This window comes from Pelodiscus sinensis, chromosome 1 (assembly GCF_052426305.1).
Source record: "Pelodiscus sinensis isolate ZL-2025 chromosome 1, ASM5242630v1, whole genome shotgun sequence".
Classification (NCBI taxonomy): domain Eukaryota; kingdom Metazoa; phylum Chordata; order Testudines; family Trionychidae; genus Pelodiscus; species Pelodiscus sinensis.
In genome coordinates this window covers 226,505,022-226,577,110 of record NC_143052.1, presented here as the reverse complement: position 1 = coordinate 226,577,110, position 72,089 = coordinate 226,505,022, and positions in this window count along the sequence as shown.

Genomic DNA, 72,089 nt, shown 5'->3' with positions numbered 1-72,089 from the left:
AATGCCACGGGGGATTTAAATATCTCCCGCGGCATTTGCATGAACATGGCTGCCACTTTTTTCTGGCTCGAGGCTTTGCCGGAGAAAAGCGCCAGTCTAGACGGGATTTTGAGAAAATAAAGCCTTTTCCGGAATATCCCTTATTCCCGATTTTAAGAGGAATAAGGGATCTTCCGGAAAAAGCTTTATTTTCCAAAAGATCCCGTCTAGACTGGCGCTTTTCTCCGGCAAAGCCCCGAGCCGGAAAAAAGCGGCAGTCATGTTCATGCAAATGCCACGGGGGATATTTAAATCCCCCGCGGCATTTGCAATTCCGACTTGTCTCATTAGCATCCCTTTTCCAGAAAAGGGTGCCAATGTAGACACAGCCTGAGGGTTTAGGGATGTCTTGAAATAGCACTTTATTTTGAAATTTGGTGTTGTGTAGAAATAGATTCAAAATAAATAAGATACACAATTTGCATAGCGGAAAGTGCGTATCTTATTTTGAGTTTAGGATGCTGTGGGTATGTCTAAAGGTATGTCTAGACTACATCGCTCTGTCACCAGAGCCATGTAGATTAGTTTACTAGACATACCCAAATGAAGCGGCAATTTAAATAATCACCGCTTCATTTAAATTAAAATGGCTGCCGCGCTGAGCCGATCAGCTGTTTATCGGCTCAGCGTGCTAGTCTGGACGCTCCGCAGTCGACATCAAAGGCATTTGTTGACCGCCCTGTTATGCCTCGTGGGATGAGGTTTACTGGGGTGGTCGACAAATGCCTTTGATGTCGACCGCAAAGCATCCAGACTAGCGCACTGAACCGGCAAACAACTGATCGGCACAGTGCATCAGCCCTCCCCCCCTACAAACTCCATATAAACTCCATATAAACTACAAGAATAATTTCCTACACAATTGAAATTTGGCCATCTCTGGCAGAGAACATGATAGCTTTAATACAATAAATAGCCACAATACACACAAATTTGGCTAAGAACTGAAGAAAACCATGGCTATTGAGAATGCGGAGGGGATTTGGCTAGACAAAATGTAAAAATAATCCCATGTCTTGGCTAAATTCCAGTTCAAAGAAACAACCCTAGTACTAAGTAAAGTGCCATGGAATTTTTAATGATTAATAAAAATTCTTCAGTTGTTTATTTCTTCTTCTCTTTTTGGGTCTGAACATACAATATTCAGTAAAATCATTCAGAGCAGGCAACCCCAGTGCTGTGAATTTTCTCTTAAAATAAAGCATAAACAAATCCTGAATTAAATGCAGATAATTAAAATTTCAGGGATAATGACATTATATCAAATTGTCCTGCTGTGTGTAATGTATCTGAACTATTTCTGTGGAATTAGTTCTGGTAAATAGGATCTAATAGTTAAAATCTTCATCTATAGTTAATAAGCAATTTCCACATCCCTATAACGTGAACATTGCTATGTCATAAAGGTACTTTCTGGGGGAAACAAATTATGTTTGTCAACATCCTTTACTTGTGGATATTTTCTAATACATCCTCAGACAGAGTCTCAGGAACACCACCCATTTATAGCAGTTACCATACCAATCAAAAGATGCACACTGCACGTGAACGGATTTTTTTTCCCAGAGAAAAGCCTGAGGGAGAAACTGCTTTTAACTCCAAACTGACATGTACTTAAGTGTATTAAAACCTTCTAAGAAAAAATAAAAATGGCTTTTGCATTGGAAATATGTTCATTTTTCCAATGATATGAAATGTTAGTCACATTAGTTGGGCTTCAGGATTCGAAAAGCCACCTTTGCTTTCAGAAGATTATGAGTTCAAATCCAATTGCAGGTTTCTAAGCCATTTCCTGTTAAAAGGATTGTGGTCATGTAATCGTATTAGTCACTGCCTGGCCTCCATCTGGGCAAGGCAGACTAGCATGAGTGATGCAGAAAACTGGCACATGTAAACTCAGACCAAAGTGCATTTTAAAGGGATTAGCTCTAGAACAGTCTTGGCTGCAGAATTACCAAAGAATCCACAGTTGTGTTTTCCCATTTCAATGTCTAATACCTTTTCATGGCTATTCAGAAGAGAATTATTAGAACACATTTCACATTTATATTCTCCTCATTTGAGTACTGCTGTGTGTATACGTTTTGGTTTTTATTCACGGATTGTCATTGGGGGCAGTTACAACATCTTTTCCAATTTTTAAACTTCATTCCAGCAGTCAAAACTTGTAAATCCAAGTTATCAAATATATTTGAGTATGTCTACACTAGCTCGTTAGTTCGAGCTAGGTAGGCAAATGAGGGCAACCGGAGTTGCAAATGAAGCCCGGGATTTAAACATCCCAGGCTTCATTTGCATGTTCCCGGGCGCTGCCATTTTTAAATCCCCCTTAGTCCGAACTAACTGTCCGCGGCTAGATGTGGCAGTTAAACATTAATTTGAACTAACTCCTTAGCTCGAATTAACTGTTACTCCTCATTTCACGAGGAGTAACAGTTAATTTGAACTAAGGAGTTAGGTCGAATTAATGTTTAACTGCCGCGTCTAGCCGCGAGCAGTTAGTTCAGAGTAAGAGTTATTTAAAAATGGCGGTGCCCGGGAACATGCAAATGAAGCCCGGGATATTTAAATCCTGGGCTTCATTTGCAACTCCGGTTGCCCTCATTTGCCTACCTAGCTTGAACTAATGAGCTAGTGTAGACATACCCTTTAATATTGCAAACATTTATCCAAATATGTTCCATGTGTTCACAAAACAGGGGAGGAATCAGTCTTCTTACATTGCATCTATTAGTATCTCTTAAAAATAAGCATATAAAAACATAAGAATGGCCATACTGAGACATTTCAAAGATCCATTTAGCCCAGTATCCCGTCTTCTGACAGTGGACAATGCCAGGTGCTTCAGAGGGAATGAACAGAACAGGCAATCATCAATTCATCCATCCTTAGTGCCCATTCCTAGCTTCTGGGCACAGAGAGGCTAGTAACACAATCCCTGCCTATCCTGGCCAACAACCATTGATAGACTAATCCTCCATGAATTTATCTAGGTTTTTTTTAACCTTATAGTTTCGGCCTTCATAATGTCTTCTGGGAAGGAGTTCCACAAGTTGACTGTGCATTATGTGAAGAAATACTTCCTTTGGTTTCTTTTAATCCAGTTTCCTATCATTTCATTGCATGATCTCTACTGCTTGTGTTATGTGGAGTAAAGGACACTTCTTTATTAACATTCTTTATCCCAGCATGATTTTATATCCCCCATTATTACATATGAACTGTGGTTTCATGAATAACTCATATCAAAAACATACTTAGGGCCAGATCCTAAATTCAGTTAATCAGCACTCAATACACGGTCTTCGTTGGAAAGACAAGGTTATCAATATATCACTTATGTGTTCCCCTGATTCACGAGGCTCTCTGGCCTCAGTTCGGTCCCCGGCATGAGATCGAGTAGTGTCAGGACTGCTCTGTATTGTCTGGCTACGGAGGATGCTAAGGAGATGTTCCACAGTTGAAAATGATCTGAAACACAACATTACTTCAGCCACATGTGTAGATCTGGAATTATAAGGAGAAGGGTGCAGAGGTAGCTATATTAGCTCTAGTATGACATCTGGGCATTTCTGTTACTCAGACAGACAATAAAGGCCTCTTCATTTTGTCCCCTTTGCATCTCTATAGTGGCTGAAAAGGAGCTGTAGCTAGGGACAGAATCTGGATGGTTATATTTTAAAGCCCTATTCTGCCATCCAACCCCACTGCACAGCAGGGCTGAACACTTACACAAATACACTGAATACATATAAAAGAGGCCCTGGGGACAAATGGAGGAGAAAAACAAGCACACAGTATGCTACCATTTCCTTAGTATCAACTCTTCATTTCAAGAGAGCCACATGTGAAAAAAGGCATTTTCTGCTACTTGTTCTCTTCCTTGTTTATCTATTAAAAGAGCCTTCACTCTGCTGCAATCACTGCCCTCCTAAAAATGACCAGAAGGATGCATTTGGAATTACACTGCTGAACATTATTCTGTGTTGCCAACATATTCTGTTTGAACCTCATGCATGAACATGCCAATTTCTCAACATAATAGTCTCAGTTTTCCTTCCCTTGTCCTGTAATTGTGCAGCTGCTTGAGAGAGGAATGCTTATGAATTCCTTGTTCAGGAAAAGAATGCAGTGACAGGACACTCAAGCTCCGCTCAAGACATGCACATACATAATCTTATCTTACACTACCTAAAGCAAAAAATAGTAGCAAAAACCGGTGAGTCGGTGTATATACACACTACCCCATGATCATTTTATGTATACGTAATTAAGACCCTTAACATTTGTAAAAGAGAAAACTTTTTTTATTATAATATTACAGTATTCTGAAGTATTTCAGAACTGATATCAGCACCATAAAATCACAGAACATAACCAATTGATGGGATATAGGATAATAATTGGATTAAACACTTTGGTCTCTTCTAGCCTTAGGATTCTATGATTCTACCTTAAAACATAAAAATGTCCCTACTGGGCTAGTCCATCTAGCCCAGATAGTCCATCTAGCTCAGTATCCTGTCTTCCAACAGTGTTCAGTGACAGAAGCAACGGATGCTACAGAGGGAATAAACAGACCAGGGCAATTACCAAATGAACCATTCCTATCATCCAATCCCAGGAATTTAGGGGCTCCCAGAGCATGGGGTTGTATCCCTAACCATCCTGGCTAATAGCCATCGATGGACCTATCCTCCAGGAACTTATCTAATTCTTTTTTGAACCGTGTTATAGTTCTAGCCTTCACTGTATCCCCTGGCAATGAATTCCATAGGTTAACTGTGCAGTGTGTGAAGAAGTGCTTCCTTATGTTTGTTTCAAACATGTTGCCTAGTAATTCAGGGTGACCTTTAGTTCCTGTGTTATGTGAAGGGATGAAAACACTTCCCTATTCATTTTCTCCACACCAGTTAAGTTTTTTAGACCTCTACCATTTCCCCTTAAGCCAGCTCTCTTCATGTAGAAGCTGATCCATTCCCTAATAATTTTTGATGCCCTTCCTTGTTCTAATACATCTTTTTTTAAAATGGGGCTACTAGAATTGTATCCATGTGGACACACCAGGAATTTATATAGTGGCATTGTGAGATTTTCTATTTTATTATCTATCTTTTTTTAATGATTCCTAACATTCTGTTAGTTTTTTTAACTGCCGCTGCACACTGATCTGATGTTTACAGAGAACTAATGGGTACTGTGATAGATAGAATAGTATGGCCTTTGTCCCTTATCATATTTAAAAAATATATATAAACATCTTCTGTGTTTCAGAAGTACTGTGTTCAGTACAATATGTTTCTAAGTAATTCTAAGTCAAGTATAAATAGACTTAGTTTTGTGACTAAGGGGCTGTCTAGAATTGTATGGGTTAAAACTTTTATAACTCAGCAGGATTAAGCCGATAATAAAAATCTATACTAGTTAGTCACTGTACTGGGTATTTTGGTGTTTGTTTGTGTATGTCATAAGGGTTTGCAATAAAACAATCAGTGATAAAACTTCAGATGGCTGTTTTGACAACATGCTATTTTAAAAATATTTTTATCATCATTATCTACCACCACCTACTCATTGTGAAGGAGAAAGAGAGCCAAAAAGAAAATCAGAGACACATGATCTCATGTGTCCTGTGACTAAGGACAGTTCATCACAAAGAACATGGTTTTTCTAAATAAATTACCTCTCAGATAAGGCAAAAACAAATTGCTTTGGTTTTTTAACATTATCTCTGTTTTATGTCAATCCCCGTACAGATGCAGGCAGATGGACAGGTAGATCAAAAATAGTTTCTATTTTAGTCGCGAATGTGAATCCGAAGATTTACGTTTAAGAGCCAGAGTATTACAGTGATTCCTAAAGACCTGCTTATACAGCTGAAATATTGTCAAAAATCCAGGCTCTGAAACTTTTATGAACTCTGTGTGAGCATGCCCCAGAATCCCACTGACAACAAAGTCCTCCTGCACAGAGTTCTTTACAGGACTGGAGCCCAAATACTTCCAGGAAATTCCACATAAGCCAGAGTTAATAAAAAACAGCGTATTAGAAGCTTTCACTCACATTTCAATATTAGGGGGAGCTCATCAGTCTTGTCTAATATAAACAGACTCTGCCATACTTAATCACATTAAATAAGTCTTATTTCAAAAGAAGTCTGATTTTCTTTTGATCCATATTTCTTTTGTTGGTGAATATAATATTAAACAGAGAATTATTTCTTTAGTAAATGGAATTGAAGTGAAGAGAGGACATAAAGCCAATGCTTGCCTCATATCACAACAGAAAAAGGGACTTTGTGGAAGGACATAATTTTTGCTCAATAACATGAAGTATCACTCCACATATTTTTTTTATCTTAAATAGATTATTATACTAACTTAACGAAATGGCTTGAGATTTATTCCACATATAAGGATAAACTGGTTTCAAATATTGAATATTGGGTTAATGTTAAAAAACAAAGTCATCTTATTAGAAGAATATTATTAAGGATGCCTAATGAAGTCTAGATTGTAGGTTGCCTGTATAACTTTACTTTGCTCCCTTTTGTATTTGTATTGTGATATAGTCTATAATTACACAACCAGGGTGCATCTAAACAGTGCCCTTTGCTCGAAATAAGCTACGCAATTTGCGCTATGCAAATTGCATAGTTTATTTCGATGCTATTTCAAAATAGCTTAGTAATAACTCACTATTCCAAAGTTCCCCTTAACACTTACTGGGATGTTGGAATAAGCCACCCATTATTTCAAAATCTATTTCAAAATAATGGGCTGCTTCAATAGATGCAGAGTAGTTATATCAGGATACTTCCAGTATACTGAAATAGCTCCACAGTGTAGACGTAACCTCATATATTATTTTTTCACAGGACAAATTATATTTCTTCTACATTATGTTTTATGGCAAATAAAAACTTTAATTTTAAACAATGAATTGTTTTATTAATATAGCCTTGTAAATACTGTAATGTAAAAAACTCTACAAGTGGAGCATATCCCACACAATACAAGACAAGAGTACACAAATACATGCTGGGAGTAAAAGCCAGATTTTCAACAGTACTCAGCACCCATAACTGAAGCTCAACTTTCAGAAGGGCTCAACTGCCACATAAACAGATTTCAAATGGGGCTTCTGGGTGCTGAGTGTGTTTAAAGTTCAGAGGCTTTAGCTCAGTGGCTAATTTGGAGTTGAGGGTTTGATTTTTTAAATGCATTGAGGTATCTAAGGATGCAGATGGACACCGACTAGGATTTACAAACATGCCTATGCACCTATATTCCTTTAAAATCCAGACTCAATGCTTTTGTAAATCTGACTTCTTGCTTTACACCTGATCTAAAGCTTATTGATGTCATCGGGGAAGGTCTTTCCATTGACTTAGTATGCTTTGTATCGAGTGCTTATTTAGATTTAGCTATTAGGTGCTCATCACTTTTGAAAACCTGACCCCAGTTCTAACCAATGTAAAACTGAAATGCTGAAGCACATGTAAATAACATGCATATTCATTTACTTTTATTTATAATAAAAATGTTGTTAGGTATTAGATAGTTTTTCTGTTTCCTTTTGGGTGATAACCATATTCAAAGTAAAGCCAATCTAGAAATATTATTCATACCATCTGAGAAAAAGAATATAATTATAGTTTATTGGTTGTATTGACCTAGATGTGCATATACTTGAAAATAATTTAATTATAAATTTAAAATTTTAGCTACTGATTAAAAAAAAAATTATACATGTTAGTTTTGGCAGATAAAAAACATTGAAAGGAGCCACCAGAGTAGAATAAATTGTCTTTCAAAACAAAAAAGAAAAGGGGAAGATCTTTAAAATCAATCCTCTTCAGAGTGTCTAATTAGCTGAAAGGTAAAGCTGAGGGATTTACACCCATTCACCATTTGAATCTCCATAGAGGTAGAGTAGAGGTACCCAGGGTTGGAATCATTTTAAAGATGTAAGTTAGCTAGTAAATAAGTTGGGTGTGAAAACAATTTCTAGGGACGGATGAACAAGTCCTAAAAAACACCATACTTTGATATTATTGCTCTGGTGGTGGTGCGTAGCCTAGGTGTAGATGCACAAACTGTAGTGAGAAACAAGCTGTGTGTAGCTACATGTAACAATGAAAGACTCTGGCATGGGGGAAAGCAGCAGGGAAAATCTCTGGCCTACGCTTTTTCTGCCAGATCTTTCTCTGTGGAGGAGTATGTCTACACAAGAACGTTATTTTGAAATAACAATGTGCACATCTACACAGCAAGCTATTACTTTGAAATAATTTCAAGATGGAGAACTTCTTACTCCAACTCCTGTAACCCTCATTCCATGAGAAGTAAGGGAAGTCGAGGAAAGATTGTTCTTCCTTCGACTTTCTCCTGTGTAGACAGCGCCAAAAGTCAAATTAAGCTATTTCAACTTCAGCTACGCAATTGATGTAGCTGACATTACATATCTTAATTCAATTTTTGCACTACAGTATAGACATGCCTGTGGTGAAGAGCTCAAACAACTCTCTGCAGCAGGGAAAGTCTTCATCCAGAAAGGTTTCATTCCCACAGAATTCAGGTGTGACTTTACTCACCTACAAAGTGCCTCACCCTCTACACTGCTAGGAGGACCTGGAATCTATGTACTCCACATGTCATTATAAGGAGTGTACAGTGTAGATGTGCTCTGATGCCAAGGATCTTATGATTCCATGGATCATAGAGAAGATTCCAACTAGAATTTGTAGTGTTATATTGATAACATAGCACTGTGATTGTCCATGCTGTTTCTTAGCCTTTCTGTAAGGGTCCAAATTCTACAGTTGTCCATGGATCTAAACCCAGAACCAAACAATCTACAATTTCACAGACTTTGAAATATGTATTTGCATCCAACTATTGTTACTTGAACTTAATATTGCTGATTTTTTTCATAAGACTTCCCTTAGAACCACACAAGAACAGAAGGGATGACAACAAAAATACCCAGTCATATGCAATGGAAGTGAAACTAACGGTCTGAGTATTTGTCCTCATCCTGGCAGTGTTGTTCTCAATTTGATGAGTTTGAATTGCATGATTCTGTAGAGCATTGTTAATTTTGATCCAGTATGAAAATATTGGTTCCAGCAAATTCAGATTTTAACAGTAAATATAAAAAAGTGTCACGATACAGAAAAGCAATATTTCCCTCATCAGATTTGCTCCAAATGAAACAACTTTTTCACATTTTTCACCTTGGAAGCATGCCAAAAAATGTAACAAAAGTGCAAAATGTTTGCCGTTGTAAAATGACAGAGAATTATTTTAAGTTTTGCAGATAGTGAATATTATTTTCCCACATTCCTACTAGTGAGTTTGTTGCTTTAGGCCCTGTAAAAAAGATATTGGCCTGGATCAGAGCAGCATGTATTTTTGTGCTTTTCACTGCCTGATGTTCATTTCATTAAATCTGTAAGTAGGGAAAATCCAAATGGTAATCAGAAGTGGATGTCATATAGCATACATGTCAGAGACTATTAATATTCTGAATTCTCCCCTTTTATGGTTTCAGAGTGTTTTTAATATGCAGCTCATTGATAAAACAGACCATAGGAACTTCATCTGAGTTGTTAACCGTTTTGAGCACTCATAGGGTCTCTTAATCTGTGGATTATATGAATGATAGATTATTTTAAAAATCTTCATATCAATTATGTTTCAGACATTTTGAAAATAAACTCTCTCATGCAGTTACAGTAATTATAAACATGCCAAAAATCCTAATACAAAATAGTTACTTCACATGCATAAATGCTGTAGCTTCTTTTAAACTCTAAACAGCTCAGATGTGTTGTATTTTTATCAGCTGTCTGAACAAGTTTTGTATTTTATTCAGAAATCTTTCTGGCCCTTATTGGAAAGCCCCTATGGAATATAACACAGAACGTTTAAACCATGCTATAAAATTCGAAAGCTGGGATATTATTATGTTAAAACTTACACATAAAGAATAAAGCTCAATTTAGCATCTCTAGAAACTTATTGGCTTAATATATATTAAAAGTCAATGATGGTTTTTATAAGGGATTCTAGAAGAAAGCAAGAAAAAAACTGACAGTTAAAAACTTTCAAAAGAATATAGACAAAGTATTGTACAATTATTTACTATGTCTATATTTCTACTTTATAAGCTATTCACCGAAAACTAAATATGCCTTTAAGTACAGCCCTGAGTATGGCACAGAGCATATGTGAATTGTCTAAGAAAAACCTTGGGAGGTTTTGTTTTTCAAAGAAGCACATTGCATAATATAGCTTCCTGGTTGTGGTAAAAGGAGTCATTTGCAACACCACTTGATGGGGTGTGGCATTCTGTATGCTTGCATGGGAGATGGAACCATGTGTCTGTTCCCTGCTTATTCCCCACACACTTGCTGCTAAAGGAGATCCTCATGTGAAACCCCTGTTCGCTATGAGTGCTGTGATCCAGGAAACCCTAACAGATATCAGGAAGAAACATTTTTAATCCCTAATATACCCCACATGGTTGTGGGGTGGGAGAATACCAGGCCAAATAACTTGCTCCCCTTGAACTAAACGTAAACTCCTGTTAATTTTAATAGATGTTGCATCAGGCCTTTACTGATCATAAACTTGATGCTAGGTTATATAAGGGTGCGTGTATACAGCAGCATTATTGCAGAATAATAGCCATTACTCTGAAATAACAATGAGAGTGTCTACACAGCATTCCGTTATTTCAAATTTATTTTGAAATTTAAATAAATTCGAAATAATGGATGGCTTATTCCGAAATCTGTAAACCTTGTTCCATGAGGAATAACACCTATTCTGAAATAGCTGTTTTGGAACAGTAGTAGCGTGGATGAGCCACTGCTGCTATTTAGAAATAGCTCCTCCCCAGGGCCATTCAAAATAATTACTCCCCAGTACATCTGGGGGCTCTAAATTGAGATAGCACGCCCATATTAGGGAAGCCTGCTTCAGACTAATTTTGATGCTTCCCCATAATGTAGACACAATATTTCAAATAAGCTATTTCGGAGTATTTCTTCTGGAATAGCTTATTTTGAAATAAGGGTAAGTCTAGACTACAGGCTTTTGTCGACAGAGACTTTGTCGACAGATACTGTCGACAAAGTTTCTGTCAACAAAGAGCATCTAGACTGCATCCAGTTCTGTCGACAAAGCAAGCCGGTTTGTGGATATGAGAGTGTAGACGCAAAGGACGGTGTAGATGCAATAACGCCTTCTGTCCACAGAACTCTGTCAACAAAAGGCGTTATTCCTCGTAGAATGAGGTTTACCGCAATCGACAAAACTGCAGAGTTCTGTCAACGTTATATCGACAGAACTTGGCAGTAGTGTAGATGCAAATATAGTTTTGTCTACAAAAGTCCACTTTGTCCACTTTTGTTGACAAAACCCTGTAGTTTAGACACACCCCTAGGTATGCAGTGTAGACATACCCTGTAGAAATGACAAAGTATTTAACATTTCATATTCCCATAGATCTCCAGTCATTTTTCTTCAGTTGGTGGCATCACTGACACTATAGGATCTTTATGACTACAAAAGGGGTACTGTTGCAATACTTTCGTAGTGCTTTTCCCCAACAATTCATTTCCCTTGCACTGCTTCAGTGGCTATAGTCTATATAGCTGCCTTGTTTCATGAGTCTTGATTTTCTAGACACATTGGCTCTGCAAATAACTTTTGACTAGTTGAATAATGTATTTACCATTAATTGTGTATTCACTTTGTGGGACTTCATACTGTTTATATTTTCCCCTTGCCAATGTTTCTTCTGTTTCATTAATGACTGGGAAATTAGCAGGAGCTACCCGCATCCTTCAACACCAATTCCTATACTCCTTCTTCTGCTTCTCCTTAACCATCTTGGTGTTGGCACTTAGTAGACAATGTGCAAGTTTACTTACTTTATCACAGAAGATGTTTTTCAAATCATTAATGTGGCTGTGACAGGGTATACCAATTCCACACTGGACAGAAAGGTTAACCCTATACTATGGGCTGAGGAAGCCACACCCCCATGATCCTGCTGGATATGATGCAGTTGGAACCTCCATATAAAAGGGAGCAGCTCAGCTCACTGTTCCCTAACTGGGGAGGAGAGGGGACATGTATTATAGGCTTCTGCCCAGGAGCTGACAGAGCCCCAGACTACAAAGGCCAAACACACCATGATCCTGGTGAATACTCAGCCACTCACAGAATCCTATGAGGGGAAGGAGTCATTGAGAATTATGCTTGACAACTATTCCTGGAATCAGAGGACCTGCAGACTTCATAGCAGGAATACAGGTTAGGAAGAAGCCCAGGGGAACCAGATATTGAGTTGATTGTGGAACTGAGAGCAAAATCAACATGATTTGGATGGATTGCCATTGACCTAATGGCAGATGCACTTGCCACAGATAGATGCCTGGTTTGGGACCCTATGGAACAGGGTGGTGTTGGATCTCTTTATCTTTATTGCTCATCCATCCTTGGGTGGCAGCCCACCCTGCTCCCCCGCACAAAAGGGTGGTCCTATTTAGTCTCATCAGCTTTGACTCCCAAGCTGTATTGGGAGAGCAGCCCTCTCAGCTTTAGCTGCTAGACTCCACTGCCCTGCTCAGAAGGGAAGCCCTATTGACTTGGCTGGAGGGCCATAGTACAACTCCCTCCCACTCCTCAAGGGACAGCAGGGTGTACCTGCTCTGTGACAATGACCTATGTGTGATTCTGGAACTGGGCTCAGGGAAGCTCCCCAAAACCTCTTTGTGAGATAAAAGAGATGTCTTAAGTATCCTTAATAGGTCATTGGGACATTAATGCAGTTGTCTTGTGTCCCGTTGAAATATTTTCTTAGCCAACTGAGCTTTTTACAAATAATTGTCTCACTAGTAAGAAATATATCCATGGTTATCTCGTATGTAAATGTATTTTTGTTCATTCAGCCACGTGCTTTCTTTGATTTGAAAGATGTGAAAAATTTGCATTTCCTCTTACTTAATTCTGTTATTTCCATCTCCTCAAGAGATTGGTTCATGTGGAAAATTAAGCCCCAGTGTTACTCTGCTTTCAAAGATTTCAAGTTTAAAAACTGGGAATGGCAACATTGATATGTCAACAGAGAGCTCTGGAAAATTATAGTCTAAAGTAGCAAACTGTTACTGTGGTTCAAAGTGGTATTTCCATGGTATATATTCAAAAGCTGTGTACCCAGTGTCTCCCGAAATACAGAAGAACCAAAGTACCATAATTTGTCAGGCTGTTAGTAACAGCTTGAATGTAGGAAGGGTGAGATGAAATTAATCCTAGCTGATCAGCCAACAAGTGCAGCTGGCTACAATTCTCCAGTGTATTAGAAGCATCTATGAAAGATTTTGAATGGCATTTTTTCTAATTCAGGCCAAACAGTTTAAGGGACAGTTGTTAGCAGCTTACCTTAATTGCCACCTGAATATCCTGCTGTCTTACTACATAAGAGAATCTTTCATTTTTGGATAGTACATTTGGCTTGATCAGGAAGATAAGAAACACCAGTGTACAAAAGCCCTCCTGACTATTTACAAATACTTCTCTCTCTCTTTCTCTCACACACACACTTTTTCTCGATTGCATAACTTCAGCTTTTAGTCAATTAAACTCCACCGATTTCAATCAAGTTACAGTGATGAAAAACTAGTATAGGCAGTGAGAGTCAAACTCATTGTACTCAGCGTAGCTAAGATTGGCAAGATGTTGGCCAATTAGTATTGCTGATAGTGGTTTGTTGATCCTCCAACTAATGAGTAGCTGAAAGGAGCACCTCCACTCTCAGGAGTTGTAGTAGGCATTCATTTGTACCCTATCCATCTAAGACTATAGGGGGCACTAGGACACAATGCTTGTTGTAGTGGGAACTCAAACACAGAAGTTACATAGTTAACCACAACCAGCAACTCTTTTTCCTCTGAGAGAAGTTCAGACAGAAGAGATACTGACAGACAACTGGGAGAATATGAAAGAATTTCTGAAATACAGAGAGAAGCCGTCAACAAGAACTCTTCTTAATCTATATTTCAATGCAAGCCAGAGCATTCTGCTATATAAAGAAACACAATCACAGACCAGGTGATCAATTAAAAATAGGATGTTATTGGAGATGTAGCACACTGATCCTTTCACAGGTTGTTCTGACTTAGCTTTATGCCATGATAGTTTTATGATCAATATATATCCGGCTGTGGTCTTCCTTTCTTGATACAAATTTAATTGGTTAGCACTGACAAGATCTGGATGTCTACTGCAAAAGCTGTTCTGTGAATATTGCTAGAATTTTTCTGGCTCTCACCCCTTTCTATTTGCTTTCTGAAAATATGTATGTGATAATGTTTGGCTGACATGAAAGTTTTCAGAAAGCAAATGTCAAAATCACTTGCACAGATGTATGAGGAATCTGAATTTTAAAATGTTAGTTATACACTTTCAGGCAGGAAGTGACTATGAACTCATCCTGTCTGGTTACATACATAGCACCTTGAAACTTACATAGCCAATCAGAACTAACTAAAACAGACCAAATATAAAAAAAAAAAATCACAGAAAATATTTAACAATCAAACCAAAGAGTTATAAACATTGGCAAAAGCAATCCTGCAATAACTGTCAAAAACAGGTACATAGGAGGGAAACATTACTTCATGAATATTACATATGTATAAAAAGAACTAGGGTTCATTAGATAAAATTATGAATTGAAAATTATTTTTTCAATACTGTTATTTACCAACTTCATGGTTCTGTCTGTTAAGCTTTACATTAATGGTCCTTGCCAATTACCATGAGGCAGTGGCGTAGCCACGGATGGGCCCGAGTGAGCCGTGGCTCACCCACTTTGCATCGAAGCCTTCCATGTCTCTTTGTGCTCCAGGTTTTACTGCAGCTGGGGTCTGGGGTGTGGGCTCAGGGCTCCGGGGCTGACTTTGTTCCACTGGTCCAGCCCAGGGAGCAGGATTGGGATGTTGGGGCTTACCCTGCTCCCCAGGTGAAGCAGCCAGGGAGCAGCGCCAGGGCTTAATCTCCACTCCCACTATTGCTCACCCACCCAAAGTTGGGGCCCACCCAAAGTTGGGGCCCACCCAAATGGGCCCTTCTGGCTACGTCAGTGCCATGAGGTTGATTTTATTTAGGTTAAGTATAACTGAAACCACTACATTCTATGGGTGTATATCTAATCCCGTGCTCTGCACTCTGCCTCGTCTAAGTTTTGTAGCAGTTATAGGGGCAGACACTATTTTCCCCACAGAGTTTAGTGTGTATGGTGCCCCCTTCACCTAGGTAGATGATAATAAATGGCATCATTTCAAAAGTTGTATATAATGATGATATAACAATTGCATTGCTACAGTAAAATAAGCACATTCATTTCATAATTTGTGAGCAAGGGTATCATTTGTTATGTGCTGTAACTATCACAGTGTTCATTAATTTGATCTATAGAAGGAAATCATCCTTCCATTGCGTAGCTGTATTTCTGATTTCATGCAAGAAATAAAGAGCAATGGGAAAGGCCAACACTTGGTGTCAAATATCATGAATAATAATGTTTCCTTAAAACTTAATATAATTATGATTGATAATAATTCTATTAATAGCTGAATGATCAGAAGATAGGTTATAGCTCCATATCTTTCAAAAACTGTCCCGTACCTCTTTCCAGGTCTTTAATATTAAATAAAGCAAAACAGTTTTAAGGGTTTTTCTTCATTACTGGTAACTCATATAGTGTCATTTATGAGTATGGTGGTTTACTGATATAGAGGACAATGTTCCTGCCTGGAAGAATGTACAACAGTAAGGCCGTGTCCAGACTCAGGGGTTTTTTCGGGAAAAGTAGCCTTTTCCCGAAAAAACTTCCCCTGCGTCCAGACTCAAGCCGCGTTCTTTCGAAATTATTTCGAAAGAACGCGGCTTTTCTTTCGATGGTGGTAAACCTCATTTCACGAGGAAGAACGCCTTCTTTCGAAAGTTCCTCTTTCGAAAGAAGGCGTTCTTCAATGTAAAGAGGCTGTCTTCGAAAGAGAGCATCCAGACTCGCTGGGTGCTCTCTTTCGAAAAAGCGGATTTCTCTTTCGAAAGATCCACCTGCAGTCTAGACGCGATCTTTCGAAAGAGGCTCTTTCGAAAGATGCTTTCGAAAGAGCCTCTTTCGAAAGAAGCCTGCAGTCTAGACATAGCCTAACTGTATCATCTGTAATAAGCTGGAAAATATATTGAATAAAAATGGTGACAAAGGTTGTAACTTTGTGTGATTTGGATTGTTCAGCTCTTAGAAAGTTTAACATTTATTTACTATTTTTGTATGATATATTTCATAATTACAGGCAGTCCCCGGGTTACGTACAAGATAGGGACTGTAGGTTTGTTCTTAAGTTGAATCTGTATGTAAGTCGGAACTGGCGTCCAGATTCAGCCGCTGCTGAAACTGACCGCCAGTTCTGACTTACATACAGATTCAACTTAAGAACCCCAAGCTTCCCCAAGTCAGCTGCTGCTGAAACTGATGAGCGCTGATTCCAGGAAGCCTGGGGCAGAGCAACTCTGCCTCGGGCTTCCTGTAGTCAGCCGCTGGTCAGTTTCAGCAGCGGCTGACTTGGGGATGCCTGGGGCAGAGCAGCTGGGGTGCTGCTGGGTTGCTCCAGTAGCACCCCTCGGCGCTACTGGACCAACCCAGCAGCACCCCAGCTGCTCTGCCCCAGGCGTCCTGATTCAGCCACTGCTGAAACTGACCAGCAGCGGCTGAATCAGGACCTGGGGCAGAGCAGCTGGGGTGCTGCCGGGTTGGTCCAGTAGTGCCCAGAGCGGGTGCTGCAGGACCAATCCGCAACGCCCCAGCTGCTCTGCTCCAGGGTCCAAAACAAAAGCCTGGTCTGCTGGGGGGGCACACTATCCGCGCCCCCCCCAGCAGACCAGGGACACGGGGAGCAGAGCAGCAGCGGCAGCGGGGTGCCGCGCCTCTGAGGCTTTGCTCTGGCAAAGTCTCAGAGGCGCGGGACCCCTCCCCCCGCGGCTGCGGCTTCAGTCCCGGTGCCTGTGGTCTGCTGGGGACCGTCCCCAGCAGACCACAGGCACCGGGACTCAAGCGGCAGCAGCGGGCGGGTTCCCACGCTTCTGAGGCTTTGCTCTGGCAAAGCCTCAGAAGCGCGGGAACCCGCCCGGTGCCCCTGGTCTGCTGGAAACGGTCTCCAGCAGACCAGGGGCACCGGAGCAGCTTACGAACGGGGCTTTCTCGCCCCGGAGCTCGCAGGTAGCAATCCGCTACCTCGACCTCCGGGGCAAGAAAGCCCCGTTCGCAAGTGCGGATCCGACATATGTCCGATCCGCGTAAGTCGGGGACTGCCTGTATAGGCCTGATATGTCCAATAGGTTATGCTGACTCACAAGTGGACTCGGGAACACATTACCTCATTGGGACGTATGGGCACTGGAATAGCTCAAAGAGGCTAAGTCTACACTACAGATTTTTTTTTTTTGAAAAACAGCTGTTTTTCCAAAAAAACTTCAATTACAGCCACACTGCAATTGCGTTCTTTCGAAAAATTTTTTTTAAAGAACAGAGGGTGTGAGGGTTTCGGGGTGCGATCACCCCCTCCCAGTCCGAGAGGGGGGGTCTGCGGACCCCTTTTGGTCCTCCTTTTGTCCTGTGTCGTCCCTGGGCCGCCGGTGTGGAGTCCGGGCCCCTGGGGTGCGATCACCCCCTCCCAGCCAGAAGGGGGGGTCAGCGAACCCCAGGCCGTGAGTACCCGCCGAGCGGGATGGGGGGGCCGGAGCCCCTAGCCTTAGGTCCTCCTCCCCCAGTCCGGGGTTCTAGTTTGGTCCCAGTCGGTTAGTGTGGCTGTCGGGTGCTGGACGCTCCCCGTGTGGAGGGAGGGGGACCCGGTCCCGCCCTCTCTCCGGGTCCCAGCCCGGGGCCCTGAGCGCCGGGGCCGCTAGCGCCCCGGCACGGTGGACGAGGGGGGGTGAGGATTCTCCCCCCTGTGGCCCGTCCACCCACGGCCGCCAGAAGCGCCCTGCCCCGGGCTCCTTCCTCCCTCCCGTTGGGTCTGCCGTCCGATCCCCGTCGCCCTGGCGCCTACCTTGACTCGGCGGTCTGTGGTGTCTCGCGTTCCGATGGCGTCCCGGGGGTGAGCTCTCTGGCCCTGGCACGCTCCTGGCCGTCCCGGTCTCTCCTGGCTCGGCGCGGTGGGGTCCTCCTGCCGTCTGGCGAGGGGCTGAGTGCTCGCCAGGGGCAGTGGCTGTCCCGGAGGCCCCGGGACCAGCGCCGGGCCGGCAGCCGGGCTGTGTGGTGCTCACGCTCCGTCCTGCGGTGGGGGCTGCTCCTCCGCCGCCGCGAGGAGCCTGCGCCCCGCTTCTCCGGCGGCGGGCACTTTTAAACTGGCCCGCCGCGCCGGCCGCCGCCCGGGGCCCCGCCCCTTCCGGGCACGCCCCCGCTGGCGGCCCTCGCCAGTTGCCGTGCGCCCCGGCCCCGCCTTCCCTGCGTGGGCCGGCGGGGGGGGGGGCCGCCCATCGGCTGCCGGCGCAAGCGCGGGGGAAGCTCCCCCGCCTGCCGCCCCCGGCGGCTGGAGTTGTGGGGTTGCTGGGGGGTCTGCGGCCGGCCGGCAGAGCCCCGCCGGTGAGGACTCCGCTCGCCCCGCCCCCGGGAGAGTGACGGCCGGCGGGGGCTCCGCTCCCCTCGCCCCTGGTCCGGGGCCGGCCCGTCACAGAGGGTTTTTTCCATTATTGGTAAACCTCTTTCTACAAAGAAGAAGCCTTTTTCTGAAAGAGCTCTTTCAGAAAAAGGTGTGCATGGTCAGGGAAGAGGAAAAAGCACAGGTGCCCTGGTGGCGACTCTGTCTATATTAATCACACTTAAATGCAAGATAGCGTCCATTCAGTATGGACGCTATCTTTCAAAAAAGCAGATTGTTTTTGGCAGTTTGGACGCTCTCTTTTGTAAGAAGTTTTTTCAGAAGATCTCTTCTGGAAAAGCTACTTCTGAAAGAAGCCTGCAGTCTAGATGTAACCAGGGTGCGTCTAGACTACAGAGGTTTTTTTGTTTTTTTTTAAAGTGGGCTTTTTTTCGAAAAAACTTCCCCTACGTCTAGACTGCTGTCACATTCTTTTGAAAGTAAATAGAAAGAACGTAGCAGTTTTTTTGACTGCAGAAAACCTCATTTTATGAGGAAGAATACCTTTTTTCAAAAGTGCTCTTTTGAAAAAAGGTGCTATGTATTGCAAAATGTGCTTTTTTGAAAGAGAGCATCCAGACTGCTTGGGTGCTCTCTTTCGAAAAAGCATCTTGCTTTTTCGAAAGTACTGGTTGTAGTCTAGATGAACTTTTTCGAAAGAGGCTTTTTCAAAAGTATCTTTCGAAAAAACCTCTTTCGAAAGAGACTTGCAGTCTAGATGTAGCCTAAAACAGATGATCTAGTATGTGAGTTGAGAAGCTTTGAAGGAGGAATTCTTTGAGCAGCCAAACTACAGGATTATGAACTGATTGACCTTCATGATACCTTATTGTTTATTTTCTTAAAGCCAAACACTGAAAGGATTTTATGTTGTGTGTGGACTTTGTTTCCACAGCAAGTTTGGAAAGGTGCCTGATAACAGTTCACTTTACACTATAGAACGATTGCAACAGAGATCAGAATCTAAACCTGAATTCTACTGGGTGTGTGTATACACACATTAGCACTATCCCAAATACATTCATGTGCTCATATTTTTATCTTATAATTTAAATAAAGATACAATCTCAATAATTGTCTGGGTTACTTGAAGAAGAATGTGTCCGCTGCATAGTACAATCACTGGAACAAGATATGCTGTGCAAGTTGTAACAAAGCTAAGTACAGGAAATACGATGGGGTTTTTCCCACCCAGGAATGTCTTTTGAGAAATGCCTTTTCACCCAGTAAATTCCAGCCACCTGGCTATCTCCTCCCGGAAGTAATTATCATTCATGTTTTACATTTTCAATATTTTCCCTTAATTTACAGGCAATCTTCATGCTGTTTGAACTACCCTTAAACTCTACTTAATTGTAATTCTCTTAAGAAAGGGCAGGAGTCCTTCAGTATTAAAATCACTGAAGTGTTGCTGAAAAAGACATATTATAGACTCTCTCTTTGTATTTTAATATTGTTGATTACAGATATAGCATCATAGTTTGTGGATTGTATTTGTGGCATCTCCAGGGTTAAGAGTGTATCAGTGCTTTCAATACAGAAACCTATTTTGTTTATCATAGTAGGGGCAATGTAGTCTCTTTTCAGTAATGTATTGATTATGACTTCATAGTTAAGATTGACTTCTGGATTTTCAGAGCAGGGATTCAAACTTTTTATAGTGTATAAAAATACAGCATATCCTCCCCAAACTTAAAAACAGTCATTCTTTGAGTTTAGAATGAACTTTGAAAGAATTTATAAATAAACCTGTTAATAGATTAGGAATTAAAATAAATCAAAACTTGGGTGCTTTAGGAAATATAGCACCTATATCAGTTTTTTTCTTTTTTCCAAATGATCTTAACAACCGAATAATACATTTTTTTCCAAACTGCCCATGTGGGTACAATTCAGTGAAACCTTGTGCATAAACTATTTTGATTAAATTAGGCTGTATCTAATTATTATAATTAAGCAGGCTAAGGAGGTTACAGCAAAGTCAAGCCAAAAGCTAAGGAAATTCTGCAGTGGGATTCTGTGACATCAGAGCTAACTAAAGCAATCAGCTTTACACTCCAGCTAATTTACATGCAACACTGATTAGCTGTAATGATTTGCTGGTATGAGCAAGACTGTTCACATGTGTCAAGAGTTTTGGTAGATTATTTGGCCCAAATGTCACTTCTGTAAAGGATCTGGGAAGCGCTCAGTACATAAGGCTAAAAGATGAGTAGACTGGAGCGGTTGTCTGCTGGGGCTGCCAAATCACAACTGCTTTTCTGGTTAGACAGCTAAAATCCTTCTCCCTCATTCTCCTGCAGCTCTCCTCTGTTGATGCAATAGAGAAGGGATCGCATGGGCTGCAAGAAAGAACATGTGTTGCTCTGTCCAACCAGCCCAACAGAGCTAGTGTTGTCTGGGGGATAGGGCACAGGAGCAACCTGAGAGTCAGGCTTCCATAAGCCTGCAATGCTTGTAGAAATCAGTCACTGCCCAATGGGAAGGAGGTGGTGTGATCTGGGAGTGAGGCGCTGAAACTAGAAGGAGGGAGAGAGAATTTCTTCTAGATATCATGGATTTATGTTATCCTCCCATTGGCTGACTCATCCCTTTACTGAACTTTTGTACATGCTAACAGAGGTGTAGGGATCAACCTCTGCCTTTTAGCAATTCCTATATGAATGCTACCTCTCCAGAGGCTATCAGAGTTTGGAACAACCTATCATGGATACATGGCTGCATGCTAGCTTGTGGACCAGAGCATGGAATTACTGCCTCACCATACCACAGCTTTCCATCCTTATGTTTTTAGTCTTATGTTTTATGAAAGATGTATAGCCTGGCAACATTTTCTGTTGAGTTGTAGTTGTCTAAATATCATAAAGATAATGAGTGAAATCCTGGCCCTATTTCAATTGAACTTTAGCCATTGATATCTGTGGAGCCAGAAATTTATCCCATCTGTGAGGAGTCAGAGCAAGAAGAGTTAATATACTTCACTATGAATTACAATGTCTAGAACAGGTCCTGATTATTATTAGTGTATTCCCTTGAATGGAAAGCGGTGTCATGCTGCAGCAATAAAGTGATGTCTGTGCAAGATATGTACAGAGTTAATGGCTTAATGTGTAGTGGTGAGAGGTTAAAGCTCCTACAGGTGTGCCACCTAACAAGCTGTTAATTAGGTAGCAGGTGAACATAAATAAGGAGCACAGATGGTGTATACAGAGGTGATTGGGAACCAAGGGACAGTGCAAATTCTATGTTCTGTAGTCAAAATAAAAAAGAGGGGGCTGATTCTCCATCTCACACCTGGTACAGTCACTTATATCTTTGCAAGTACATCCCAAGGCTTGGGACTGATTGGACTGAATGTCTTATAAATCAGCAGTCTTGATGGGAAATTTTATGAACACTTTCCAGAGTAGAGAACAAGAAACTGAGAAAAGCCCTGGGCCCTTCCCACTAACACACCCATGTCCAGTAACAAAGATCATCAGACTTTGGAACCTACTGTGGCAGAGGGAATGTTGACAAAGACATAGGAGTTACTTTTCTAAAGTTATGTAGTAGGCTCTTTAAGCATAAATTGTTTGAGTGCCAGCTGCTGCATGGTGGGCCTCAGATAATCTATCATTTGTGTAGGTTAAACTCTGCCCTTTTTGTTGTGCAAGAGGGGTGATGGTAAAAACAGGTTATAGGGAGGGCAGAGTCCCTTCCAGCATTTAAAAGAAAGCAAGGAGTGCTGTTTGGCTATGTAGCTGCATAATATTATCTAATTGCTAGGACTGTGTCTAGTCCCAAACATGCACTGGGAAGGGGGAGTAGTAGCAAGCTTTGGCTATATGTTCTTATGACTCTAAGTTGGCATTCTAGACATCCACCCTGCCAGTCTAGCTTTACATTCCCATGACTGCCACTAACTTTAATCAGATCAAATGTCAAGTAGTTTGACAAATCAAAATCAAATGGAACAGTGAGTGGGCAAAGACCACTAGGGGACTAGTGATATAAGACACAGGGTCAAATTCAGTGTGTAAGGTAATGCTCTTGGAGCCATTAGACTAGGTGCCTCTGCCTGCTCATCTACTTCACACAAACTTAGACTTCTTTAGACACCTACATGCCTGATGCTAATATAACATGACTTACATGCTGAGGAGCCAGCTGTGGGTATAAGTTATTGTATAAGGTTGAACTTATCTTCTTACATCTTGCTAGTTGCTTCAGTCCTCTGTTGGGTCTCCTTGGTATTTGAGTTTCATCCATTCATAATCCCATACATTTAGCTAGATACAGTGAAACCAGTTCAGAACTGACTAGGCATAGCATTGGCCCCTATATAGCCCCTTCGAGGCAGTAATACAGGAAACCCCCTCCTTACAACAGCCCGAGTTGTGACCTCCCCACACACATGACCATTTTTATAAGTGCAGAAGGGGCCGAAAACCCTGGACTTATGTCCTTGGCCCACATTTAAGATGGTGCATGGCACCTATTGCCAATGTGGGTTCGAGTTACAACGTCCCCAACTTGCAATGCTTCCCCAGGAACTGATTGTGTCACATATCAGGGGCATCCTGTAATGCCAGATTAATTGTCTACCTGGAAAATACATTTAATTTATTTGGAGTGATTGGTATTGGTTGTGTGGGAAGCAGGAGCAATGGATAACAGGTTACACAGTCACTAGCTATGCTACCTGATGGGCTGCTTGGGGTGCAGATTGTGACTGAGAACATCACAATTTGCCTCCCACTCCTCCCTCTGTTACAGGGCAAAAATAAATTGCACTGAACCTATATCCAATGCAGTACATGTCACTCAGAACACTGAAACATCTAAGTAAACTTGTGTCTTTTGGGGAGGAAGGGGATCTCAGAGCCAAGATTCCAAAAATTCCCTCTCCTACTCCAAGCTAGGATGGAGAAAGATGGGGGACCATAGACTGAGGGATAAAGTGATCTGTGCACATGAAGATTCTCTATGAAAGAAGTTCCAAAAATGTCTCCAGGGATGACCTGTAATCAAAGATCCAGGCATGACTGAGAGGTGGGTAGGGAAGTTAGCTCCACAAGATTACTACCAAGTAGTGGTCCACATTATGCAAACATTCAGTAACTTCCGTTTTGGGAGTGAGCATCTTATCGTTAGGTTTCAGACTCATGGAAACCTATTTACATGTAAACCTCTTTAGTTGAAAGAGTGGCATAATCCTAGTACCTTTATCTCCTGTTGTTACCAAAACGTCTGATCCGTCTTTAATAGTTTTGGTGTGATTATTTGTTATGTCAGTGTTCCCCAGAGCATTATTAATAGCTTGATGAAGCATTGTTGTCCATCTGCCATAAATAAACACTCTTCAACCAAAACACCTATATGCCAGCTTTTGAAGACTTGCAGTATTGACTTCATATCAGCACAGTGCACACCTTCAGTTGCATTTTCAGGGCAGTTTTTTTATTTGTTTAACTGCTATAGCATATGGGGTTCTGAATAAATAAGGAGAGATCACAACACCTTAAAACTCATATTCTGGAATTCAGAATCCTTTTCTAGCTGAGCTTTTACCTACTTTCAAGCTAGTGACAGGTGATATCCACCCTCCAAAAAAAACCCCACGTTGTTTCACTTTCCATTTCCCCCAACCTCCCTTAGACCACACCTTCCTGCAGCACAGCCAGTAGAGAAACCAAAGATAACTACAATATTGTGTATTTTTTTGGAAAAATGTCAGATGTTGTTTCAATATACAGGTTGAACCTCTCTAATCCAGCACTCTCTGGTCTGGCAAAATCCTTGGTCTGGCATGATTTTAGTTAGCCAGATGTCCACTTACCAGGGATGTGAATAAATTTCCTGCAGTCCCATATAGTTTGTTTACAGCCACCAGTCCTGGCTCTCAGTGTTCTGTGCTGTTATTTAGCTTTAATTTATCCCTAAATGTCCTCTAACATCTCAGTAAACAGTGGATGTGTTGGTAGTGCTGCTAGACGGTATTGACTTCCGTTAGTCTGGAAAATTCTCTAGTTTGACACCGATCAGGTTCTGAGGGTGCTGGACTAGAGAGGTTCAGCCTGTATAAGCAAGTCTGAATTAGAGACATTAGAGACTGTTCCTCCTTCTGTGTTTATCAGTAACAATATTAATAATCATGTCACTTATGCATCATGTCCATTTAAGGATGACTAGACCCTATGTGCATGAAATGTTGGTACACAAATCATTGCTTCATCTAGAAGAGATAACATTCAGTGACAGCGGTACTAGTTACACATAGCTAGGCACAGAAGGATTACATTTTATTGGTATGTGTCAGTAAATGCCTATTTTGCTCTACTTAGAAGCTGACAAAAATATTTGCATATATAATAAATGAAATTTACAGATAAGCAAAATAAGAAAAATGCTGCCTGAGAACTTCTAACAGTTTAATTTAAGGCCATCTACTTAGTATATTTTGACATCAATGTTTACAATTTGTGGTATTTTATATTTACAAAGCTTTAACTTTTTGAATCTCAACAACTATTGTCATTAAAAATAATTATGGCCTGATTCCCCCCTATAGCTTCACAGAAGTGTGAAAATTTACATTGATAATGAAATGTTTTAAAATAAACAGATATCAGTTGAAATTATAATAAAACATTGAATTCTGACAAACTTACATATAGATCTATTTTGAGCAAAATTATATCACATTGCTTAGATGAGAAAAGTATGTTTAGCGTATTCATACAACTGATGTATATACTGCTTATGTAGCATGTTTACATTTAACTTGCATAGTAATAATTGACACCAGTGCTTAACTCTTTAGATGCCTAAAGTTGTTTGGTATCTAAGTATTTTCAGTACATGTTTCCTTGGCACCTCTAAGCATGCACACTCTGCCTCTCTGCATGCATTCAGCATTTGAGAACTCACTGCTCAAAGAATTAAATTTAAGCATAAGAGAGAAATGAAAATGATGAAATACACAGACCAGTCTAGATCCTAAAACAACACACTTTGCTATCATTAAAAGTAGTAACAACTCCCCATGTACATGTTGGGTCAGGAAATGAGAGGGAGGGACACTGAGTGTTTGTGAGAATGACTGACATACACATAGGCTACGTCTAGACTGGCCCCAAATTCCAGAAAAGGAATGCAAAGCAGGTAAGTCAGCATAGGGAAATCCGCGGGGAAATCCGCGGGGAGTATTCCTGAAAGTAGGAATAAGAGATCTTCCGGAAAAGGGCTTTATTCTGGAGGATCGCGCCAGTCTAGACGCTTTTTTCTGGCTTTTCCCCAAGCCAGAAAAAAGCGGCGGACATGTTTATTTAAATCCCGCGGGGGATATTTAAATCCCCCGTGGATTTCCCTATGCTGACTTACCTGCTTTGCATTCCTTTTCCAGAATTTGGGGCCAGTCTAGATGTAGCCTATCAGTGTGAGAATGACAGAGATTTTCATTGCCAAGCTCCCTCCCTCCCCTTCTCTTTGTGTTGAGATAGGGTACAGAACTGGGGAGAGGAGGGACACCCTGACATCAGCGCCTCCCCTCTTCTCCCTCCCACATCCTGCACAGCAAGCAGAAAGCTCCCAAGGGGCAGCTTCAAGGCAAAGGGCAGGAGATGCACAGCAGTAGGGAGAGGGACAACTGAAGTGCCAGCACTTGATAGCCTCTTGGCCAGACCAGTTAGGATTACCTGTCAGAGGCTCCAAGATCTACTGGTTGGTGACCACAGGATGGGCACCTATTTCTCAACTAAGCCCAGAGTGCTTCACGAACAAGGGAAGACAGGTATTGGCTGCCTAAGTCACATGCGTGACCAGACTGCTAGGTACATTCAGAGGCCCTCTAATTCTACATGGAACAGAGGTGGAGGATGACTTCCTTTGTTACCTTTCTACCTAGTAGCTAGGATACTCACCCAGCACAATGTGAGAGATGTTTGGCTCAAGCCCTTCTCTGCCTAAAGGAGAGAAGGGATGTGAACAGGCAAGTGTTCTAACCACCAGGCTATGGGATATGCAGATTGCCTTCAATTTCCCCTATTGAAGTGATTCCATTTTAATGAAATATTAATTGGGCCAGAAAGAGTTACAACAACCTAGTGCTTCGGGATGGTACAGGTGGCAGCACTCCGGTTCTAATCTCTTCTTTTCAACAGACAAAGGGAGACCTTGAACAAGGGTTCTCCTAAATTCTGGTTAAGTATCCTAACCGAGTGGCTAAATGTTACAAGAGAGGTGTGGCACATTCCTGAGATTTTCTGGATACCTAAAAGTTAGGCATTTTGTGAGTGTGGACATCAAAGATTGAGCCTCTTTTGTTGGTTGAGGTGTAAATGACTTGCCCAAGATCACGCAAGAAGCATGTGGCAAAGCAGGAAATTAAATCTGCATTTTGAGTCCAAGTCTTGCTTCCTAACTACCAGACAATCCTTCTCGCATGTAAATCCATAGGGTGTGTTTCCTGAGTGCAAGCATTTCTAGCATCAATACCTACATATTTTAAAGTTAATTTAAACAAATACTCCTATGTGAGTATATGAAATTTGCTCTCTGAATATTTGTAACGTATAGGCCAGCTCAGATGTTTGCTGAAATTGAATGCAAATGATGCTTAAACATGGATGAAGCAAATTCATCTAAACACTCTTGTGTCTTTATTTGTCTAGCTCTCATAATAATAAATTAATAGCATTTTGTATCTGAATGGAAATTCCTACCATAGGACCTCAAAGCACTTTGCAAATATAAATAAAATTAGCCTAGCAACATTCCAGATCAGTAGGTCCATGGATTATTACACCCATTTTGCAAATAAGAAAATTAAGCCATAGTTACCAAATACCGTTCTTAGTTACAACCACTGTAAATGGGAGCAAAATTTAATCTGGAGAAATTAAGGGCCTAATCTAACTCCCACTGAAGACAACGGAAAGGCTACCATTGACTAACGGCTTGCCATAGGTCACACAAAGTCTGTGCCAGAGCTAGGAATAGAAATTAGGTTCCTTCAAGCACAAGACCGTCCTTCCTCTCTTCCTACTCTAATACAGTAGTTGGAAATAATGTAATTATGTGGATACTGTTTCTTCCAGTATGTTCAGCATGAATTACCATTGCATTTTCTTGGGTATTTAGCTGGCTGGTTCTTGCCCACATACTCAGGATCTAATACCATATATGGAGTCAGGAAGGAACTTTCCCCCAGGTCAGATTGGCAGTGGGTCACTTGCCAGGATTCTCACTTAATCATTTCCCTGCCATTGCAGGGCCCTCTGGTTCTGGTGCACCGTAATCCTTCATATTCACCCCTATGACACAAAATAGTCATTTTCTATGGGCTGTAATGCTCTAATCTAATTGGGGTTGTTGGTTTAGTGTGAGGGCACTGGATGTTGTGGTTGACTTGATCTACAGGACACAAGACTACATGATCTGTTGGTGCCCTTAAACTCTATACCATTAGTCATTTTATTTATATTGTTTTTTTAAAAGAAATCCTTCCTCACAGTATATAAAATAATACAATTTACTGTCCATTAAAATTATAACTCACAAGCACAAAAGGTATGATCTGGAGAGATACTGAGCACACACAACTCTTCCTGAAATCAGTGGCAGTTGTACATGTTCACTATGTCTCAGGATCAGGCCAATAAAGTGTATTGATTAATATAAATGGCAAGAATCAAATGTATTGCAATGGGCTTTGGATAAGGTCCTTACTTGCTAAAACCAGTAAGATCCTCCTTCTCTATGTCCAGTGTGGTTTCCTTTCATCTTACATGTTTCAAACAGAACAATTCTGATACTCGATATACAACCACTCTGACAATCAGGGTACGTCTACACATCAGGGCAAAAGTTGAATTAAGTTACACAACTTGAGCTATGTCAATTGTGTAGCTGAAGTCGAAATAGTTTAATTCGGCTTTTGGTGCTGTCTACATAGCAGGAAGTCAAAGGAAGAACACTCTCCCTTTGACTTCCTTTACTCCTCATGAAATGAGGGTTACCACGAGTTAGAGTAAGAAATCCTCCAACTCGCCATTATTTCGAAATAATGGCTTGCAGTGCAGAAATGATCTTTGTTATTTCAGAATAACATCAGTTATTCTCAAATAACTAGCCAATTAGCCCGTCATAAGATGGGATTTTCAGGTCTCTCCTCCATGTTGGTCTTCTCTCCTGAGCCTCCGGTCTCTCGCTCCACGTCTCTCTCTCTTTCTCCTCCTCCTCCTACTGCCTCCCCCTCTCTCTCTTTCAGCTCTCCTCCACCTCCTGACTCTCTCTCTGTCTCTCCCTTTCTCTTCTCCTCCCCCTCCTGCCTCTCACTCAGGGGACCGCGGAGCCCAAACAGTTGCTTGCGCCACTTGCTCCCACACGGCGGCCCAGCTGAGTGGCACAGAAGTCATCTGAGTGCCAAGATGGAAGGTGAAGGGGGGTGGGGTGGTGACATTCATGGATGGGGGCGGGGCCTGGAGCTGCCGTCATGCAACATGTCACTGCCACACCCCCTTCACTGTTTTGGCTCCCCTTTGGCGGCCCAGCTGAGTGGCGCATAAGTCAGCCGAAAGCCACGGCGGAAGGTGAAGGGGGACGCGAAGGGGGGTGGGCGGTGACATACACAGTGTCTCTGGAGTCAGGAAAGGGTGCTGGATTCAAAAGGAGGAAAGTGGAGCAGACACAGAAGACGCGGAGGAGACAGAGAGGAGAACAGAGGAAGCGGAGAACAGTGAAAGAGAGAGTGAGAGAGACGCAGCAGGAGGAGGAGAAGAGAAACTCAGAGTGAGAAGCGGGAGGGGGAGAGAGAGGCAGGAGGCGGATGAGAGCTGAGAGAAGAGAGGGCGAGGCAGTAGGAGAAGAGAGAGAGAGGCCTTTTGCACTGTTTGCTCCCATGTGGCGGCCCTGCTGAGCGGCACAGAAGTAAGCCGAGCGCCTCTACGGGAGGCGAAGGGGGTCAAGGTAGTGACGTACATGCCCAGGGGTGGAGCCTGGATAAGTGTGCATCCCTGACGGAGACAGAGGAGAGCAGAGAGGGAGTGAGAGGCAGGAGGGGGAGAAGAGAAAGAGAGAGACGGAGTGGAGAGAGGGTGAGAGGCAGGAGGAGGAGGAGAAGAGAAAGGGAGAGTGAGAGGCAGGAGAGGGAGAAGAGACAGAGAGAGATGGAGAGAGAGGCAGAAGACGGAGGAGAGCTGAGGGTACATCTAGTCTACCGTGTTTTGTCGACGGAAGTTTTGTCAACAGATACTGTCGACAAAACTTACGTCGACAAAGAGCGTCCAGACACATTGAGTTCTGTCGACAAAGCAATCTGCTTTGTCGACAGAACCCCATAGTCTGGACACAACCCTACAGGCAATAACACCTTCTGTCGACAGAACTCTGTCGACAGAAGGTGTTATGCCTCGTAAAATGAGGTATACCAGCGTCGACAAAACTGCTGAGTTCTGTCGACGTTATGTCGACAGAACTCAGCGGTAGTGTAGACGCTGGTATAGTTTTGTCGACAAAAGTCCACTTTTGTCGACAAAACTCGGTAGTCTAGACACACCCTGAGAGAGAGGGGGGGAGACAGTAGGAGGAGGAGAGAGAGATGGAGCGAGAGACTGGAGGCTCAGGAGAGAAGACCGACCGTGGAGGAGAGACCTGAAAATCCCATCTTATGACGAGCTAATTGGCTAGTTAAAACATAATAACTGAAAGAATCTGTTCATAAAGGAAGGAGTTAAACCATCAAAACCAGCTCTAACCCCCTCCACAATCTCTCCCTTCCAATAACTTTGAATAATATTTTAAACAGGCAGCCACAGTTAGAAAAAAAATCACTGCTCTATAAGGGATATACATAACAGGTGGCAGATTAATAGCTCATGTATTCTCTGTGGTTCATTTGTGAGGGGAAGAGCTACATACTGTAACTCACTTGAGGCTTTCACTCTTTGAAGCCATGGTTTCCCCCTTCTTTCATGAATCAGCAGGGACTAAAGAATGGTAATACACTGCCATTTGTTATGTGTATTATAACTCACATTTTCTATATAGACTTTGTGTACCTGCCAGAAAAAGTGTTGGGTTCTTAATTCCCACTCATACATTCAACATCTTGAATCATTTTATGGCCTCTGACAGCTGCCTGAGTTCTGCTCCATTCTTGGCCTTTCAAAGAAATCTGCTCAGAGATGTTTTTGGCTTTGGCTTTGAAATGTACTTGGTGCAAGACCTCAAAAAGATGCCTGCTTTTCTAGATACAGTACCACAATTTATAGCGATAGGATAAAGCAAGACAGTACTCCTGGGGGAGGGAGGCTGCTGGTTAGTTATAGTTGTGCAGTTTGTGAGATACCAATTGCTTTGAAATCTGGGTGTTGCAAAGATACACTATAGCCTGACTCCTATCAAGGATTTGAAATATGTAACTCTAATCTAATGTCGTTTTTTTAAAAGTAATGGAGCATGCCACAGAGTATTTGGTTAGGTTGGTAAACAGAACCTTCTTAGAAATTCCATAGAACTTTCACGTACCAGTATACGTCATTCTCTGCTCTACTGGTTCTGTGATTTATAGAATAAATTCAAATTTTGCAGTGTCTGCAGTCGTAACTAGAGAACTATTGTATTTTCTGGTATTTTCCTCAATAACCTTGCACTTGTTGCTAGTTCAAGTAGCGCAGGCTGATGTAACAATTTGCTGTGTATTGCTTTGAAACTGCTTCTATTGTCTGAGCCAGGTTGACTGCCAATTCCAGTGGATTTGTTGAAAGAGCATGCTTTTTATCGGGCTATGCTTACTCCCTTCTCTTAGCAACCAGAGGTTCTGACGTTAGCAAGCTTATTTTGGAAAGCTAAGTTCTGCTCAGAGCAGGAGCAGAGCACCTTGGCACCCCAAGGGCTTGAAGTGAACTTTTTAAACTTACAGCCTAATTGACTAGATGCAGAAACAAGACGAACCGTAGGGTTAGATCTCAGTTTTCTTTAAGTTAATTTTTTTTTTGGCTAGTAATTCAAATATATGAATGCGTAGAATATTCAATTGGCTATTGATTGACAATAGCACAATATGAGTGATTTATTTTAAAATTAAAGCTATAAGAAGGCTCAATAACATCAGACAAGACAGCATTATACATTGAAATCAAGCACTGCACATTAACAAAACCAATGTCACCTTCTGGGAAAAAAAAGAATATTCTAACATACTATTCATGGGGAAAGAGAAGATCGAACTGGATGCATATAGAAAAAAATGACTCCAACCTGGCAGTTTATTTCCCTTTGTATTTCAGACCCACTGTTCTGCAAACACTTAGGTAAACAAGATTTTACTTGCAAGAATATTCATGAAAAGCCAAAAGCTTCTAGCACAAATAAAAATGCCTGAGAGTTCTCAGCCACGCAATACACCCATAGCTTTTTTGAAACGATTGTATAGGTCAGAAGGGGAGCTTAACTAATGACAATAAAAGAAATAAATCTCTGAAAAAATGAGCAGTAGTTGGAGCAGCAAATGTCAAATGAGACTAAGTACTTTCTTAAAGTTGAGCACACTCTTAAGTACTTTACTGAATCTTAGCCTTAGTAAATAAAAGGGGTTGTGAATAATGACCAAAAGAATTAGAATCTTATTTGGCCTCATTCCCAGATTCACTAAACGCTTATCAGGATCAGATCCTTAATAACAAGGCTGATTCTGGGTGCATCTTTGCAGGAAAAACATCTGAAGCAAATAAAACGTAACAGTGCCTGAGAGCCAGGGTCAACAGACTGATGTGATGAGGTTAGAAAAGGCAGTGTAGATATCTGAGCTTTGGCTGAAACTCAGTGTGGTGGGAGTCTGGGAGCACAGGTCCCAGCCTGAATGTCTACACTTCTATTTTTAGCCCTGCAAGCCTGAGTCAGCTGAATTGGGCTCAGAGACTTGCTGCTGCAAGCCTTTATTTTGCTGTGTAGATGTACTCTCTGAGTGTCAGTGTATCACTCAATCCTGAAAGCTTCTCAGTGCTTCTGCACGGAAAAAAGTAATTTCAGTTCCTGCTGACTTTGACAGCAGATGAAGGAAAGCACTAAGCATCCTACAGGTGTTGACCACACTGACATCGACACAGCAATTCATAGCCATGGAGCAGTAAAAATGCACTATAGACATTTGGGCTCAGGTGGGAGTCCAGGCTCTCGGACTTTCCCTGTTCATGAGATTCAGAAGTTGAATTTCAACTCAAGTCTGAATATCGACACTGCAATTATAGAGTCCTGAATCCTGAGGCCCCCTGAGCCAAAGCCAGCTAATTTAGGTGATCTGCAAATGTTTAATTGCTGTGTGAACATACCCTTAAAGATCAAGCCCTTAGTGCCTCAGTACTTACAGAAGAGGGAGTTTCTTAATGTCAGAGAAAGGTGAAGAAACTAAAACACTCAGGTGCAGATGTGTGAGTGTTTTCTCCAGCGTCTGCTTATGACTCATCACTAGATGGAGAGTAGTTATGACAAGCCCTTGAGAAACCTATACTCACAGGACATGAATATATTGTCAGGGAGGAACCATACAGTTAGCATACAAAAGCAAAGCAAAACAAACCACATTTTTTCCCCAACAAATCTGGTTTATACCTAATTTAATGCTGTTCCTGTTTTAAACATAGGGGACTCTTAGTACTGACAATTTCCTTTTAAAGAAAAATAGTTTTGATGTATTTGCATCAAACAAATGATTTTAACAGAAGTACAAAACTGGTAGTTGATTTTCCTGCAACTCCTTGATCACATGCATGGAACAAAAATCTCCAGCAGAGATGCTGTTAAGAGAAATAGCTTCTCCTGGGTATAAAATATAGTACAATCAAAACAAAAAGCTCCAAAAGACACATTATTTTTGTGTTCCTTTTTTTCAATTCAGGTAGCCACCAAATTTCTTTCTAAAACTGGCCAGCCCTGAAAATTTTAGTCAAAGAGGCAGTCTCCCAGCTGGTGTAAAACAATGTGGCTCCATAAGTCAGTGGAGCTCTGCAGATTTCCAGGAGCTGTGGACCTGACTCAGATATCATTAAACTGTCCTGATTCATGCTTGTGCCTGAATATCCAAAGAACTGATCAGATTATAGCGTTCAGGTTGACTCTTTTGACAGAATATTTTCAGTCTGTCAAGCAATAGCAGATGTCCATGGCTGTGTCCGTCAATTTCTCCAATGAAAAAAAAAGAGTGATGTGTATTATAAATGTAATTTATCTTCCTTTGTTTCTTTAAATAGGGATGGTCAGCAGACAGGGCAATCCCCTCTTTGAGGAACATCAGCAGAATGCCAATGTTTGGTTCCCAGGAAGCATTTCTGCCCTAAAAACTGACAAATCAGGAAGCGAGCAAACTGTTCTGTTGCTTGCACCGGTCCCTTTCCAAAGAATCTGCTTCTATTAGAAACTTGAATAACCCAAAAACTGCCACCACCACCGCACATCTTCCTAAAGCTGAACATTTGTTCACACACTAAAAAGCATGTGGAATTACATCATGGCATGATGCCTACAGGACTGTATCATAGTACAGTATCATAGAAGTGTGTGGTGCCTTGTAGGAAAATATAAACATGACAGGGAAAATTATTCATGATCCTAAGGTCCTTTTTATACTTTGGTGGCACAAGGCAGCTACACAAGCCCAGAGTAGTCTCTATATGGTGATGAGCAATTAAGTTCCCACTGACTTTGACAGAAGATGAAGGCATTAAGCATCCCATAGGCATGCACCACACTTTGAAGACACGTCTACACAGCAATTAAATACCTCTGAGAATATCTCTGGTGTAAGGGCTCCCAGATTGGTTAAAGTGGCTTCCACATCAGCCTCCTTCACAACCCGTAGCCTATGGGACTTCCTGAAGGTGTTCCAAGGGAAAGGCAAGGGAAGAGAACAAGGCCAAATTGCCACTGAATGCTGAATATTCTCCTCCTATGGCTCCTAGAGCTTTAGGGAAAGCAGAATCATAAGTTAGAGCAGCTGTAAGCCCCAGCCATGCTGGAGGTGGTAAAGCTTACCTCTCCTAAACTCCTCATTCCAGAGCTGAGTGCTTCTCAGCCATAATGAAAATCTGGACCCAAGGCCTTTTTCTCAAAGTTAGATCAAAGCCACAATGAAAGGACAACAGATCCTGGAGGCAGAATGTGTGATGAGATGAAATGGAAAACTCTCCTTTAAGGCTAGTGGGAGGCAGAGGTAATGTCTGCTCTGTGAACTTCCTGTTAATTCCTTTTTGTGTTAGTTGTTTTTCCTATAAAATAGCTAAATCTATTAGAAAATGAAGAATATTTCAGTGGCAGTAGAATACTTACAAGTTTCACAGAAGTACACTAAATTTAGCATTAGAACAGATCTATATCTTTGCCGTTTAGCCTGATCTCTCTCATGTCTACACTGCATTCCTCTTTTGAGAGAGGAATGTAAATGCAGCTGAGCGAAATTGCAAATGAAGTGCGGATTTGAATTTCCCGTGCTTCATTTGCATAATCGCGTCCGGCCGCTTTTTCGAAATACCCTATTTCAAAAAAAGTAATGCTGTCTAGATGCAGTTATTTTGAAAGAAAACCCTTCTTTCTAAATTACCCTTAAACCAGACGCGATTATGCAAATGAAGCATGGGAAATTCAAATCTGTGCTTCATTTGCAATTTCACTCAGCTGCATTTGCATCCCTCTCTCGAAAGAGGAATGCAGTGTAGACATACTATAAAAAAATAAATCTGGTAAAAAAAAGGAAAGTGGAGTACAGAAACTAATTTTGACAATGAACTCTCTCATAGACACTCTCTAATTCAGACTGTATGATGAATTAATTATCTGATGATACTGAGATTTTTGCAGTCTGGCAACACTTTTTCAGAAGATCTTAATCAATTGATTGCTGACAAGCACATTATTTTGTGCACTCAAGAACAGATATTTATGTCTTTGTTTATAGATGTTCACTCCAACCTACTCCCAGCAGTTATCCCACAAGGAATTTATAAAGCCCTAGAAAAATGGAGCAGTTGTTAGAGTGTATGCTTTGCTGAATATTTAGTACAGCTCAGTTAATGAGAATTATTAGTTTGAGTATAGAACTATAGAATGAATCCTCACATAAGTCAACAAAAACAAAGGACATATTTTCTTAGACGTTCTAACTATCTCCTGACATTCAGGTAAGGCCTCAGTCCTATAAACTCATTCAGATAAGCAGTTACTGCCCACAAACAGCCTCATTTTGGGACTGTTTATTTAAGATTAATGGGATTATTTAAGATTTTATTATAGATAGGGCTTCTGAATAGCCTGCTATTCATATTACATTACATTTCCCTTATATAACCCTGGTTTCAGTGGCTTATAATTTTGCCAAATGTTAAACTGTTTGGACTGAAATTTGTTATGCCTGAAGCTGCATTTTTGGAATTTTTTTACCAAAGGTGCAGGATAGGATGTTATATGCATTATATTTTCTGATACAATTTTATTCTCCTTTGATTTTTCTGAAATGACATGCCTGCTTAATCTTCCAGCAATTATTTATCTTTGACATTTTAGTACCCCCTTGCTTTGGATTAGAGACTCAAAATTTGGCACGGGAGTGACTTTACTGTCTTTTGTCATTGCTGTGAAATCTACTCAAGTAATAAGACTGTGAAAAATCAGTTCGTGGTGGTTCAGTAAACACTTGGTAGAACTGTAGCTAAAAGCTTGAAAGATTCCATCAGCTCTGAGCATGCTCCTTTTCCTGCAATTGCAGAGGTGTGTTGCTGAACCAAAAGCAGAGAACCTCAGGCTGCATGAAGGAGGAATATGCCTGATTCAAAGGCAGAATGGGATGAGGGAGTTAGTTGGGCCAAGGAGAGTAGGGTGGGAATGTGGAAATGGAAGCAAATTAAACAAGGTGAAAGCTGGACTTGGAAATTGAAATGGGGAAAAACTGGGTCTGGGACCTGAGGGGACTGCAGAGATTGGCAAAAGGAGATTGGCACTGGTAGCCACAGAGGAAAGCAGGATGTGTGAAACTGGGACCAGTAAGTGGGGACAATCAGATAAGGAGTAGGGGTGGGAGACAGAGAAACAGGATAAGGAAACTGGGGTTGAGAGCCAGTGGAATGGGAGACTGTGACGTCTGACAGAGCAGGGAACTTGCTGGGCAAAGAGACTGGGACAAGTTGCTCAAGTGGGTGACATTGAAATTGGGCAGGAAGCTCAGGCAGGAAGATGGGGAGCCTGTGAAGATGGGCTAGGTAGTCTCGGGAGGCAACTGCAGGCCAGGGTGGGGGACAGACACTTGAGATGAGAGGGGGAAACTGGGACTGGCTGGGTGAGGAGACCGGGATGGGTGTGAGAAGGGTGAGAGTAGCGGGCAAGCAGCACCTCTGACCCCTTCTCGGGTTGTTGAATGCAACCCTTCATGTCTCTTTCTCAGAGGGAACCCTGCAACTCTCCCACTCTTAGATCAGGCTCTGAAGTTCAGGACTTTGTGCTTCAGCCATGCTTACTCTGGCCACTACCTGCATTATTTTCCTTGAAGAGCTTATGACCAGAAGATTACAGTGACTCAATGCAGTGTGCTTAAAACAAAAGTATTGTGTGTTTAACCATAGTAACAAGCCACAGTATAAAAGAACAAAGGATTTTAAAATAACAAAAAACCTGTAGACATGTCTATCTCCCCTAGAGTCCTAGGCAGACCAGCCCTACCCCAAATCCCTACCCTCTGGCTCTGAATCTCTTCTCATTAACCCCTGGATGGGATGTGTGTCTTTTTTTGATTTTCATCCACCTTCACAAGTTACTCCTGGGAAAACCTGTGTAGCAGGCCCAGCAGGGGGACTGAGCCAGGGCTTTGAAGCCAATGACTATTGCATTACTGCAAAGGATGTATCTGGATTTATGCCCATCCTTCCCAGGTGCATTTTCTGACAATCTTGCTATTGAATTACCTCATTCTTTGCCTAGAGCAAACATTACAATAACTCAGGCAAGATACTGTATTCATAAATTATTATAAGCAGTTCCAAATCCGTCAGACTAGGACTCAGTAGGCAAGGAATCTGTGTGTTAAATATAATGGTTCCAACCCTGTAGATGACCTGTACTGATGTCAGTATTATGTGGGTTTTTTAAAGCTAGGAAAGTGTACACATAAGCTACTTTAAAAGGATTGCAAAAGAGAGCACCCAAAAGTCAGGAAAGACCTTGATTAAGATTGACCTGCCAACATTCACTGTGACTGCAGTAGCCTGCCTGATCCTGTGAATCAGTTACATCACTTTCAGCCCTACCCTTTCCAAGGTAAAACAAGTCCAACATACCAATGGCCAGGCAGCGTCACATAGGAGCTACTCCCAACTTCAGGGTTTCTTTGTCTTCTAGGTTTTGGCTTTAGGGCCTTTGAACCATGACCCAAGAAAGGCAGACCACCCTGTTCTTTAGGTTTCATCCCAGGCAACCTGTACACAGCACATAAGGTCCATTTGTTTAGAAGGGTCGGGATTCCTTCCTGCCATTACCCTCAGCTTGACCCTTCTCATTGTCTTTACCCAGTCAACTTTTCTGCAGATCCCCAAAAAGAGGAACCTAACTAGTTATGGAGAACACAAGAAACAGAGGCCACATCAGGTCTCCCTGCTCCAAGAAGACTGCACTTTTTAGCTGCCTCTGTCTGGTTCCAACAAAGCCTTTCTTCAATGGCTTAGGGTATATCTAGACTACATGCCTCTGTCGCCAGAGGCATGTAAATTAGACTACTGACATAGTCAATGAAGGCGGGATTTAAATATCCCCAGCTTCATTAAAATAAAAATGGCCACCGCGCTGTGCCGATGATCAGCTGAGCTGGCACAGAGCGTGAGTCAAGACATGGATCGGTCAACAAGGGAAGCCTTATTTTCACGACGCATAAGGGAGTGGTAAACAAAGCCTTCCCTTGTCGACTGATCCGCCTCTTGATTTGCGCGCTGTGCCGATGATCAGCTGAGCCGGTACAACACGGCAGCCATTTTTATTTTAATGAAGCCGGGAATATTTAAATCCTGGCTTCATTGACTATGTCGGGTAGTCTAATTTACATGTCTCTGGTGACAGAAGTATATAGTCTAGACATACCGATGGCTGTGTCTACACTGGCGCGATCTTACTCAAAAGCGGACGCTCTTGCGCAAAAACTTGCAGCCTGTCTACGCTGGCCGCGTAATCTTGCGCAAGTAAACTGACGTTCCAATGTATGAAATCAGGGCTTCTTGCATCAGAACTCTGATGCTCCCGCTCAGGAATAAGCCCTTTTGCTCAACTGTTCTTGCGCAAGAGGCCGGTGTAGACAGGCAACATGAATTTCTTGCGCAAGAAAGCCCTATGGTTAAAATGGCATCCAGTGCTTTCTTGTGCAAGAGAGCATCTACCCTGGCATGGATGCTCTTGCGCAAAAGCACATCTCTTGCGCAAAAGCACATCTCTTGCACAAAAGCACATGCCAGTGTAGACGCTCTCTTCTGGAAGAGTTTTTGCAGAAGAACTCTTCCGCAAAAGAGTTTTTGCGTGAGAATGCGCCAGTGTAGAGGCATGTAGATTAGACACATAGGCAAAGGTAAATGAAACCGCAATTTAAATGATCGCGGCTTTATTTACATTTACATGGCTGCCGCGCTGAGCCAACAAACAGCTAATTAGCTGTTTGTCCGCTCAGCGCGCTAGTCTGGACGCTCCCTTGCTGACATCAAAGCCCTTTGTTGGCAGCCCCGTTATTCCATGCGGGACGAGGTTTACCGGGGCTGCCGACAAAGGGCTTTGATGTCAGCAGGGGAGCATCCAGACTAGCGCGCTGAGCGGCCAAACAGCTGATCAGCTGTTTGTCGACTCAGCGCAGCAGCCATGTAAATGTAAATGAAGCCGCGATCATTTAAATCGCGGCTTCATTTACCTTTGCCAAAACAACAAATCTACATGGCACCTTGCACTGATGTAAAAGGGTGGGACTGACTGGGTCCAGAGGTGTCCGTAAATGCACAAGCCTATGTCCAACAGACTTGGGTTTGCAATGTAGTTTAGATGTGCTCTGATAGACATACATACATTAGGTGCTATGTGTTCCAATAGAAGTTGGGAGTCAGTTCAAACTCCTAGACTGCACATAGCAGCCCATCACCTGCATAAGAATCAAATTCAAGAATGACAAATCTCCAAGAGAAAGCAAATGAAACATTTCAATAAAGTGTCAATTTAAAAATTCAAATTTTGCCTATTGTTTTAACCTACTAGTGTTAATTTTAACATAATTTAAAAAGACTATTTCTGAAAGACTAGATGGAAACAAATCTTTGTTTTTTTCAGTTTGTTGCTTCTGTACATGTGGCAGCACTTTGTGTACAGTCAGTTTCACTGTTTTCCTCTTCAGGGTCAATTGTTTTTTCCCCCTATTGTTTGTCTAGGTCTTTCAAAAAACAATACCCAGGAGATTTTTTTAAATAAATAAATAAATAATTATAATAATATGGGATTACAAAAGCACAGAACCTACAGGACGGAATAACACCTGAAATTACTTTAAACCTAATTGAAAAAAAATAACCCTAGATTTCCAGTTGATTATTTTTAAAAAGAACTTGCCTTGCCCTCAATACGTCAGTCATAGGGCTAGATCATAAACTTATAATCTGCCCTGATTATGGAGTAATGTGCTTCTCCAGCATCTCAGGAATAGAGAACTAATTATGACTTCAGGTCACAATTCCTCTCTCGCTTCCTGCTTACGTAACCACACACCTGCTGGGTGTGGTGCACTATCCCATGTAATGGCACTTAGACCATTTAGAGAGAGAACGAATGAGTTTGCTCTATGGCCTCACCTGAGAAGCATCTGACTTTTATCTCAGGGTATGTCTACACTAGCCCCCTAGTTCGAACTAGGCATTCGAAGTTGCAAATGAAGCCCGGGATTTAAATATCCTGGGCTTTATTTGCATCTTCTCGTCCAGGCGCCATTTTTAAATCCCCCTAGTCCGAACTAACTGCTCACGAGTTGTAACAGTTAACTCGAACTAAGGACTTAGTTCGAGTTAATGTTTGACTGCTGTGTGTAGCAGTGCCTTCATTAGCCTCCCTAGTTCGAACTAGGGGGATAGTGTAGACTTACCCTCAGGCTGTAAAAGCTCATGTATTAAGCTACACAGGCTCCAGGTTCTGTTCCTCCTGTTGACTTTACACTTGCTCTGAGGGAAGGATGAACAAGTTACTTTCTCTTCTTGTGGAGCAGCTTACTCCAACCTATGTGCTCAGCAACCTCTTCTGGCTTGCCAATAGGGGAGATAGACCCAGGGCTATTCCCACATCACACTCCACTCTGACATCTCCTTTCCCACTTGCTTGCAGGAGGGAGTAACAGTTGAACAACTTCTGTTTCCTCAGATCCCTCCTGTGGCTGGAGTCACAATCTGAACAGTGGAATATAGATTGTGTGCTTCCCCTTTCTTCCCTGTCTAGTTAAGCATGCAGAAGCAAAGCTCAGTTATTTTAGCTATGTTTCCCAGTTACTCCCTCTAATTTGAGTTATGTTTTTAGACTTTAAAACTATGTTGCTAATACAGAAGGAAAGGGGGAAAACACAAGGAAATCTATCCAAAAGATAAACTTGGGTGAAATTAGGGTGACCAGATGTCTTGTCTTTAAAGATACAGTCCTGTATTTAAGCCTGCCTGCAGGTATGCTTACTTTTTCTTCAAAATGGGCAAATTGGCTGGTGTTTTCTATATTCCTGCCCTCCCAGCAGCAGCGAATGGGCAGTCCAGTGGCTGATGATGGAGGTGGATGTGCAAGGTTGGTGGTGGGGTGAACATGCAGTGCGTGGGGTTAGCCATTCTCCCTGCTGCTCCATCTGTGCAGCCCATGCTGCATGCTGGCTCTCAGCCAATAGGGCCCTGCCCCCATCCTATTTCCAGCCAGCATAAGGTAAATACAAAGATTCTAACTATACAGGATTTCTTTTTAGTGGGCACTTAGTTGACCTGATGTTCATTTGAACTTTTGTTCTACATAGTCTGATTGGTTGTCATTAAATTTGCTTGAATATGAGTAATTTTACCAGGTGTTCTGTATTCAGCACAGGGAAATATGGTCACCCTAGGAGAAGTGCATTAAACTTTTACTTTTGTTTTTAATGTGCAGTGGGTGTCACGTATTGAGGTGCATGTGGTTTGCCAGAAAAAATGCAGGCAAGCTAGACAATGGGAAACATGCCTGCTAACCTGTCTGTAGCACTTCCTTCCTTGCTGCAGTCTCTGTCTAATTCAGGAAAAAGGATCAGGCCTGATACCTGACATCAAAGCCACATACTTGGAGGATTTGTCGTTAGATCAGAGGCAGAGCAGCAGGTGGCAACATAGGGCCCAGTGGCTATAAGCAGGTCTAGGGGAATCCGACTAAGTATAAGTGAACTTAAATGAATGTCAGAGGGGTTCTAACTTACATGACTTTACAAATCCCCTCTGATCTGCCCTCCCCCAATTGTGTTTCAGTTCTTTTTTTGCTCTGTGTATGTCCAACCAAATAGTTCCATCACAGCGAATGACATTCACATTGTGATTTCCTTACTGCAATAAATGTACAGGGCTGTGAAATTTGTCCTTATTTTTTTTAATTTCATATTATTAAATTGAAGTAATACTGAGTGAATATTAATTTTCTTTCCTTCATCAAATAGTCAATTAATTTAAATTAGCTCTAGTCCTAAATGTGCCATCTCCAGGGCTTTCACAGCCTGCTTCCTCCCTGCCTCTTTTTAGGTACTTTCTTCAACCATTTGTCCTGCTTTCATATCTGGAGAAGAAGAGGCCATGCACACTAGAATTACTAGGCAGGACCGGGCTCTGTTGCTCTTGTGGGAATGGCTGTGTCTCAGTTGGACTGAGGAGAGAAAAATGAGGAGAAACCCCATGGGCATGGGCAGAACACTTTGACCTTTCTAAGTCACATGAAGAAGGCTTTTCAAAAGGATGCTCTGAGAGAGTGTGGCTTGAAGCTACATCTAGACTATGTTTTTTTTTACGGGATACCGCAAAAACCCTGCTGCGTCCAAGGAATGGGTTTGCTCTTCAGCTTTTTTTCATGAAAGAGCAAACATGCTCTTTCAGAAAGCCCCGTAAACCTTGTTTCATGAGGCATAAGGGTGCTGCCGGAAGAGGAGACTTTTCTGCCATTTGGCCCCATCTAGACTGGACCAAATGGTGGAAAAGCCTCTTCTAGAAAAGCTGTCGGAAAAAGCTACGCAAATTGTGCAGCATACCTTTTCCCAATAAAGCCCCATCGTCTAGACCAGTGGTCCCCAACCTTTTCAGGTTGTCGGGCGCCAGGGGGCGTGGTCGTTCGCCCGCCGGGCGCCAGGGGGCGGGGACACTTGCACGCCCGGGGGCGCCCCCCCCATAGCCACATGCCTGGGGGCGGCTCCCCCCATAGCCGCTTGCCCGGGGGCGCCCCCCCTTAGCTGCTTGCCCAGGGCCGGGGCCCCCCCATAGCCACGTGCTCGGGGCCGGTGCCCCCCCCCGCAAGCACCCCGCAAGTGCCGCGCGCCCGGGGCCGGTGCTTCCCCCTCCCCCCTGCAAGTGCCGCGCGCCCAGGGCCGACGCTCCCCGCAAGCGCCGCGCCATGTGCCTGGGGCCAGGCCAGCCCCGAGCACCTGGCGGGCACATGCAAGTGCCCCCGCGGGCGCCATGGCGTCCATGGGCACCGTGTTGGGGACCACGGGTCTAGACCTAGAGATTGGCTGTGGGACACAGAGGTAAATCCTGCTTGCCCTATTCATGTGAGCAGTCCCACACAGATTTCACCATGACTACCAAGGTGAGAAAGCCAAGCAGAATTTGACTCTCAATATAATGGCCTCCATATGCTTTTGTTGGCATTCCTCCCTCCTTGTGATAATTGACAAATGGGCCTTTTCCCATCCAAGGTCCTCTCATACACTGTCCTGGAGTAGTTCTGTGATTTCTCCTCCTTTCTCTCTTTGCTATGGTACAACCACATATGTGTATAGATGTGGTATCCTCACCTCAAAAAAGATATTTTGCCCTTAGAAAGGGTTCAAAAAAGGGCAACTAAAATTATTAGGGGTTTGGAACAGGTCCCATATGAAGAGAGGTTAAAGCGACTGGGACTTTTCAGTTTAGAAAAAAGGAGACTAAGGGGGGGGTATGATAGAGGTCTATAAAATCATGAGTAGTGTGGAGAGGGTGAATAAAGAAAAGTTATTCATTAGTTCCCATAATAGAAGAACTAGAGGACACCAAATGAAGTTTATGGGTAGCAAGTTTAAAACTAATAAAATAAAGTTCTTCTTCACACAGTGTGTAGTCAACCTGTGGAACTCCTTGCCAGAGGATGCTGTTGAGGCTAGGACTATAACAGAGTTTAAAGAGAAGCTAGATAAATTCATGGAGGTTAGGTCCATAAAAGGCAATTATCCAGGGGATAGAAATGGTGTCCCTGGCCTCTGTTTGTCAGAGGCTGGAGAAGGATAGCAGGAGACAAATCGCTTGATCATTGTCTTCGGTTCACCCCCTCTGGGGCACCTGATGCTGGCCACTGTCAGCAGACAGGCTACTGGGCTAGATGGACCTTTGGTCTGACCCAGTACGGCCGTTCTTATGTTCTTACTCTCTCTCCCTGATCCTGTTTTTAGTTTTCTCATTTTTGTTGTTGTTGTTGTTGCTCTCCCTGTTTAGTATTTACTTTTTTATTTGCCTTTTCAATTCCCCCACTTGCCAGGGTTTCCATTAGGGTTGCCAAGTGTCTGGTTTTTAACTGGAATGTCTGTCTGAAAAGGGACCCTGATGACTTTGGTCAGTACAACTGATCAGGCCTTAAAAAATTCAGTTGGCTTGGGGTGGTAGGTTCCATACCCAGCTCCACATGACTCCCAGGAAGCAGCAGCATGTCCTTTGGCTCCTAAATGGCCACAGAGGCTCTGGGCACTGCACCTGCACCACTTTTCCCTGAGTGCTAGCGCTGCAGTTCCAATTGGCTGGGAACCATTGTCAATGGAAAGTGGTGAAGGTGGTCCCTGCAGGCGAAGCAACGTGTAAAGATGCCTGGCCACACTTCCTCCTAGGAGCAGAGGGACTTGCCACTGCTTCCAGGGAGCCACCTGAGATGAGTGCTGCCCAGAGCTCACAGCCCTCACCCCACCTTGGATCCCAACCTCTCAACCCTGAGCCCCATCTCACACTCAAACTCACTCCCAGAGCCTGAACCTCCTTCTGCACCCCAAATTACGGCACTAGCTTGAAACCCCTTCCTACACCCTGAGGCTATGTCTACATTGGCAAGATTTGGCGCAAAATCTTGCCACCTGTCTACACTGGCCATGAGTACTTGCGCAAGAACACTGACGTTCTAATGTATAAAAATCAGTGCTTCTTGCGCAGATTCTCTGACGCTCCCACTCAAGGATAAGTGTTCTTGCTCAAGAGGCCAGTGTAGACAGGCCACATCAATTTCTTGTGCAAGAAAGCCCTATGATTAAAATGGCCATCGGAGCTTTCTTGAGCAAGAGAGAGTCTACACTGGCACGGATGCTCTTGCGCAAAAGCATATCTTTTGTGCAAAGGCACATGCCAGTGTAGACGTTCTCTTACTCAAATATTCTAATGCAAAAACTCTTGCGTTAAAGAGTATTTGTGCAAAATCTTGCCAATATAGACGCAGCCTGCGTTCCTTGGCCGCAGCCTGGAATCTGCTTCTGCACTTCAACTTTTCACCCCTAGCCTTACCCCCAGAGCCTGCAACCCCAGTCCAGAGCCCCCTCCCACATACTAAGGTCCTTTTCTCCATTCCCCAGCCTGCATCCCTAAACCTTCATCCCTGGCCTCCACCCTAGAGACCGTACCTCCTCCCCTTCCCTTCCTCAGTGACAATGAGTGAGCGAGTGAGGGTGATGGAGAGGGAGTGACAGAGGAAGAGGAGAAAAGGGGCAGGGCAAGGTCAGGGCCTTGGAGAAGGGGGAGGTACAGAAGCCAGAGCAAGTATGTTTGAGTAATTAGAAAGTTGGCAACCCTAGTTTCCATTCAACTTTCTGTTAAGTCAGTAGAAAGACTCTTAGGGCCTCCTCCAAATATGTAGCCTGCTAATTTCATTGATTCCAGTGGAAGTTAGGAGCCAAAATATCTTGGAGGATCTGAGTCTTCAGTAAGAGTTGGATCAGGCCTCAGAAGCCTGTTTGCTTTTGGAGGTAGCTAAAAATTGTAGGATAACTTAAAGAAGACATTTTCCCCCAGTCCTTTAAAAAGAAACTAACTTTCCACAACTGCTCAGAATTGGTTATAAAGCAGCCTTTACTAGTTAGCTCTCTTCAGTATATCAGATGCATATCTGCTTCTTTTCTGGCAGTTAGTGGGTGGTTCCTGTTCCCAGCAGTAAAACACATAATAAGAGTGAACATTTGTAACCAGATACATCTCTTTTTCTAATAGCAATTTCTTCCCTTCACAGCCAACAGTGTTCTTTTTAAAATGCATTTTTTTCAAGTGAATAGTAAAGTTCTTCAAAGGCGTCAGATGTGAAAATTACTTTGTAGAAATTCAGTGACAAGCAAGATTAACAGAAAACAAACTGAGCAAAGTTCAGACTGCAGATTTAATGAAGCAAAAAATAAACTCAACTTTTCTTAAAAGCTGGAGTTACAATAACAGAAAATCAATTCATGAGCATATTCAAATGTAGGGATGGGCAAATAATAAAATGGTGGAATAACTTTTGAATTACAGCAACATTTGCTCAAATTATTTGCAAGTATATTTATTAAATTGCCATCATTACCTTCTGGTGGGCGAATAAACGCATTTAGAAGAATAAAAGTGTTTAAAATTTATGTTAAAGTTCAGCTAGTACATTATTTGATTAATATTATTTCAACATCTGTACTCTGGTATTAATGAGAATCCTGATGCTAGGTTTTTTGCTCATTTCCTAAGATACTTGCTTTTTCGATTGTCCTTTCTGTCTCTGTCCTGTAAGAGATGTATCAAAATGGACAGTGTTTCCTTTTTTTTAAAAAAGGATTTTTTCTCCTCTGGCTATTGGGTGACAAAACGTAAGGTCACTGAGGTGTGGGAGAAGATTCTTGTGAGGAAGTGCAGCATGCAAAGGGAGCTGCAAGATATAGGGAGGCAAGGTAGTTGCAGGAGAAGTAGGAAAGATAATGCACCTGGAGTTACAGCTCTGACCTGTGGCAGCATTTGAGGCTGGTGACGGGGAAGTGTACACTGTTGACTTGTCATTTCTTCAGAAGGCTTTGGGTGCAGAAGACAACAAGAGCTCTTTGGGATGTACAGGACCATTTCTAATACAGAGAGCTGTGGGATTTTGTCTGTACTGCACCACTCACCCATTGCTCAACATCCCAGCAGCTACAGCCTCCAATAAACTGCTGAGCTGTGCTTTGACTTCAGCCTCAGTTTCCTCTGCATGAGAAGGAAAAGGAGCGATGATAGCTTCACATGCTTCCTCCTGATTCCTTCTTCAGGGAAAAGGACCAATTGCTGATATTGAGAAATCCACAGGTCCACAACATAGGAGCACAGAAATGTAGAGTAAGAAAAAGTGTCCCTCCAGGTGGAAGGACATGGAAATGAGGGTGACAAAGAGGAAGAGAACGGTGGTATAATAGGAGGATTGTTATCTTCGGCAGCAGGCTTTCTTCTGCAGGCTCAAGAGAACTAGCTCTCTCCCTTCTAAATCCTGAAGGACCAAACACACTCGAGTCTTCTCATCTTCTTCCTGGCACATGGGTTGTTAGAGTGCATCAAGCCCATACCCTTTTAATCATCTATGGGGAACTCTATGCTTCACTTAGTATGGTGCCAGTTTGCCCCCTAGAAAAATACAAATGTATCCATATTCCACATGTGTTGGGTGTTGGTCCACTGCTCCTGCAGAGAAGTTTCCGGAAGCTTTGCTCTTTACCAGCTACCTCTCTGCAGCCAGCCATCAGTTCCTGCCTGTTCTGTACTGATATGATCCCACTTCTCTCAAAATATGTAGTTTTCAGCGAATAAGACTTGAGATGTCTAACAAGACACAGCAACTGGGATGGTCAGATGGCTAGTGTGAGGCTCTGAAAACTGATATGGGGTCTGATTCAAGCTGTCTTTGTTTTTGTGGAGGAACATACAGGAGCACTGGGCTGCTAATTAGGGATCAGTGGTTTATTTATATATTTATTTTTGCTACAGTGGGTTATCATTTTGAGGTTTTTTTTATCAAGGCAAGTATGGAAAGAGCAAGGTTTGAATCTTTGTGCCTGTTTCAGTTTGCACTGTTTCACATCCCTGGAAGATCTGAAATCCCCAGGTTTATCTGGTTACACATTTTATTCAACACTATGCCCAAGTTTCACAACCTTCATTTGATTTTATAAGGAAACCCTACACCAAGTGAATTGCACAGGATTTCATAACAAAAAGCTCTACATAATAATCTTCTTGATTTCCCGTACATTCAGCAACTGTGATATTTTTCATACTGAATCATGCAATTGCTATGTTATATCAAGTTAAGAAAAATAAATCATTACAATGTGTTTTAAAAGGGCCTATTTTAAAATCTTGCAGGAACTTTATTTATACTATTTTAGACTTGGATTCAAAATATGATGCAGAGATTTCCCTGTAACTTAAAAATGTGTTATTTTGTTATTGCAAAATTGACCTGCATCGCCAGGGGATTCATAAAGGAAAACTACACCTTCTTCCTTTTGGAGAACAAGTGTCAGTGTTCCCAGATGTAAACAGGTTCCTCATGAGAATTAATTATCTGAATCATCTACAGTATATTAGACTTCAGAACACTAGTGCTGCACAATTCATGCTGACAAATACCAGCTGATGTTAGCTTATGGTTTTAATTTTTATCAGACACAATTCAAAGCAGTTCCAAAGTAAATCCTTTCATTCAAAATGACAAAGCAGTATGCCACACTGCCTCAGCTCTTCTTGGCCAGAACAAGAGAGAAGATATTGCTGTTTCATGTGGAAAGGAACACCAATACAAAGGGCTTCTTTTGGGAGAACTTTATACTGAACTACCTGGAAAAAAATGTGTCCCTTAATATACTGGCAGGGAGATATTAAAAATTCACTGCAGTGTGCCAGAAAGACAGGCTCTTTTCTCATCATTGTTTTTTCTTTGCTACTGCTTCTGTTTTGATTCCAGCACATAAATATAGAAGAGAAGCCCCAAGCTTTTACAGCTTTCACATTGGGGATTATATGGTGTGTCCATGACAGGTCATACTTTTGATTTGTTAAATTGAGTTCCAGCCTCAAATATGATAACACAGTCACATAGGAACCGCCACAGTGAAAAAAAAAACAATAGCCCATCATCTGCTCTGTTTTTACTGTCACTGACATTGCTGACAGTACTGAACGCTAGATATTTCACAAGAAGGCAGAAGCTCCCCTCCCATTGTGCATCTGACCAGCTGTACCACATTATGACTTGGGGGAAATTATTCTCCTAAACCCACATGGTTACCAGTGTAAAGCTCTGAATCAGAAAAAAAAAATCAATTCAGTGTAATATGTGGTGTCATATGATTAAAAAGATAAAGTAGCTGTGACATTTCTCTCCCAACAGATCCCTTTTTCTGGCCCCTTTGTTGAAAGCTATTTATTCTAAGTAGAAAAAGAATTAGTGTCAGTGTGCACCATTACAATAGGCACCCTGAATTAGAAAGACAATGGCTACGTCTACACTGGCCCCTTTTCCGGAACATGTAAATTTCAGCAGTCGTCGTAGGGAAATCCGCGGGGGATTTAAATATCCCCCGCGGCATTTAAATAAAAATGTCCGCCGCTTTTTTCCGGCTTTTAAAAAAGCCGGAAAAGAGCGTCTAGACTGGCCCCGATCCTCCGGAAAAAGTGCCCTTTTCCGGAGGCTCTTATTCCTTTGAAGTAGGAATAAGAGCCTCCGGAAAAGGGCACTTTTTCCGGAGGATCGGGGCCAGTCTAGACGCTCTTTTCCGGCTTTTTTAAAAGCCGGAAAAAAGCGGCGGACATTTTTATTTAAATGCCGCGGGGGATATTTAAATCCCCCGCGGATTTCCCTACGACGACTGCTGAAATTTACATGCCCCTTCCGGAAAAGGGGCCAGTGTAGATGTAGCCAATGTGGTTGAGATAATATCCTTTATTGGGCCAACTTCTGTTGGTGAGAGAGATATGCCGTGGAACTAAACAAGAGCTTTTCTTTGGCAGTGCTCAATTGGGTAGCTCAGGACTAAACCAAGGAGAACGCTGTGTTATAGTTTGCTTTCTGGTTTGCCCACTACTCCAGTTTTGCTGGTTGGTGTGTTGAGTGTAGACCTGGGAGAGGGCTGAGAGAGCAAAGCCTGCTGAAGTACATACTGCCAATTATAGCCCAGCTGGGGCTGTATAAATAAGAGCACCTGGAGGGAAGGACAACAGACCTATTCTTGCTCTAGCTGGGGCTGTCAAGGAAGCTAGAGGCTTCCAGAGGCAGAGCAGCGCTGGGGAGCTCTGACCTGACCTGACCTGACCTGACCTGACCTGACCTCACTTCACTCCACTCCACTCCACTCCCAGGCTGAGTCAAGGCTTGAATGTACTGGGGCAGTAGGGAAACAGTTAGGATAGAAAAGGGCAGCAGGTCCTCACTTCCTTGCTAATGATAAGTGGCCATTTCAGACTGCAGGTTGCCTCTGAGGTAAGGGGCTAGATGAAGACTGGCAGTGGGTCACTGAGGCCAGGTGGGTATAGGGGAATTGGGGGTTCCCTGGGAGGAGAGGACCCCAGAGTGCAGAGACACAAGATTGGATGGGGGGAGGTGGGATGGGAGACAACTGTAGTGGGCACTTCTGGAGGCCAATGTCCCAAAGAGGATGCTGTGGTCTGGGATTGACATGGGTCTGGAATGGGACTAGAGTGACAGGGGAGATACCAGCCAGAGGGAAGTGCCCTGTGGGCTGACCAGAGCTAATTCCCAGTCTACTGCCACAGTGTTGAGTCATGCCCCATGACAACTGATGGAGAATGTGGACAGTTGCGGTGCACCCCTCATACAAGAGGACTTGTGTGGACTGCGTGAATTGTGGCCAGTGGAGACAGTGGACCCCAGGTACACAGAGGTCTCGTGCAGTCCCTGGCTGGACTTCTCTGTCAGTGCCCCAGTAAAAGTGGACTGGAAAGATTGGCGAGCCTGATGCCGGGAGTGGGGGAGAACCAGCAGAGGCAGTCTGTGGGGCAGTGGGCCCTTCAGAAACAGTTGGCCCTGCTAAGACAGCTGAGGAAGCAGTACAGGAACAGCCACACAGGGCAGTGGGAGAATCCCAGGTCAAGGAGGCTGGCAAATAGGGAACATGCTATGCTTGTGGTGGCTGTGGACACTTTGTAGAGGGCTTGTCACTATTTGGGATGAGGGCAGAAAGCCACACCCAAACTTGAGAAAGGGACAAGGCCCTATGAGAATCCCTTGTGGGCAGAAAGCCAGAGAAGGGTGGACATATTGGGCATATGGACAGCAGGGGCACCTATGGAGGGATTGCTCAGACCCACAAGATACAGCCCAGAGTAGTCAAGAGAGGGCAGGGACCAAGATGGAGTAAGGGAGACCCAAGGCTTGGAAGAGGAAAGGGGCCTGATTCTTGTGCTAGGAGCAGGGCCATATTAAGAGGCACTGGCCACAGAAGAGACATGGTGCAGGGGTGCCTAATGACCCCCGGAGGTCACAAACTGGGAGGGTCAATGCTGCGGTGATGGCAGTACACCTGGCTGAGAGCCATCAAGTGGAGGTGGCCAAAAGGGGGACTGTGACAGAGGTCTTACCACGACAGTGAGACTAACACTGCAGTGGTGGAGTGAGTTATGGTGTGGACCCACACCCTGAGGATTCAGAGGAGTCTGGCCTGCATGTGCAGCTGGAGGCAGCAGTAACGGCCCACTGCCAGGCAGAAGTGAATGGGATAGACGTGGCCAGGGAGTATGAGGCCATAGTTGAGGAGAATGTACATCTGCGTGGGCAGGTGAAAGAAGAGGAGAAGAAATGAGGGGCACCTGCAACTGGTGCAGAATAGGACCCCCCAGGGAGGGAGCCTTAAAGGGGGGGCCTGCCCTTCAATGGCCCTTTAAGATTTAAAAGCTAGCCCTGGGAGAGGGCTGGAGCTGTGGAGCCAGCAGCTGATTCACCAATTAAGGCCCAGCTGGGGAGGAAAGACACTGACTCTCTCTTGCTCCAGCCATGAAGCAGGAGGGACCTAGCTGCCAGGGAATCTAGAAGCTTCCTGATTTAGAGCAGGGCTGGGGAAAGGCAGGCAGAGCTGGGGAATCTCTGGCCAGGCAAGCTTCTAGGCTGCAAGGCCTGAGGCTTCTAGGACTGCAGGAAGATAGCCAGGGTAGGCAAAGGCAGCAGGTCCACAACCCTTTGCCAATAATGAGTGGCCATTTCAGACTGCATTTTGCCCCTGAGGCAGGGGGGGACTGGCAGTGGATCATGAAAGCAAGGGAGTTGGGGGTTCTCAGAGGCAGAGGACCCACGAGTGTGGGGACATTGTGGTAGGGCAGTACCCAGGTGGGAGAATGCATTAGGACCTCCCAGACTGTGGCAAAGTGGTAAAGAATAATAGGTAAGAGCAGCTGTGACACCAGCTGAAAGGATGCTCCAGGGCTGCAGAGCTCATTCCCAGAGTGACCACCTGGAGATGCCAAGGGGGTGAGCACCATAGCGTGTGACAGGACCCAAGGGCAGCAGAAAAACTCTGCTTATTCCCCTACATGGCAGTGGGAGTAGCTGCCCCACCAAGTACTCTTATCTCTTTGCTCCCACTATGACACATCATGAAGGTAGCCCGTGCAGGGAAGTAAAATGGTACCTAGCACCCCCTTATCCTTCTATTATTATTAGATCTAGGCCTACTATTCACAGTGACCTCATTTAGACTATTTTGGATAGAACACATGCATGTATAGAGACTGCCCGGTGCACCACTTCAATCCCATTCAAACCCATTTTGAGCTGTTTTAATTCTAACATTCATAGCTCTACTGTGTATTCAGTCAGTGATGCTTGTGTCCATTTTTAAGAGTTTATACAAAAATAGTAACTATAGCTGGCCAAGCTAAATAGACTCAGACTTTAAGGTCAGAAGTGACCATTACAATCATCTAGTCTGATCTGCACATTGCAGGACAAGAACCTCACCAGCCCACTTTCATTCTCTCTTTCCAAATTCACTTTTCCCTGTCACTGATTTCCACCCACTCCCTCCCCTCCCCCCCCCCAACCCCTTTTATGGCTCTCTGCTAATTTGGCTTCAACTTTGTTCTCTGATTCTCCTATCTTGAGGCAGCCCTATTGCTCAAATTGCACATTGTTGTATTGCTAAACCCTTTAGCAGTCTGATTTTTTGCTGTACATCAGCCTGATTCACGCCATCATCAGTGCCTACTAGCAATCTATGGGCTGCACTTTTTTGTGTGTCCACTATATCTTTAGGAGCAATAGCACCCTCTTCTGGCATTATGGTTATTTAGAATTTTTGTACAGGGTAGAGAAAATGTTTTTTGAATTCACTTTTTCTTATAGGAGTGCCATTGTAATTAGCTCCTCCAGGGACTTAGGGAGTGGGAATAATATCCCTTTTATTTTTGGGGGAAGAGGTGGCTACAATATGAGCAGGGGTGTTGAGTAGTTAGGGCCTGTGGACCTTTATAATAAGTGTATCAATATCCACAGGAAAAGAAGTTTTGGACACAGACTCTGAATTTCCATGGTAGACTCAGAGAAAAAGAAGTTTGTCTCACAGGAGGAGGAAGCAGCAGCCTTGGAGATGGGCTTCTGAGGTGGGCACCAGTGTTCCCTCTAAACTGTATGGCAGCACAGCTTCACAGATTATTATTCTGCCCTGCCCAATCAGAGCTACTGGTGGGCACACAAGCAGATGTTCTAATTCACTAAAACAGTGGTTCTCAATTTTTTTGACTCACAGCCCACACTGCACAATGCAAACCTTTTTCATGGACCACCATGGCCAACTACCCATGATGACAAAATGCCTTTGCCAACTTCTGTTGTCTTCTGGAAGGTGCCATCTATGGCTGAATATTTGCTAAATTATACATTAATAAGAAGTAATGACCGGCTCATAGGTAGTGCTTTTCATCAGTAGAAGTCAAGTAACTTTACAAAGGAGGTTTCATAATCCCCATGTTACAGCAAAATTGAGGCACACAAAGGTGAAGAACTGGAGATAAATGCAGTCCAGTGTTCTATTAACTAGGCTTCCCTGCCTCTCTGTTCATTTTACTTTTTACTATTTATTTAGCCAGCAATAGAACTGAGAAATTTCACATAGTATTCTGCAGAACCTCCACAATAATAAAACAAACAGTAGAAGACTGGACTAGACTGCTGTGAATGTTAAAGCACTTCCTTGAGCAGAAAAAAAAATGTCAGCAAGCTGTGCATGGTCACTGTGTGGAAACACTTCTTTTGCATAGATGCATCATATCTTTTCCAGTGGAGACCTTTACCTGCCATTTGTTTTTCCATTCATGCCTGTTAGGAGGACAAGTCGCCATAATAGCATTCAACTTTCCCTGCAGCAATCATATATACATTAGCACTGGCTAGACTGTCCTTCTACTCATACATTAGTTCCCTTTATAAGGATACACATAACTCCTTTTTAAAGATTGGTTGACTCTGTCTTAAAAGCAGCAATGTGATTTGTCACCTGTTTTTATGTGTTGCCAGATGATATTTGCTGCTAGCCAGGTGTTCATTTGATCCTTTCATAAAGATCCTAAGGCTACGTCTACATTGGCAAGATTTTGCGCAAATACTTTTAACGCAAGAGTTTTTGTGTTATAGTATTTGTGCAAGAGAGCGTCTACACTGGCATGTGCTTTTGCGCAAAAGCATCCGTGCCAGTGTAGATGCTCTCTTGTGCAAGAAAGCTTCGAGGGCCATTTTAGCCATCGGGCTTTCTTGCGCAAGAAATTCATGTTGCCTGTCTACACTGGCCTCTTGTGCAAGAACACTTGCACAAGAGGGCTTATTCCTGAGCGGGAGCGTCATAGTCCTTGCACAAGAAGCACTGATTTCTTACATTAGAACGTCAGTGTTCTTGCTCAAGAACTCACGGCCAGTGTAGACAGGCAGCAAGTTTTTGCTCAAAAGCAGTCGCTTTTGCGCAAAATCTTGCCAATGTAGACACAACCTAACTGTCTGTGCTGCAGCTGCATGGGGCACATTTTCGGGGTATGCATGTAACTGTTGGTCTCATCCTCACCAAGTAAGAGCTTATGTTAATAGTAATTCATGGATTCCTACCACTTCAACAACAAAGGACCAAAAAGGTTAGTCAGTTAGTCAGGGGTTTTAGTAGTCTAGGAGTAGCAGCAAAGCTAGTGGCTGTAACAGCAAAAATGAAGGGCAAGGTAGGAACTATCTGGGGATTTGGGGATTTACACAACATCTGGGGCTATGACATTGGTTAATGGTTGAGTAACATCCATTATTTTTGCTTCTGCCATCATTATTTTGTGTGGCATGTTTGGTACAGTGACTTAAATGAAGAATGGAATAAAACATATTGATTTCTACTGTCAGGAAAAAGTGAATCATTTTAACCATTCTTTCATGGTTGTACATTTTCAGTTTAGTTAACAAGCAAGAAAAGCTGCCCAAAAAACCCCAGATTCAAAATGTTGCTATTCAGTGGATTTCTATTTTGCAGCATGCAGCCACAAACACAAATAATTACTCAGATAATCAGGTGGTAAGTATTTAATTGCTAACCTTCTCCCAGGTGTTGATTGCAGCAAAAAAGGGCTGGGTGCCATTTTCTAGAAGTTTTTAGGATTTTCCTTCCTGACTCAAGTGCCTTCCAAGAAACTAGGGCAACCATAAATAGTATCATGGGTGTCCCTGACAGGCTGCACTTCCTCCTCACAAGTAGAGCCTACAGATTGAAATAAAGAGAGCTTTATTAATGGGGGAAGGAGTGAGAGAAACAGGATAAACTTGGGAAAACCAGCAATTAAATCAATTAATCAAATTCTATGAGGTACGATTCCCAAGCTCAGGATGCCTTAAACCCAGTTTTTGGTAATTGTGAGTTGCTGGTGCATTCTAGCTACTTCCATCCTCTTCCACTCCCAAATTACAGTTAGCATTAACTGTCATGGGTTGTAGAAGCCTAAGGGCACTGGCAGGGCTGCCTGGCAGGGTCTGGGGGGTTCCACCATCTGATCCAACTGGGATGATTTTAGCTGTAATTTCTGGGTAAAGAGGTCCACACCAGGATCCGTTAGGTAAGCTCTTCTCTGGGGCTTCAGCCTGCCTCAGCTCTGTGTCACCCAACTTCTCAAAGCTGCTGTTGCCATTTCTTTGAAGCCATCCCTCAACTTTATTACCTGCTACTCTGCAGTGGTTTCAGTTTAGTTCTTTAGAGAGAGATCAGTGGTAATTGGGACTGTCGTGGGGTGGGGTGCCAGGCATAAAAAGAGTTAAAATAGCCCTTTGAGAGGATTATAGCTAGGGGCCAATCAAGAGAAGCCTTATGGGAGCCACTCAGAGCCCAGGAGGTCTGTATAAAAAAGATGGCTAGCCGTACTGAATGCACTCTTGCTCTGGCCCTAGCTGCCTGTTAGCTGGGGGTACTACAGACAGAGCACTGCTGGGGAAAGGCAGGGTGAGCCAGGGGGCTCCAGCTTGAGCAGTCCCAGGGTGAGGTCCAGCAACAGAGACCTGAGGGGCATTAGGGCTGCAGGGGTGTAGCCAGAGCAGGCAAAGGCAGCAGGTCTATACCCCCTTGCCAATGATGAGTGGCCATGTCAGACTGCAGTTTGCTCCTGAGATAAGGGGCTAGATGATGACTGGCAGTAGGGTCACTGAGGAAAGTTAGGTATAGGGGATTGTGGGTTCCTTGAGAGGGGAGGACCCAGAGGCTATGCTTACACTTGTGGCTGCTTGTGCCAGAAATATGCAAATACGGCTAAGTATGGAACATTGCCAAGACTCATTTGCATATCTAATGAGCCACCATTTTTGCAGAAGAGTCTCTTGCACCAGAAGGAACTGTCTACACTGCCCCTTCTTGCACAACAAAAACCCTCTTGCGCAATGCTGTTCTTCCTGAAAAATAATCGGAATAAAGGCAGAGAACAGGGAATGGGGGGTGAGACACCCACCAGAAAAGGGTGTTTCAGTGCTGAACAGAGCTAATTCCAAGAGTGATCAGCAGGAGGTACCATGGTGATGAGTTGCACCATGTTAAACATGGTGGAGAATGGGGACAGTTGTAGTCCACGTCTGATACAAGGAGACTAGTGCAGAGTAGGTGAATTGTGCCAAAAGATAGACTCCATTGTGGACAATGGGGAAAATGGAACCCAGATGTTGTCTCTGCAGTGGGCTCATGTGCAGTCCCTGGTTGGACTCCTGTGTCAGTACCCCAGCAAAAGGGGACTGACTGATAGCAGGAAAGGCTGGAAAGCCTGCTGCAGGAATTTGGGGCAAATCAGCAGAGGCAGCAGGAGGAGCAGTTGGCCCTTCGGGATCAGTTGGGGCAGTAGGTAATGGAACAGCAGGCCCTGGTAAGACTCTCTGGAGGGAGTCCAGGAGTAGCCACCAAGGACAGAGGGAGAAGCCCAGGGTCAGGAGGTTGAAGACTAAAATGAGGACTTGCTGTACCTGTGGTGGCCATGGATGCCTACGGAGGGCTTGTGGCTATTGGTATGGGGACAGAAAGCCACACCCAAACTTGGGAAAAGGGGCAAGGCCCTAAGAGAACCCTCAGTGTGCGTGGAGAGTCAGGGAGGAGAGAACATGTGGGGCCTGTGGACAGCAGGGGCATGTATGGAGGGATTGCTTAGACCCATGAGGTATGGCCCAGGGTAGCCCAGAAGGAGCAAGGAACGCACAAGGCCAAAAAGAGGTGAGAGTCCTGCTTCTTGTTTCAGGAGCAGGGCCATATTAAGAGGCACTGTCCCTAGAAGAGACTTTGAATTTATCAGGCAGGTTTTCGAATGCTTAGTCATTCTCTTGGCTCCTCTCTGAACTCTCTCTAATTTATCAACATTCTTCTTGAAGGACACATTTGATGCTGGTGTCTTGTCCTTGTTTCCCAACAAAGCCAACAGAACTTTATTACTCCAGTCTCAAAATTCAACTGTTTTTTTCCTACCAAAATGTCCCCTTGGCTTAGATAACTAAAAGTGCAAATGAGGCCTGACCATCAGTTTATTCCCTTTGCCCTCAACAGTGGAGTACCTGCCTGTCTATAGTTCTTAACCAGCTCTGGGCTGCTCTTCTCCCATTTAACCAACAGATGGCAATGGAGCGATCCCTTTTATCTAAGACAGCAATGGGAAACCAAAACTAGTGAGTGGGCCCTATGAGTGGCCCTCCATCTGGTGGGCAATCTGTGGCCTACTGGAGTTCTACATGTGGCCCAGGCATCCCTTCTCTGCACCTTCCCCCACACCTCTGAAGCAGTGGAGCCCTGCACTTCCTACTCCTCCCAGCTTTTCCAAGTTCCATGAATCGGAGGATTTGTGCTCCATCCCTGCTCATCCTCCTCCCTCAACTTGCTCAGGTGTGAACAGCTGACTTGCAGCACTCAAGCTCTGGAAGGGAGGGGGAGGAGTAGGGATGCAATGTGAATCAGGTGATTTGTGGCACACTGAAAGTACTGGGAGGGAGGCAGAAGTTTAGGAATAGTGAAACTCTGGTGCTCTAGTACATGAGGGTGTGTGGGAAAGGGGGACTGCAGGTGGAGCCCCAGTGGGCTGCCTGTGGGCTGTATGTTGCCCATGACTGATCTGAGGCTTCAGGCCACAGTGATTACACACATTAACTTTCGGAAGGGAAATTAAACCTCTAACTTCAGGTTGAAAGAAATCTCTAGCTATTAAAGATCAGGATGAAACCTAAGATGGGGGCAGATTTTGCTTCCCATCTCCAGCATCTGGTTCTGGCTCTGTCAGACAGGATACTAGACTAGATGGATGTTGGATCTCATCCAATCTGGCAGTTCCTCTGTTCCTATAAATAGACTCATAGACTTTAAGGTCAGAAGGGACCATTATGATAATCTAGTCTGACTCCCTGCCCAATGCAGGCCACAATCTCACCCACCCCCTCCTAGAATAATCCTCTCACCTATCTCTCAGATATTGAAGTCCTCAAATGGTTTAAGGACCCCAAGATGCAGAGAATCCTCCAGCAAGTGATCCATGCCCCATGCTACAGAGGAAGGCGAAAAACCTCTAGGGCCTCTGCCAATCTACCCTGGAGGAAAATTCCTTCCCGACCTCAAATATGGTGATCAGCTGAAGCCTGAGCATGTGGGCAAGACTCACCAGCCAGAGACCCAGGAAAAAGTTCCCTATAGTAACTCCTATCTTCCCACCATTGGCCTATTTACCACTGACAGTGAAAGGTCAATTAGTTGCCAAGATCATGTTATTCTATCAAAACATCCCCTTCATAAACCCATCTAGCTTAATCTTGAAGTCAGATAGGTCTTTTGCCCCCACTACTTCCCTTGGAAGGCTGTTCCAGAACTTCACTCCTCTAATGGTTAGAAACCTTTGTCTAATTTCGAGTCTAAACTTCCTAATAGCCAGTTTATATCAATTTGTTCTTGTGTCCACATTGGTATTAAGCTTAAATAATTCCTCCCCCTCCCTGGTATTTATCCCTCTAATATATGTAAAGAGAGCAAGCATGTCTCCCCTCAGCCTTCTTTTGGTTAATGTAAACAAACCAAGTCTCCTTTCATAAGACAGGTTTTCCATTCCTCGGATCATCTTAGTGGCCCTTCTTTGTACCTGCCCAGTTTGAATTTATCCTTCTTAAACATGGGAGACCAGAACTGCACACAGTATTCCAAATACATAGATAGATAAATGGACTACAAGTTTAATCACACTGTTTCTACATCCGTACCAGGTAGATTGGATATAGCAATTGTGTATCACCCCTTTCCCATTTCAAACAGCACAACAGAGACTTATGCTACGTAAGAGTCTTTAAATAAAAAAGTATCTTTCTACAACATGAAATAGTCCTTACAAAATAACGTTTTGATCGGTGAAATGCATGTGAAGATAAGTGGTATAATGGTGGGCCAGAAGTCTAGTTCAGGAAAGAAAAGACTAATTGGATGAGTCAGTGCTACTGGGGATGATAAAATTAACAGGTTATATGCTTGCAGCATTGATAGATCCACATTTAAATTCTCTGCAGCTTTCACACAACTTGGCAGAAGACATACATCATGACAGGATAGTAAGGGAACCTTGAACACATGGGAAATACCTAAGCAATTGGAATGGCAGAAACATCTGCTCAGTTGGGCACAGGATGGATGTCAGCAGCAGCAATAAGTTGTACTTCCTCACTCCACTGAAAGTTTCAGTGGCAATGGCAGCACTGCAATTCAAAATATCAAAGATATTAGAATAAAATCTGTCTTAGGTTGTTTGAGAGCGAGGCTAATTAAAACCAATGATAAATTCTGTATTTTAAATGCACAGCTACATCAATTAAATGTTTTTGGATTATGAGATTTGTTCTATGACCGGGTTAAAACATTATGTATTTTCTTCTGCCTTAGTCCATGTAGCTCTAGGATTGTCGTTCAGGTGAAGTGTGTGTTCTGCATGGACATATAGCATATAAGAGACCACTGGATCAGATATCCAGTTTAAAAGAAATGGCAAAAGATCAGCTGTTGTTGAAAGAGATTCTGCCATGATTTAGGTGCAAGTTAATTGTCACCATCTAAAAAATGGTGTGATAGCTAAGATACTGTGTATTGAGATGAACTGCTTGTATCCTCTCACTTTTGAGGTACCCTGTTTACTTTATCATGGAGCTCCGATAGCTTTGCAGAAAGTAGAGGAATTGGTTAGTCCACGATGATGCTACCACCTCCTTTCACTTTTTATCCAGGCTGTACAAAGCTAACTTAACAACTAGCATTTATGATTATTTTACTACTACTTTAAACAGTGTTTAAAGGGTCCAAGGTCAGTGCCCTGCCATAGGGCAGTTGCAGTGCTGCAGTGGCCAACAAGTTTGCACAGCAAGCTTCAGCCTACCCATCGGCGAAGCGACAGGGTATATATAAGTCCCTGCCTGATGTGCAGCCTGGGCTAACAGTTTATAAGACTCAGCCCTAAGTCAGGGCTGGGTGGATAGACAAGTGTTTTACACAAGCAGTGCAATAGTTTACCATTTATAGGGCCCAACCCTGGGTCAAGGCAGGCGAACAAATGTTTACCAGAAGCAGTTCAACAGTTTAGAGCTCCAGCTTGGTCCCAGCCGGGCAGGGGTCGGGTCTCCTCACTGGAGGAAAGCCGACAAGCACAGGGGCTTTTGCCCTACAGGGGGAGCTGCCACCCAAAGGAAGGGATGGCAGGGGTGTAGACACAGGCCCACTCACTCCACTGCATCCCAGACCAGGGCCCTAATAGTGGCAATGCTGAACCTACGGTGCTGGCAGGAATCGGGGCCGCTACACACTGACTGGGTTGGTGGGTCAGCAGGGAACCAAGCCACAGCGCACTGCCCACCTGACCTTCATCTCCTCAGCCACCTTAGGGTCAGCTTTCCCTGGGCTGCTTCCCAGTTCTCCTGGGGGCCTACCAGGCTCAGGTGCTGCTCCTCGGGGTCCGCTGGTGACGGAGGGACTGGCAGGGTATCCATGGGTTCTGGCTCAGGCAAGGGCCCAGGTGGGCCAGTCCAGTCACTGGGGCCTTGGAGAGCTCAGCATGTTTTCAGGCCATGGCAGCAGTCCTCTTGTTGGGGACAGCATGGCTGACCCCTTTGTTGCTGGAGCCAAGATAATGGCCTATTCTACTGCTGGGCTCGACTGAGCTCTCAGCTCTTATACTCCTAGTCCTGCCCTCTGACTTCTTGTGAGTGGAGTTAGGTGAGGATGGACCTGCCCACCAATGGGTCTTAGAAGGACCTTCCTCTTCTGGGTCAGAGGGAGGCCATGTTGCTGTCCCAGGCTCATTACACACTGATACTTTTTCTTACAATGAGTTACATTCCTAACTGCACATAAGCCAATTACAATTGCTGACAATTACTATAGATCATTGCAATGTAGAAAGATACAGATCTCCCACTCAGTCTGTTAAGACAGCATGACCATGGTTGGGAACAAGATATTTTATTTTACATTGAATGATGATGGCTTACCTCATAAGTTGGTGCATTTTTTCACCGCAATCTATATTCTGTCTCCTTGTTCTCCTTCAAGTAGATCTACCAAAGCAAGTTATCTCTATGGTTGGAGTATGGATGAGGGGAGTGTCCCCACATGGCATACCCTTTCCTAAAACCATGGAGGAACCTTCTATGTAGTTTTGGAGATTCAGCCTTTAAGGGTTGACCTGCCCAGACATTATCTAAGTGAGGCTTTGTGAAGCTCTTTTATGCACACAGCTGTCTTGGAACTGAATACAGAATGAAAGACAACTCTTACAAGTGGCCTAAGCACAGAGTGATCCCTGAATGCCAAATTCTGAAGCGGGACTCAAGTTATCTTCTCTAGAACGTGGAGGGAAGGGTATGTCTACACTACCCCACTAGTTCGAACTAGCAGGGTAATGTAGGCATACCGCACTTGCAAATGAAGCCCGGGATTTGAATTTCCCGGTCTTCATTTGCATAAGCGGGGAGCCGCCATTTTTAAAACCCCGCTGGTTCGAACCCCGTTCAGCGCGGCTACACGGGGCTCGAACTAGGTAGTTCGGACTAGGCTTCCTATTCCGAACTACCGGTACACCTCGTGGAATGTGGAACGAGGTGTACCGGTAGTTTGGAATAGGAAGCCTAGTCCGAACTACCTAGTTCGAGCCCCGTGTAGCCGCGCTGAACGGACTAGGCTTCCTATTCCGAACTACCGGTACACCTCGTGGAATGTGGAATGAGGTGTACCGGTGGTTCGGAATAGGAAGCCTAGTCTGAACTACCTAGTTCGAGCCCCGTGTAGCCGCGCTGCACGGGGTTCGAACCAGCGGGGTTTTAAAAATGGCGGCTCCCCGCTTATGCAAATGAAGCCCGGGAAATTCAAATCCCGGGCTTCATTTGCAAGTGCGGTATGCCTACATTACCCTCCTAGTTCGAACTAGGAGGGTAGTGTAGACATACCCAAAGAGTGTGTGAGGGGGGATTGCATAAGAATGCAAGTGTTACTCCATGAGTTTCTACTCACTTACCACACATGCAAGATTAGTACATGTATTTTCTTTTGCACTTACCCCAGCTCAAAGAGAAGCCTTAACTAGGATTCAGGAGGAAAACCCCACACCTTCTAGGGGGAACTCTAAAATGCAGCCATGGTGACTATATGTAGCCATCAGGGACATGATACATGGCCACTGGCCATCACAACTTTTGAGATCCCAGAATCTCTTCCTTAATCTACTCACCATGGCCACCAGCTCAGCTCCTTGCAATACCCGGACAACCTAAGGTGGGTCCAGTGGTGCTTCATTATTAGTATAGAAGAGCTGTTGCCTTTGACTGTAGGAGGGAATCCATTTTTTCCCTTCTTTGACAAGGGGTCTGTGACAGGGCCCTGGCTGGCAAGACCTCTTTGTTTCCTTCTCCACTTCCACTGGAAGAGGGGAGTCCCACTCGTGAAGGGGTCATGTGACTGGCTCTGGGCTAATCAGTTTTCAGAGGGAGGAATCAGGCAGAAATTACCTTTTAGAGAGGCTGGGGAGTTTGATCCCACAAGCAGTTCCAAGACTGGTAGGGTCAGCCAGGGAGTGAAGGCGCAAGACAGTGCATATGTTGAAATGATATAGGGTCTTCTGTTTTGTTTTTAACTGATAAAGATCATAATAACCACATACATTTTGTGATATTAGTATATTATATATTCTTTACATTAAAAATACTATTTTATTTACATAAATGTTTCAAATAACCACAAGACTAGACTGTGACTAGTTTTAACTCAAAACTTCAGATGTCTGTGAATTTGTTGTGGCCACAGCAAGAATTCCTTTTAGGATCTCTCAAAGGAACTTCAGGAGATCTCAGTCTCGTACACACTAGCAAGAATGGTTCATGTATTTCTACTGCACATCCCCCAAACTCAAAGATAACACTTTACTAGCCAAGTCGTATTTAGGTCTCTGGATAAAAACAACAGTTTGTAAAGCTATCAGTCAAGGTTTTCATTATTGTTTATTGTTTGCTTTCTTGAAAAAAAAAATCAGATTAATTTCCTTTGATACAGTAAGGGTTACTGTGCTAGGAGAGAAAAATAGTTGCACAAAATTGGAATGATTTGTGAAAAATTGAAGGATACTACAAAAATTTTAAAAAAATATTTCAAAACCTCTCACTCCACAGAGTCTATCCATCCATCACTTCTACCTAGTAAAGTGTAGCAGTAAAAAAAGTGAGACAGACATGGTGTCAGCCAACGGTCAGGGCAGTGTGTGTGTGTATGTTTCCGAGAAAAGGTTTAACGTCCGTGCCTTTACTGCTAGGACCGGGGTCCCATCGCAGAGGGTGGCCAGCAGGCCAACAGATGCCCCGTTATATAGGAAGAGCTTATTACATCTTAGATTTCAGCTGCTAGAATTTCATAATTCCTTCGCAGCGGGCAGCCTTGGAGAAAGACTGAAAGATGCCCCAGTGGATCCTGTCACCTGGGAGTGACACAGATCCAAACGCCCAAGCTCTTCCTATAACTGTCCCTTTAGACCGGCTGAAGTTCTTTTAAAATTGTGCTTGGTTCTGTTACAGCAACTGAAGGAGTCAGGTTAAAGCTTAAACAGTTACAGGTTTATTGAGGAAGCTTATAAATCATATGGTTGCAATGGCTATTGTTCTATTTCTTAACTATTAGCAAAATATAGGTCTTAAAAATGGTTACAAAGAAGATAAAGATAGAAAAATAGAAATAATGGTACCAAGTAACAGCTTACTCTTTCTATGTGTACACTTAAGACAGAGGACCACATCCAGGTACCATTTTTACCCCCTTCTGTGCCTCTCGACTCCAGCATGTCAGGCCAGGGCCGGTCCCTCAATTCCTAGGAAAGACGAAAATACGAGGTGGGCGTCCCCATAGAACCTCGGGAGGTTAAACACCTAACCTGACCAGCAGGTAGAGGGTAGAATGACACTCAAAGTGAGTGTATGCTGGGCCCATCTTTTATAATCATGGGGTCACGTATTTTCTCTTTCTTATCTGTAATGCCAATTGATGCTGGTCTGTCTGCTGTGAGACCAGTTCTTACAAGGAAGTTGTGAACTTAATTTACACTTGTAAGAGAGAATTGAGATGATTAAATTTTGAAGTACTGGACATTGTTTTCTCAGTGGGAAATTCCTCTCAGGGACTGTGTGTGTGTTCGAATCAACATAGGTGCCAGCCGGTGGCACTCTCACATATCCTGATCTCTCCTCATATCTATGTTTCAGCTTCTCAGGATCAGATGAGCCAGCATAGACTATGCTGATTTTATTGCTCCTTCTCTGTCCCGTATGCTTCAGGAAGGCAAATAAGATGGATGTGATGGAGGCGGGCTGTCTGGCCACACATGGTATGCTTTATAATTAAGCTTTCTTGACTGAGAGAGAGAGGAAAAAAAATCATGAGTGTACTGTGAAGGTTCAGTGAATAGAAAAAAGAAAATGATGTCTTTGTTTTTTAATGTGGCTTGAATTATTTTTGGACTCTTATTGCAACAGATACTTTGTTCTTCCACAATGTATGGTCACATTTGTTTTTGTTCACTATGTATTTTTTCACTTGTAAGGTATATTCTAATTTTGAAGACTAGTTAGTTTTAGGTCATACTATAACTATTTTAAAATTCTGTTTTGAATTGACAAGGGAGAATTGACACAGGAACAGCAAAACTAGTCTATTCAGATGAAATGTCAGTTAAATTGCATCCACTAGAGGGCACCAAACACTGTATGATTATAAAATCAGGCATAGTATTATAAGCACACACACACACACACACACACACAGATTACATGTATACAAAAGAAACCTCCCTACAGACACACTTTTAAAATCCCCTTTCCATATTCTTTGTTTTTCTTCCACTAGCAGCAAACAGCAACTGATAATATCTAAAGGTGAGATTTAACTCAGTATAACCATGCCCAAAGGAAATGCTTCCCTATGTTATTTTTGATCTGAAGTTTAGGTTCAAACAGTTAATCTCTGTGCTCTTTAAAGTTGAAACATGGTGGTCTCAATCTGTTTCTTGTGTTTGCAATAATGACAGAGGAGGTTTGATACGTGCAAAAGTTACTTGTTTTGTCATCTTGGATTACTTTGAGGAGGTATTTTACTCTGTAGGATGCAACTGATGGGCATGGTTTCATGAGGAAGATGTCAACTATACACAGGTGCATACTGGTATGGGGGCCAGCTCTCACAAAAGAGCACAGCTGGTGTTAGAGGGGGGCCACAGCTAAATTCTTTTTTTAGCCACAGAAAGACTGATCAGATGAGCAACAGCTGGAAACCATATGGGTCTTTACTGAATTAGTGATATAACAGTTACTTTCCATTTCCAAGCCAACAAAATGGTGGCTTGGAAGAGAACTGACAGAAATGATCTGTCATTCATCTTTTCTGATGCCAGCTTTTTTCTTTTAAATGGGAAAAGTGCAAGAAAAAGAAGAGAGCACATGAGAATAAAGGTAGCTAATACATGTACATGAAACCATCTCTGCACAAGAAGCACCATATAATGCAGTAATGTCTAAATCATAATTGAGTGAATGCATGGTTAATTAGTCTTATGAAACTTACATTGATATGTTGGTAACATCTGTATATTTTGAATATTGTTTCCCTACAGTCGCATGCTAATTATATATACTCATTTAGATAAAAATGTCTCAATTCATTAACAACAAGCATTTACTTTTGGCTTTAAAGCAGAGATGGAGGGAAAATTTCAGCTCCAAATCTGAAGAGAGAAAAGGTGGTGCATTTTGCTGTATTTCTTGATTTGTTTGTCTATGTGAATTTTGAAATGTGGTGATTGCTCCATGAACAGTAATCAGAAACCTATTTGAAGTGCATAATAAATTTTATTGGCTCTACAAAACCCATGAATAGCAGTTGTATATGCTTAAGCTGCAATTACTTGCACATCATCTATTAATTATTTATACATCTACAGTCATATCCCTTTTATAGAGGACACCTTTAAGTGTTTTTGTTCCCATGTATTGAGTCCAATGGGCCCATCTGTAATACTAGAAAATGGTGTGGTTTAGACATGCCATATTTCAGATGTTAATTCATCATAGATAAAGTATGTACAGTGTAACTCAGCATTGTGTACTGAACAACTACACAGGCAATGTTTTAAAATGGCTCATTGCCTCACTGTAGTGACTCTTCTTAATACGTAGTAATGGGCAACCTCCAGTCTCAAGAGTATATGAGTCCCCCCCTCTCTCAAGAAGTGTAGAATTAACTTAATTGGTTTCATGAGCCACAGCTATAGTCTGTTCTCATTGCCATAGCAGGCATTGCTTGACCTGCCCTTCTTAATGCATATACAGAGTTTTACCTTCTAAAGACATCTAACATACAGGGAAGTTTTCTTCGTTAAATATTTTGTTAGGATGTATATAGTGCCAGATATATACAGGACTTCCCAAAGCAGAGTAAGATACAAGTGCTCTTGTGCCTCTCTATAATCGCTCAAGTAAACACACATTCTACCTGCAGAAGTGACAGCTTTTTATTCCTTTGACTTTAGTGAAAGCATGTACAATCAAACTCAAGCCGTGAGAAAAGGAACAAACCTGCACAAACCCTGTATCTGATAACACCTTCTTTAGATTGGAACCATTGTTGGCAACAACATAAACTAACACTCTAAAGATTCCCTCAGCTCTGCTCGTCCTGGTTTTGCCTGAAGTGTGATTAAGAGGAATACTGCACTAGGGGGAAGCTAGTTTACAGATATTTTTGCCAGTATCAGATTTGATCAAGAGCCTATACAGTTTGCTTTTGAAAACTGAAAAGATTCCAGCTGACAGCTAATGCAGATATCTCTGGTCAGTAGAACAACAATGCATCTGAGAGACAAAGTCTCATTTATGCTTCAGACACATTTACATGTGACAAATATTTTCTAAATGTTACAGACTATGGTTCTGTAGCTGCTCATAGTTGAAAATTGGCACATTTTACTTTCCAATATACGGTAACTTTCAGTTATTAATAGTACTATTAGAGATGTGCCTGGAGGCCCTAAGTGAAATCAATAGAGCCTTGCAAATTCATGGGTATCTGTTTTATATCTTCAGGTATCTGCATCTGTAGATGTGGATGCAGATATTGGCTCATTTGTTCAGATATGAATGCAGATACACATTTTGTATTTAGAACACTGCAAATTTGCAGATATTCACTTTATACCTGCATCCATGGATGTGGATTCAGATATCCATGGCTCATTTTTGTGGATGTGGATACAAATTTTATCTGTGTACGGCTCTAGAAACCAGATCCCTTTTGTGCTAGAAACTGCACATGCACATTGTAAGAGCCAGTCCTTTATCTAAAGAGCTTTCAGACTAAATAGACTAGTGCCACAGATCCATAGGATCAGTGCTATGCTCCCAGCTTTGGAACAATCTCTTGGAGGAACTTCAGTTTTCCAGGCACTCAGAATGTTATTTCTTCCAGGGTAAGCCCTGAGGCTTTACTGCACGTTTAGACTGCACTTGTTTCATACCATGAGCTCTGCTAAGTGAGTCTAGCTGAGAGATTCTTGACAGAGACTTGTACACTCTTGAGGGATTAATTAAGCAGTGACTCTAGTTTACTGTTAATTGCTATGTTGAATTCCCAGCTGCCTGGTAGTTCTGACAGACTCCTGCTCCTACCCCAGCAAGGGCCCCAGATATCCTGGCACAGGACCAAAAAAGAGGCCTGGGATTAAGCAGAGAATTGGATTCATACAGCTAACTCCTAATCTAGTCCAAAATCATCCTTGAAGTCAGCATTTGATGAGAACTGCTAGATGATAGCTGGCTGGATGTATGAGAGGTACATCATATCTCTATCCCCACATGTATGTAAAATGGTGATTTTCTTTTGATTTTTATTTCACATTCACTCAATTTACATGTATATTGGCCAAACTGGGCAGTCTCTATGACAAAGGATAAATGGACACAAGTCAGATATCAGAAATGGTAACACACAAACATGTAGATCATTTTAACCTACCTGGGTACTCATTAGTGGATTTAAAAGTAGCCATTCTTCTACAAAGGAATTGGGAGAATGTGGAATTGACATTCTTGTGCAAATTTGACACTATCTCTTGTGGCTTGAACAAAGACCTGAACTGAATTGGCCATTATAAAACTTGCTTTCCTTACACTCAACATCCATTTGACACTAAAAGCTAAGAATGAGACTCTTCCAGCCCACTCAGCCTGATTGCCACCAGCACTACAATAGACAGGTATTTTTCTGTTATAAATTGTGAAGGTCTCCCTTTTTCTTTCCACTCCTTTCTCCTGAAGAAGTGGATTTTGCCCGCAAAAGCTCATGATACTATATATAGTATAAAATAATTTGTTAGTCTCTTGGGTGCTACAGGATGACTCATTTTTTTAAATTTACAGACAAACACAGCCATCCCTCTGAGACTTTTAACCCAGAAATAATTATTTTTGCTTGCCTCTATGGGGAACATAGTACTGGCAGTAATAACACTCTTAGGAACCCCTGTTTGGGAAAGGAGGGGAAGAAGTGGCCATTCTCAGGATATATCACTGTCCTCCTACATTAAAGCCATGAGGCTCCTCATACTACTGCAAAATAATGAGGCTTTCCTGTCAATGTTTACAAAGGCCTTTGAAGATGAGAAGTGCTAAGTACAGATGTGAGGTGCTAAAAGAACAGGCTTCCTGTGTAATTAAAATGTGTGATGTGAACCTGTATTTGCAAAGTGTCATTAAGCAGGTGAGACTTTTGGAGATATAAACAGGCACTGTGCATTATATTTGTCTTTTGTTTGAAATGTTGTTTTCCTGACGGTTTCTTGATTGATTCAGAAATAACACTTAAGTCAAGTCCTGTGTGGAACAAAATGAATTATACATTTGTAGAATATTTTTCTATTCAGCACAAAAATATTTCCACAGGCCTTTCCTCTCCAACCCACTCTTTCTGCAGGTTCACATTGATTTTTATATTAACTTTTCAGTGAATATAGCTTGAACCTCATACATATTCTTCTCATCGAGCTTGGAAGCCACAGAAGTCAAGAAAGCATTCTGTGTAGCCCTTGCCTGCTATATTATGTATCCTATTTTTCTCTCTTGATTTGATTGATTATATTTTTGTATTGAATAATTATAGTCACTATGGGTATGTCTACACTACAGTGTTATTTCAAAATATCTTATTTCAAAATAGTTATTTCGAAATAACGCATCTACACACAAAATGCATTTTGAAATAATGCGTCCACAATGAGTGGACTCTGAATCGCATTTAAGGCTGGCCAGAACCAGTTCCAGGAGGGCACCAGGTCAGGACTTACTGTGTGGGGCTGCTGCCTGAGGCTATCTGAGGTCTGTGCTTAAAGGGACCCCCCCCTGGACAGCCAGTTCTCAGGTTTCCCTGCTTGCTTGCCTACCTCGATGAGGGACAGCAAAGCATTTTGTCTCTGCATGCTCTGGTTGCCCTCACTCGGGACACCACTCGGGCTGCCATCTGGGAGGTCCATTGGTGGGCTGTCAGTATCCAGGAGGCCCTGCGGGAGAGCTTCCACCCTGAGGAGCACTAAGAGCCTCCCTAGTCTACCCTACTGGGGGCTTGTGCCTCATTCATCCCTCCCGTCCTTCCACTTACCCTTCCCTAGCCCTCCTTCCTGATGTTAAATAAAATACACGTATTTTCATGAACACAAACTCTCTTTATTTAACAAAACTGGGAGGGGGGAAGGGAATGAAACTCTGGGGAGACTGAGGAAAGGAGGCGGGAGAGGGGAGAAGAGAGGGGGAGAGAGGGGAGGGGGAAACCTGGGAGGAGGAAGCTGGAAGGGGGAAGCAAGAGGAAGAAGGGGGAGGGGAAGCTCAGGGTTGGGGGTCTCGCCGGACCAACTTGATTTTCATGAAAACCTGCTCCTGGGTTCGCATGTGGCCTTTGGTGGCCAGGCTGGCAGCTATCCTGCCATAGATGGCCATGTTCCTCCGTCTAGTGCGGAGATCATGGATGTTGGGGGCATCTCCCCCAAACCTGAATAAGGTCCATGATCTCTGTCCTGGACCAGAAAGGTGCCCGCCTTCTCCAGGCCCTGGCAGGCTCCTGGGAGCTGTCAGGCTGCTCCTGGGGAGCCGTGGAGGGCCGGCTGCCAGTGGCTTGCTGGCTCATGTTTTGGGGCCACTGGGTCGGGGCAGTGACTGCTGGCTCTGGGCTGGCTGGCTTGGAGCTGGCACAGGCACTGTGGCCAGAGTCTACCCCTTTAAGGGCTCCAGGGAGGTGGGGAAGGGAGAGAAGTGTTCTTGGTTGAGGTCAGAGTGGCCACCAGGGCACCCTGGGAAGGCTGGAGGCCCCCTATTTCGAAATAAGCGTTTACACAGCACTTATTTTGAAATAGCTATTTCAAATTTGACGTTATTCCTTGTAGAATGAGGTTAAACAAATTCAAAATAAGTGCTCCGCTATTTCGAATTTATTTCAAAATAGCGGTTTGGCTGTGTAGACTCTAGGAAAGTTATTTCGAAATAAGGGCTGTTATTTCGAAATAATTTTGCTGTGTAGACATACACTATTAGTTTATTATATTTGGCTGTAATGCAAGGAACCTTCAGGCAAAATCCTATATGATTAGCAAAAGCATTAGCCTGAGCACTTGTAACCTTTGGCATAGATAAATGGCCCATTGGTGATCCTTTTAGAATTTGAAAACTGAATGGGCTTACCAAAATTCTGGGACATATTGCTAACCACAAAGTGCACTGCAAACATATGGAAGTAACAGTTCATGACAAATGCAATGAGTTAATTGGCATTAAAATGTATGAATATGTTAGCCCACAGCACAAGTGTACTCAAAGATTTATGTAGGTGAGGAAGGTTGGGCATTGACATGAATATTCATAATAATGCCAAGGTCGTATAAGAGGAGAAATCATCATGTGGAGTCAGTTCTTTTAGCTTTCAGTTCTTAGTTCCTTTAGTTCTTTTCATTTAGCAGCTAGATTAACTTTCAAATGGCATTGAGGAACCTGGGCATTAGACTCATTTTGACATGCCAGAGATGAGGCTGGTCCTTTGTCTCTTATC